Here is a 72,089-nt window from a genome sequence, read left to right as displayed (position 1 = left end):
CAGCGTAACTCTTCTGCCGAGACTGCGCAATTTTCAAATTTTCTTGAATATGGCGGACTTGTCCTTTAGCTTCTTGAACCATATCGGGTCCGAAGATAGTTCTTTCCCCCGCTTCAGACCAATTCAAAGGTGTTCGACATCGACGACCGTATAAGGCTTCAAATGGTGCCATTTTGATGCTCTCTTGATAGCTATTGTTATAAGAAAATTCCGCTAATGGCAGACACTGATCCCATTTATGTAGATATGCTAAAACATAAGCACGGAGCATATCTTCTAAAATATGATTGATTCTCTCCGTTTGGCCGTCTGTTTGAGGGTGGTAAGCAGAGCTGCGAATCACACGAGTTCCTAAACAAGTATGCAATTGTTCCCAAAAGCGAGCAGTGAATTGGCTTCCACGATCAGAAATGATAGTCTTGGGTATACCATGCAGGCATAAGATACGCTCAACGTATAACTCAGCATATCTTTTTGTGGAATAACGAGTACTGACTGGAATAAAATGTGCTGACTTGGTTAGTCTATCAACCAAAACCCAAATCGAGTGGTAACCTTTTTGGGTCCGAGGTAACCCAACTATAAAATCCATACTAATATCTTCCCATTTCCATTCAGGAATACTCAAAGGCTGCAGAGTTCCTGCTGGCTTGAGATGACTAGCTTTAACTCTGCGACATATGTCACATTCGGACACATATTTAGCGACCAGGATGGATAGATAAGCGGGAAGTATGAGCTTCGTCAAGAATTTGCTTTCGGAGTTCAAAATCCTTAGGTACCACTCTTCGGTTCTTAAACCATAACACATTCTCACTATCTTGGTGGAAACAGTTTGCTTTCGGATCTCCTTCTGATAATCTCCTTTGAATTTTCTTTACTCCTTTATCTTTCTTTTGTGCTTCGATGATCAGATCACGAAGAGTAGGAGTAAGTTCTAGATGAGCCAATGTGCCATGGGGTACAATGCTCAAGTTCAGCTTTTCCATCTCAAAGCAGAGAGACTCACTTAGGGGTATAGCAGAGAGGCAATGACAGTGAGCCTTGCGACTTAACGCATCAGCAACTACATTTGCTTTTCCTGGATGGTAGTGTACTTCGAGCTCATAATCTTTAATCAACTCGAGCCATCGTCTTTGACGCATGTTCAGATCAGCTTGGGTGAACAGATATTTGAGGCTCTTGTGATCTGTATAAATGTTACACTTCGTGCCCAGAAGATAATGTCGCCAGATCTTCAAAGCATGGACTACAGCTGCTAATTCAAGATCATGTGTGGGATAGTTCTCTTCGTGACGCTTGAGTGATCGAGAAGCATAAGCAATCTCCCGATTCTCTTGCATCAGAACACAGCCAATTCCGGTGCCCGAAGCATCACAATAAACATCGAATGGCTTTGTAGTATCTGGTTGAGCTAAGATTGGTGCTGAAGTAAGTAGAGTTCTTAACTTCCGAAAAGCTGCCTCACATTGGTCACTCCAATAGAATTTGGTACCTTTCTTGAGAAGTTCAGTCATAGGTTTAGCAATTCTAGAAAATTTAGATATGAACCGACGATAATAACCCGCTAAACCTAAGAAACTTCGGATTTCAGCCACTGAGGTTGTAGCCTTCAAGTTCAGTACATCCTGTACTTTACTGGGATCAACAGAGATACCCTCAGTTGTGATAACATGACCTAGAAATGGAACTTCCTTTAGCCAAAATTCGCACTTGTTGAGTTTAGCATATAGCTGATGTTCCCTGAGACGCTGGAGTACTATATGAAGATGCTGAGCATGTTCTTCCTCCGTCTTGGAATAGATTAGGATATCATCAATGAATACCACGACAAATTTATCCAGCTCTGGCATGAATACCGAATTCATGAGATACATGAAGTAGGCTGGAGTATTGGTTAATCCAAAGGACATGACCAAATACTCATAAAGACCATAACGAGTGGAGAATGTTGTTTTTGGTATATCTGATGGCCAGATTTTGATTTGATGATAACCAGATCGAAGATCTATTTTCGAGAAGAATTTGGCACCGGCTAATTGATCAAAGAGAATATTAATGCGTGGAAGAGGATATTTGTTTTTGATGGTAACCGCATTCAAAGGTCGATAGTCCACACACAATCTTAACCCATGATCTTTCTTTTTCACGAACAAGGCCGGACAACCCCATGGTGAAGTACTGGGTTGCATAAAACCCTTATCTAATAATTCTTGCAATTAGATTTTCAATTCAGCCAACTCACTAGGAGTCATTCTATATGGTCGCCGAGATATAGGTGTTGTACCAGGCTGTAGTTCAATCACGAACTCCACATCTCGATCAGGAGGCATACCTGGTAATTCTTCTGGAAACACATCAGGATACTCACTGACCACCGGAATTTCCGCTAAGCTTTTTCCTTTAAGGTGATAGATTGCATTGATAGGTAACTCATGCTTAGAGAGATGAATATACAAAATGCCATGTGTAGAAGAATTGATTCGGACAATGCGAGATGAAGTGTCAAGGGTAACACAATGTTCCTCCATCCAATTCATTCCGAGAATGATATCTATTCCTCGGGTTGGAAGAATAAAGGGAGTGGTTCTAAATTTTTTTCCATCTAGGTCAAGGGATACACCCGAAACACATTGACTGGCATTTAATTGTGCACCCGGTGCATGCATAATATAGGGTCATTTCATGTGTGTCACTTGTAAGTTGAGCCGTGCTACACATGACTCGCTGATAAAGGTATGAGATGCTCCGGAATCAAATGACACAACAACAGGGCGCTGGTTAACGGAGAACATACCCGTCATCACTTGAGTACCGTCAATAACATCTTCCAGTGTGGTGTAGTTCACACGACCCATTTTGATAGGTACAGTCTTCTTCTTATTATCTTGGGTACTAGAAGTTGAAATTGGTGTAGGAGGATGGTAATTGACTTGTCTGCGTGGCATGGGACAATCACGTGCAAAATGCCCAGGAAGCCCGCAGTTATAACAAGGATAGTTGCTGGGGCGTACAAACTGTGAAGCGAGAGTTCTCTGCCCTTGCGGTGGCGCTGGGAGACGTGGTACCCATGGCTACTGTGGTGGCGGCCTAGCAACCCAACGGCCTTGCTGCGGTGGACGACTTGGAGCCCGCTGACTTCCTGTCTGTACTAGCTTGTACCTCTGGGGCGCACTGCTAGAAGATCCAACAGGTGCCTTCCTCTTTTTGTCGGCCTTATGAACGAAGGTAGCATCTTCTTGAGTAATATCCTTATTAACTAGCTCGGTAAAGTTGGCACATGATGTTAGAGCTAGTTTGTCCTGCAGCTTGGTATTCAGTCCCCTCCTGAAGCAATCCTGCCTCTTTTCATCACTATCCACATGAAAACCACCATACTGAGCTAACTGGTTGAAGGTTTGAGCATATTGAAGAACTGTGTGAGTTCCCTACTTCAGTGCTAGAAATTCCGCCATCTTTCTCCTCATTAAGCTAGTAGGGATGTGGTGGGGTTTAAAAGCTGCCACGAACTCATCCCAAATGAGACGCGCACCAGCGAGGAGTAGAGACTTGTGATTAACCCACCATATCTTCGCTGGGCCTCTCAGCTGTTGCGCTGCAAACGCTGCCTTGTCTACTTCTGTGCAATTGAGGATACTGAACTTGTCCTCAATGGTGCGAATCCATGCATCGGCTTCAAGAGGATCATCTGCCTTGTGGAACAGAGGTGGTTGGGTGGCCAAAAAACCGACATAGTCAGTTTCTGCTGGTGGTGCTTGTCGACCCCTGCAGGCATTGGCTTGCACTAGTTGCCTCATCAACTCGGTCTGCTCATTGCGGTCAGCGATAAGAGCCGCAATAGCCTGAGCCAAGGAAGGAGGTGGTTGTGGCTGTGCTCCGTGATTCTCATGTTCATGGTTGGTAGCATGGTTATCACCCATCTGCAAAATAACCACCCCTTGGTTAGCCATTCCGCCATCAGGATTAATTCATGCAATAAAGAATGTGCATATCTCATATGAATACACGGCATGAATCATTTCCCTTGCGATATGGTTCACCAATGGAAAATAAACCGACTTGCTTCGGTTGAAACCTCGTCTACTCAACTTGAACCACAGATTGGTAACTCGGGGTTGCACAACTATTAACTACGAAGCGATCAAAAATAAAAATTTTGATGAGGCGCAACTGCAAACAACAAAGCGAACAACCAACTCAAATATGCCAGATGCATGCACGTTCTATCGTTTCTCACCCAAGCAAGTACCAAATATGGTATACGAAGACGACTAGTGGCACAATTACGTACTCTCCCTACATATATTAATCGTTCCTATGATCAAGGAATGCATAACGCGCTTAATGAGGTTAGTTACCTGCAGCAAAACACAATAGACAGATATATAACCATTTATGGACCCTTCGTGCCAGCACTCACGAACGGCCCCCATGTGTCCTACGCCACACGGGTAACGCATATGCAGTTTCCCACATATTCACCCATACATTACCGTCCACTATAGAGACGGCACCCAAACGTTCGACGCTGAATGGGAAGCGCTGCATACGTCATAACAACGTATTCACTTCCCGTACACTCGCCTTACGGGACATCCAAGGGTAGATGTGTCCCAAGGGTCACGGTCATGGCCAACCGCATGACAGGTTTACATCTCGTAACCTTGACTTACGAGATGGCCGTGATCACAATCACACGGTAAGAAATCCGCACTCCATATCAGGCGGCAGATAGCGACAGGCTCGTTTGAATTGAGCCTTATCACCTCCTCGTATGCTCATCAAACGGGACCCGCGCACATATGAAACACGTGGGCTATTCTAAGAACTATCAGAATACTCACCTTGCTTACCTCAGCGTAGGTGCGTCGTTACAGAATAGTAGTTGTGCACAAAAGTAAGGTTTAACGAGAAGTAAATGCTGGAAGTGCTGGAATGAATAGATAATTAGATGCCTCCAAACTTATAACACATAATTAGGGCATACGAACTATCTATCATATTCCTTATCGCATCTAGCGTCAACTTTTCAAAAAACCCAAAAAATTTGCAGTTAAGCACTCAAGTAATCACCCCCCAGTGCAATTAGCTCTGATACCAGCTATCACAGAACAGTCCAAATAATATTGATCAAGTGCACTAATTAACTATTTAACTTAATCCTTCGATACTGCACTTCACCAGTACACCTAGACTGCCTGCTATAACCAGGATCGATTACACGGGAACTCTCGCCAAAAGACGAGCACAGGTGATTACAAGCAACAAAAGTTTTCAAACTTAACTTACAACCAGAGTTAAACAAAAGTCTCCAAATTAATTTACAATAAAGCTTATAAGCCAGGGATACATATTGTATACAGAGTTCAACGCAGCGGAAAATATGATCAGTTTCTAACAAACTTCAAAATACAGTACGGTAGATAACCTCGATGACAAAGAAGAGCTTCACATCTTGCCCACTGATGTGAGGCTCACCTGCCTGCACTTCACGGAGAAGACGGGACCCACTCGACCGTCCAACCTGGAGGAAGAGGCTGACCAATCCAGGACGCGCCAATTTCCTCGAAGTCTTACGGAATATAGCCTGCTCAGATGGGTTACAACCAAACCCTGAGTACTCTAATACTCAGCAAGGCTTACCCATCTATGGGTATACTTAGCCCATTATCTAGACATGCACAGCTCTTTGGCTCTGGAGTTATTTTGCTGAAAAGCTACTAATACTGGATCCTTAATTTCAATATTTTAGCTCCAATTGTGTTGATAGCTAGAAACTAGGTCTGCCTAGTTCTCTAGAGCATACATGGTTGATCATATTATCCTTTCAAGAACATCAACATAAATCCATCTTTTCTCTTTCTGTCCTTTCAATCCTTACTACGATGCGACGCATTGACCAAGGCTCTCATATCCGCGAGTCACGGCGAATCGATCCGATTTAACCTTGCAAGGTGGACCTAACTCACACGCCAAGTGCGACCCCGGCGGTCACACCGAGCAACTGTTCCCATGATTACCCTGAAGCCTGAATCAAGCCCGCCAGCACCCAGATGATGAGCCCCGCACGTGCGAACACCCGGTGAACCCGTGGGCCACTTCACCATCCGTCATCCCTACCCAGCACCGCAGGTCGAGTCTCAGATTCCAACGCAATTTAGGTAATTAGCTTACCAGTTTCGACTACCTCCTACTCCCGGCATGCGGTTAGTACTGTTCAATCCTCAGTCAAAGGGCCAACAATAGAACGGTCCTCAATTGAAACAGGTGGAGACTCAATCGAAACGGTCCTACTCCCGCACAGGGCAGCGCGAGGTGGAGCCCGGCTGTGGCGGTGCGCAAGGCCAGTGGTGGCGACGGCTTGCGGCGGCGGCGGTGGTCGGGCCGTTCCGGCCGCGACGGAGCAAGGCGGCCGCGGGAGGAAGCGGCGCAAGGTTCAGGGAGGCCAAGCTGCCCCGGGGCGCACGGCGGCGCTGCAAGAGCTCGCGCAGGGCGGCACCGCGGCATGCGCCGGTGGCGAGCAGGGCGCACATGGCAGTACGGTGGCGCTACGGCAGCGGTGGCGCCGAAATCGAAAGGGGAAGGGGTCGGGGAGGTAGAGTAGAGCGCGAGGAAGCTCACCGTGGGCTTGATTTGAGCGGAGGAGGGCCGAAAGGGGGTCGTCGACGGCGAGGGCGAGGCTTCGACGGAGACGGCAAGGGCGGCCGGTGGCGCAGGGGCCGATTCGGCCGGTGTAGGGCTCGGCCGAGCTCGGGGAAGGGGCGGAGTAGGCACGGCGACGAGGGGTGGCCGGAATCGGCCGGCGCGGCGATGGCTCTGCTCGAGCTCCACTGCGTGCTCCGCACGGTCGAGGAAAGGAAACGGGGAGGCGAAAACAGACTTGGCAATCGATGCGGCAGTGGGGGCGCTTAAGCGGCGATGTGCTCGCCGGCATGACGCGTGGCGACACCGATGTCGAGATCGGCGGGGCACTGGAGGCACAGTTGACCGAAATTGAGTGATTTTTAGCCGACTTTGACCGTCCAAAGCTCCAAATTTTACGTTGGAACATGAAATTTGGCCGAAATAGAAGTTGTAGAGGACGATAAGATCTACAACTTTTGTTTTGGGCGAAAGTTGATTTGGAACTCGGATTAGAGAGAAAAACGCGATCGAACACTGCTAAATCGATGTTTACCGCGCGAACTCGATTAACACTAACGACAAGATTAAACTCCTAATTAGAGAATCTAAGCTTATGATTAGCGCTCAGTAACACTGGGGTGTTACACACCCGCACCTCCCTATTTAACCGCGGCGACGCACGGATTCGCCACGGCCACCCGAAATCTACCACATTGAATACGGTAGATACTGCAGTCTCCACCAGCTGGGCCCCACGATCATGGGAACCCATGCGCATGTGCAGTAACTGTAGCGGGGCAGTTATCGAAGTGGCGCAGGCGCACAATAGCGGGCGTTCCATCACTCTGCGGCCGCCGATGCCGTTCCGTCTGCCCGAGGACACCGCCTCAAAAGGCGCGCCCGTTCCGCACGCGTCGGGCCACGTCATGGATGACCCAATGGCTCCGCGCCCCACGCCGAAAACCGTGACGGAATATTCACCCTAGGGGATTCCTTACCAGGGAAGGAACTGCTATTCCGAGCCCTACTGATCAGAGGTTCGAAGGCTGGCCCGCCAAGGGTTCGACAGCCGCCCCAGATCAACCGAGTCAAGGACAACATGGACATGCTCATACAAAGCCTAGCCTCGAGCGCGAGTTCGAGATGTCCTATGTTGTGTTCGAGGCTAGCCAAATGTGGCTAATACGAGGGATCCCATCGAGGGAGAGCACCGAGCCTTCGGACCCAATCAAACGGATCCGAGCCCCGCATAGTGAACCTTTGCGAGCACTTTATGGAACGCATCTCCGAACCGCGAGCCGACCCTTATCAAACGGGGCACGGACGTTCACTCGAACCACCCACTAACATCTCACCGAAGCATCCATGGCTCGCCATCCGGGCAAGGGTAGCATGGCTTGCTTCACCCCTCCTCCTTGCGAAAAGGCTGACCGAAGGTCGAAAAATTAAGACGAAGGTTCCCTTGATCGCCCTCACACGGGCTGGGCCTCGGGGGCTCCTCGCGCGACTACGGCTAAGCCCGTACCCTCGAATGAACCGGCTACCACCCGGTTGTGAAGTCCAGCATGTTAAACGAGCTCCCGTGCACGCTCGATGAGCCGTTTGAATTGGTCCAAAGGGGGCAAGGGTCGCCTCACCAGCTGAAAAGAATGCCAAAGCCAGCTGAAAGAATGCCGAGGCCGGCTGAAACGAATGCTGAGTGGCTACGTCACCCGACCAACCATACAAACATAATGCTCACAGCCCTTGGACGAGTGCTAGCACTTCCCCAAGGACTCGGGGGCTACACCCGCGGGTGCGCTGACGCTCCTCCCCCCCCCCCCGCCCCGAAGAAAACTTCACTAAATTCGAGGAACTAAACCCTTAATCAGCGAGCAAGAAGAAAACCACGCCGAGGAAACAAAAGCTTTATTGCTTCGCTAGCAAATATTACAAAGGGTTATTGGCTCAAAGCCGTTAAAAGGTACGAACGCATTGCCACCTAAGTGGCAATCTTTCCTGTCTTGGGGAGGAATGGCCGCCAATGAAGGACACCGAGTCCTTGGCCGACATTACGACCAGGCTGCTCGGAATGCATGAGAAGGAATCTCCAGGCCTCACAGGTCCGGGGGAATGCCCTTCTCGCAAGCTTTCTTCTAGCCTCTCCTCCTCTGAAGACTTCGCGGGGGGTCAAGCTGGCGGACAGCACCCTCGATGCCGCAGCTCCAGGAGAAACCTTGTCGCCGACAGGGACGGTGCGAAGGACAGCGACAAAGTCCAGCGCCGAACTCATGCCCGGGTGCCTCGCCACCCCTTCAGGCTGGGGGACATCGCAGAAGCAGGCCCTGATGGGCCCGATGTTCTTCTACTGATTCCACTGAAATTGAGGGATGGTAAGGACATCTTCTCCAGCTATCGTCTACCGCTCGCAAACATTCTTCTAGCATCAGGACCTAAGGATACCCAACTGCCCGGTCCGGGGGTCGGCCATGGAAGATGGGTGGAGACATTACAAGCTAGATGAAAGCTAAAAGCAAGAGCAGATAGAACTGGAGAAGAAAGGGAGCCCAAGGACCCCTATTTATAGCCGGAGAAGGGCGCCGAGCTTTAACCTGTTGCGGGAGCAAGGTTTGAAGCGATCATGAAGGCGCAGCACCCCACGAGCGAAACATGCCCTCGGTTGGTGCATCGTGACAAGACAAGACGAGGCTGAGCTGAGCCCCTAGCTGCCGAGCAGCACAGTGTCAGCACTATCCGCTGCCCTCGATCAGCGTGTCGCGATGTGACCAGACAAGGCAAAGCCGGACCCCCGCGAGCCGGTTGGGGCAATGTCAGCACCAGCCGCGGGGCAACGAAGAGTGCCATCATGACTCTGGCTCGCCCAGCGCGCTGACAAGTCCCGTCACCAACGATAAAACAAGAAGGGGCGTGAGCCCCGGAGCCCTTTCTCGGTAAGCGCATTACCCCCCCCTGTGTGTGTCATCAAATCATGTGCAGGCTCGGGGGCTGCACCCACCGGGTGCACTCGCATGTACCCAGCAGCAAAAAAGACCGCACCGATCGGTCGCGTCAAGGGGTAGATCCTATCAGTATGACCCTCTGACCGAGTCTCTGACTCGCCCAGAGGCTCGGGGGCTACTGTCGGGTACCATAATAATGGAGCACCCTAATCAGGGACTAAAACACCCTCACACATGTAAAACAAGATCAGGCACCTGGGCCGAGTCCTTCCCTGGAAGCAGCACTGACATCTAATCTTGTTTGCCCATGGCCACTCCAGGAGAAAAGGGCTCAAATGTACACTCGGCCCACGGCCCAACACCACAGTACGGTCCCTCCGAGGCCTCACCAGCCGTGGAGCCAACTCCGCCTCGCTCGAGGGCTCCCCGCCGAGGCCCCTCGAAGTGCGGGCAATCTCCGTCTCACTCGAGGCCCCCTCAGCCGAGCCCTCCGCGGGGCCTCGGCGCAGGGGAAACTCCGCCTCGCTCGAGACTCCACGGCGCAGGGGAAACCCGACGGGATGGGCACATTTATTGCCAACCACTCCACGGCATGGGAAGGGAGTCAGACGGCATTAGCTGGCGTCGGCCACCACACCGCACAGCAGACGTGACTGGCCTCCTGTCTGCCTGCTCCAACCACTGTGCCGCTATTCCCGGCACGGGGTGGATCTGCGGAACACTATGCGGACAGGCCTGACACCGTCCCGCTACTGTGCCATCTACCCCTTGTACTTTCTCCTCTGTAGGACCCTCGGCAAGCATGGGCGATAACCCTCGAATGCGGTACGGCCCTTGACTGGGGCAAGACCGCCATCAGCAGCACCCTCGGTGCCCCACCTCATCCGACGCGGTGCACCGCACAACTCTACAGCCATCGCCTCACCGCCGACTGACACCACAGGACAAGGACATGCCCCGGGCATGGCTGAAGGGCTTTCAAGGATGACGACCACGCCCGGCGCCATGCTCCACAGTACTCGGCGGCAGGGACCGCCAACTGTTCTCCCCCGATTCGGGGGGAAGGAGATGACTTCACTGCTCACGCACACGTGTAATCCTTCCCTCCTTGGGTCTATAAAAGGAGGGATGAGCACACATTCGGGCACGCAAGGACACGCGAACTCACACTCGCACTCGCACTCACAACTCCCGATATTGGCACTCGCCTCAATCACCCCTAGCACATTCAGGGACTTAGGAGCTTCTCTCCCTCTCTCGCTCAAGCTTGTACCCCCTACTACAAGCACCCCGGTGCAAGATAATATAGTGCTACCCCCTTTGCTGGTCGTACGGCCTCATCGGCCGGAACCAAGATAAACCCGATGTCATTGTGTTTACTCTTGCATCAACCATCTAGGGTCAGGGACATGCAGCATCATTACTAGTTGGTGTTAGACCGCGAGGTCCGGACACCGACACATCCTGGGACCTTGCTATTTATAGAATATAAACTATACTGGGGATATTCTTCTTCTAGTGTGAACGCCCCACGTCGAGTGCGGGCGCCGTCCTCCAACTTGCCTTGCTCCTTGTCAGTCAAGCAATCATTGGGTCGGGCCCACCCTGAGGTGTCTGCGGTCCACTCCGGGAGGACTGTGGTACCCCGGGAAGTTCCGTGGTGCGCCCCGAGGCATCGCGGAGTGCCCCGGGTGGTCTTCTTCCGCCTTTAAGGGCCCGTGCCATGCCTGGGATGACCTCAGTCAGTCCCGGGCGGCCAGACGGGGTCAGGTTGGGAGTTACCATGACAGGACGTGCGGTAAATGGAGGCGAGCCTCAGCCACCATCCATTTACCCCTTGATGTGACGCGGCTCAGAGATAAGCCTACCCAGCCGGCCCTCCGCCGTCTGAGCGCATGGCTCCTTCGTAATCATAGTGTTTTTACGGAGAAGTCGTGCCCTTCCTTTTGCTCCATCCTGGCCCCGGTAGCGCGGTGCAGTAATCTTTTCACTGCTAGAAAAACTCTCATTAGTACTGAGCGGGAACCCCTGGTTAGTACCGGTTTCCCGCCCGGTACCGCTCCTCCGGTACTAAGTGCGCGTGCACTTAGTACCAGTCATACCGCCCGGTACTAAACGGCTTGTTTAGTACCGGTATATAACACCAACCGGTACTAAACTGCTGGCCACACTAGCAGCTAGGCCGAGCAGTTTAGTACCGGTACTAAATGAAGTTTTTTTTATCCTTTATATTTGTTCTCTTTTCCTTTCAATTTCAATTAATTAGTATTAGTAGTCGTACTCGCAGCGGTTTGTGTATTCGTACTCGTACTCATATCTAGAATTCGTATTTGTATATGGATCAAAGCAAATAAAAGAAATTATATACATACATGGATAAAAGAAATGTTAGAAATTTTATACATACATGGATAAAAGACAATAATATTTACAAGTATGAATGCTCATAAGTTTTTTCCGACAAATTCTTCAATAATTCTAATCATCTTCATCGTCATCGGCACTGGCATCCTTCTTGCGGCGTTTCTTGAGTTCAGCTCGAGCCACACCTATCCTTGGATTGGAATAAAATTCACCTTTTGGATTTATAACCTCATCCAACAGAAATCCACAGAGTGCTTCTTGAATTGCCCTGGTTCTTTCCGATTCGATGAGGTTCTCTTTCATATTCCAAATCTATCAACAACAAATAAACACCAATATTTTAATTTAGTACCTGCATGGAATTAGATACAAGAAATTGTTACTAATGTCATATGTACTTCGAAGTTTTCTTGTGTCACCCTGTTGGTATCTCTGCAAAAAAAGTGCATGTGCTCACATACGTAGTATCCGCAGAGGTTGGTTCCTTGGTTCTGTCTCAAACACTATATACATATATACATGTTATGAAATATTCATGCTATTTGAATAAATGAAAGTAGATGTGCGATATTCGTACTGGCTTGTTATGGTTGAATTCAAGTTTAGTCGGTGTTGACGTTACCCCTAATTGTGTATTGAGGAACCGAGACCATGCCCTTTGCATGATGTCTACGAGATTTTGATATAATTCTGGTGGCTTCTTCAAGGAGTCCCACACAGTAACTCGGGACCAATCGATTTCGATCACAAGTAGGATCCAGTGGAAACTGTCGATACATACATATGGATACAATAAATGTTAGATATATACACTTATTGGCTAGTTGAAGTGACACAAAAAGTCAAAGGACTCACTCAAAGTTGTACAGAAACAGAATGAATGTGCGATCGTGCTGCCCTTCCAAGGACATGACTATATTATTCTCGGTCCGATTATGATATTGGCGTACACTCTCCTCATGTATAACATTCGGATCATGAAGCCAACATTGTAAATCCCGCTCTTCCGGCATTCTTGCATTTTCATCCTACACGATTACAAATAAAAGGAGGGAATGAGAAATCTAAACGACTTAGTAGAGCCAGAGTATACAATTGACAGGAAACACTTACATAGCCCATACACTAACAAGGGACTTGTCTAGGGCGTCTTGATGGAATAGAAACCAAAAATGGTCAAAATCGATACAAATGTCATCCATCCCCCAATAGAAATGGGTATGTTTAATTCGAGCGGCTAGCATTATATACCCCTCTGCACATGCTTTCAAGTACCACTTATGGAACTCACGCATTCTTGTTGGTAGGGTGTCAATCAACTCTGGCCACATCAGAGGTTCCCCCATTACAAATGGCTTTCTTCCTGCCCCTTGGTGAATCAGGATTTTTTCATGACCTTGGAGCTGAGCTTTTGTGAGGTTCGTTTCTTTAACAAATTTACTACAATTTGAACAAATATCTATAATTTTCTACAAATTTTCTAAAATTTCTACAATTTTCACTATTTCATATCAATTCGTAACATTTTCCTACTATTTTCATTATTTTGGACGTATATGTCTACCAATTTTTATAAATTTCTAAAAAATTTCTACAAATTTCAACAAATTTACTACAATTATAACAAATATCTATAATTTCTATAATTTTTATTCATTTTTTTACAAATTATAACAATCCTTTTCACTAATTACAAAAAATGGCTAAAATCAGCACATAGACGTGCTGACGTCAGCCCGAGGGCTCACGTCGGGGAGGCGAGGCGCTAACGGCGGTTCGGTGCGGCGGCGATGGGGAGGAGCGAGGCAGGACGGCGGGCGCTGAGGGCGACGACGCGGAGAAGGCTGGACGGCGGCGTAGCGCGGAGGAGGGATGGGCGCGCGTGCGACGCGGTCGACGGAGGCGGCGTATGGAGGGGCGGTGTTGGTACTTTGTAACATCGTGAATAAAATCCGCAAGCGCACGGATACCGCTGTAGCTTTCACCCAAGAGTATTCTAGGGTATCGTATCCACTGGAGAACGTGAGTACACTGTCTACGGGTTCAGATAGTCCAAGGACACACACACACTGGTGTAGGAGGATAGGAAAGAGAGGACTTTCTATATCTAGAATCTATGCCTAGAAGAAGAGATCACGTCGCTGTTATACTTCGAGCTAAAGGTATCGACCGGCTTATATAAGCCGGTAGCTCCAATATGTGCTCTATCCAATATCCGAACGTGGAGGATTACTAAAAGGCTCAAACAAGGCTATCACCACCTGCCGGCTACCTCTACAAACCGTGGGACTATCAGATAACTGAGAGGTATAGTCCAGCCTAGACACCACGTCTACGCCTTTCCCAACTAACTCTAGAGGCGATCAGGGTTATCCTTTTCTATCCGGAGCCCAACTCTAGAGTCAAATGCTACTCGCTAAGCATACACATCAACTAATATAAGGCAGAGATGATAACTTGCGATCTAAGCTCTAATTCTAAATAAACAAACAAAGAAAGTCTCGAACACTTACAACCGAATAAGCATCCGTCGAGGTACAAGCAGAGAAGAGTGCCGACAAGCCCGGCACATCCCCGACTCCTCCTCACTCTCATGTAGAGGTACAAATTGGAGAAGAGCACTGTTGCCAGCGCCCCTCCTTAGTACCTCTACTCCTAACTCCTACTAAACTCAAGCTAGAGAGGCTCTACACTTGGAGGTGAGTGATGTCTTCATTTGGACCCCCTCCCCTTGTATTTATATTAGGGAACCACCAGCCATTCGCCCGAGAAGTGAGCCAAACCGCCATTGGGGACCAACCACACCTCGCCAAATGTCATCTGAGAGGTGGTGGGGCCCATGGGCTGCCACCACTGGGTCGGGCGACCTGGAGGTCGGCCGACCGGTGGCTGGGTCCGTTCGGCCCGGTTTTCGGTCAGGTGGCTGCTAGGTGGGCCCACATGTCATGTATATGGGTAAGGGCCTGTCTTAAGTAGGTTTTGGTGCTCTGGTGGGCCCGTGGATCCTCGTGAACGCGTCTGATTTGTCAATAAGGTGTTGCCTCGGATCGATGATGTGTCACCTTGCTTATGGGCTGTGTCTTTCTCTCATGTGCAGCTGCCAAGTGGGCCCTCTTGTCCCTTGGGCTTGCTTGTGCTTGACCCAAAAGTTTACGCCTTGGATAATATACTTGTCAAATGCAATTTTGGCCCAAATTCACCTGCACACATTCTTAGACCAGCATCTGTGGAATTCGTCAAATAATCATCCTATGCTAACATTTATTCCTTCTGATGCTCGACTTTTGCACGATAGTTGACGGTCAAAATGGGTCGTTAGTGACCGTCAACAAGATCCCCCACACTTAGTTCTTTGCTCATCCTCGAGTAAAGGCAAGAACTAAGGCGGACCCTGACTTCATATGATATGGCACCTGCATACAAATTATTCTAAGCCTTACCTTTGCCTGTGAATTTTGATGTGTCTACCATAAAGGTTTGGGAAGTTGAAGAGCAGAACGGTATTGACTTCAGTTTCCTCCACTTTCCTGCTATATGACTGGGGTTTTGGAAATATTTTTGCAAAGACCAACTATAGCTTTACTTCTCCATAGGATCTCTCATGTCTCTCACTGTGTATATATCCTCACAAAGGCATTGCCTCTTTTCACCCTACTTCTAAGGATAGCATATGTGGAGCTCATGGTAGGGAAATGGAAGCATGCACTTGTGTCACATGTATTGCAAAATCAAACAACGGATCCATGGAGATGACAAATCACACAAGCTGATCAAGATCGTGCACATATGTGGAAGGTGGATGGTGGAAATGGAATGAAACACTCCTTTTATGAATCTCTCTCTCCTTTATTCGGATAACATGAGGGCACAGCTATATTATTGTATATCTCTTTTTTTTTCTTGGACCTTGATGTGTCCATTTTTTTTTTCTTTTTTTTTTGTGTCATGCTTCTTGGGCATGCCATCTTTCTCCTTTTTTTAGATAGCCCATGCCTCATTTGAAGGATACTAGAGAGAGATCATTAAACATGGAGTTTTATTTTGTGGATGGATGGAATGGCATAGCTGACTTCTAGTGTAGAAGTTCAGCTGGTGGAGTGCACAAGATCTTGATCAAACAAGTATGAAAGGACATCTCACTAGGGTCACAAAGTTTGAAAAAACTCAAAGAAACAACAAGACACATATGTGTAAAGATTGGTATCATGAAGGTCAACATATGGCTTTGGTAGGACAAACACGTGGAGTTGTAAAGCTATGGAGGTTTTCTTTTTGATAAAAATTTCCCAGACACATAAGCAGATAAAGCAAGGATTCTTCCGTCAATCCATATCTCACTAGTCAACAAATTAACAATTATGGGTTCCCTAAGATATGATTCACAAGCTCAGGTTTAGCAAAGAATACAAGGTATGCAAGCCAATCATTGAGAAGCACAGAACCAGAGGATACCTCGAGTTTAATTTTAATGATTAAGCAAGATTTCATTTAAACTCATAGGTTAGGGAGAGTATGAGTGGAAGAGTGCACAAACCGTCGCAATGAAGATGATCGGAGCTAGTGCTAGTCAGCCAAACCTGGTGTTCCACTGCCAAATACTAACTCTGATTCATCTTGGCCTTTTGCATTCTGGTTCATTCGGTGTTGTGCACGTGTTGTGGGAGATCTCGAATGTATATGCATGAAAGTTCCGAGAGATCTCCCCCACACTTGTTCTTGTACCTGGTGCTTATTCGAAAACAAAAAAATAGAAACAAACTACTAGCTCTACCAGTTTTAAGAACCAGGGAGCTCCTAAAATTTATTGAAAATAAAATTTAATCTCACCATGATACTTACTCAAACAAGGATGAATCAAGATTGCATCAGCATGAGTATGTTGTGCAACATTAATCCAAAACCTTGGCTTACCTTTCCATTTAAATTCAGCTCAATGACTCACCCAATTGGATTTGATTTTCCTGTAGGGGTTAGTCCATATATGCAACCAATATCTATACAAGTATTAACTCCGAGAACATCAATCAAACTCGACACCGTGTCAGTTTGACTGAAGAAGACATTTCAACTCAAACACCATGCTTACACCATGCTTGATTTAAAACGCCTATGAATGTGTGATGCATCAAACACATTCAAACTAGAGCATGCGCGAACAGATAAAGGGAGCAAGGAGACATGATTGAGCTTTATTCAAGGAGAGATAGGCATGAGTACGAACCTGGTGATCCTCGGGCGACCTCCCGGCAGGACTTTGTTTAATGTCAAAAGCAGGACATTGAGAGTACCTACCACGGAGCCTTGTTGATGAAGACTCAATGTTGTCACCATGTCAATTCCTCTCATTTTTTTCATTTTTTTATGGGGCAAGAAGCAAGAACGTACACCAATTCCAAGACAAGACATGAATTGAAAAAAAACTTACTTTGGGGTACTTACATACCTCCCCCACACTTGGAGTTTGCAAAACTTCAAGTGTATGGAGTTCAAGTCTCCTTTTGTAGTTGTTCCTTCATCAAGGCATATCGAGTTGGTGTAGTTGGTGTAGCTCTCATATTCGTAGGCATTGCTTGTCCATCATTCTTCTTGATCTTCCCCTGGAAAGGTTAGCGACCAAAAATACCCAAAGGAAAACTATATCCAAGAACATGCTCTTGTTTTTTATTGAAAGGGAAATAAATAAATAGATAAATAAATGATAGTCCGAGATATCTCCCGCAGTGCTTTGTTTCTGGTCATAACTCGACCAAGATAACTCTTGCAGCCATCATTGGTGATGGGTCATTGTTTCACCACCAATGGTTGCAGCTAGCTACAAGGTTAGTGCCACAGTGCACCCACAAAATCTGCAATGTTTACGATAAACATATACATCTACAACCAACCTTCTGAAGATTTTGCAAAAGAGGACCTTAAGTTGGTTGTAGTCCTTGTGTGTGCACGGTGCACTAAGCATGCCTGACTCTGGAGCTGTATTGAATGAGCATGGTTTACGCGGTATGTCAAAAGTGAAATTCCCATGCTCATTTGAGGAATCCTTTTCATTGGACTCCAGAGTCGGTGCCTCACAGAATTCCATGGCCCATTGATTCTCTATCTCAAGAAATGCATTGTGAAAGCTTGATGTTGATTCTCGATCGTAGTCGAGAACAACATATTCTAGGCCAGCAGGAAGAGGCTCAAACTCGGTCAAGGGTGATGATGAACGTTCATCTTCACAAAAGTGAAGGCTATCTTCCGAGTCATATTCTTCAGAGGATTCTAGAACTCCCAAGATAACGGGCTCGGATATGAATGGAGATGTATGCATCATCTCCTCTACAGGGTTTTGCTCGGGAAGAGGTTTGGCCAGGAGATTTTCTAGATGAGGAGTAGCAGTAGCCGAGCTGGTTTCCCTAAGCTTTTCATCTAGGCTCCCATGAGATGCCAGAAGTTTTTCTAGCGGGAGGCCTAGGAGAAGATCAAAATCGAGAATATCGTAGATGTGAAAATCTAACTGCACCTCGATTTTGTCTATGGTGATAGGCACATCCCTTGCAATCCCCCGACATTCAAAGTACAGTCCGGATGGACAGTATTTGTCGGTTGGGGTCAAAGGCTTGTTACCCACAAGAGTATCCAAAAGGTACTCGGGTAAGATGCAAACCTCAGCAGCAGGGTCATAAAGAGCTTCTACGATTTTTCCTTTCATAGAACAAGGGATGGTTGCAGAGGTTGGGCTAATCCGAATTGCTTCGGAAGCACGCTTTGCCTCCTTTGACCAATCCATTGCAGGTGTATGGCAGAAAATTGTATCGAGGGTCTCATAAAGACACATCAATTTCGTAGGCTCCTCGTGCTTAAGATTCGAGGTATTTCTGATGTTTCCTGAAGGATCATCCTCGAATCGGGAAGAGAACTCCGAATGTTAAATTTCTTCTTCCTTCGGTGTTCGTGGTTCAGTAGAGGGCTCAACAAACGAATATTGGGATGTGGAAGATGAAGGCTCAGATTCGGGTGTTGAGAGACTCTCATGGCTCAACGCGGATTCCTCCCGGCGGGGTTCACTATGGTCGGTAGAGAAGAAAGAGTCTTCTAATAAACTATCTAGGATGTCTCTTCCTTCTTCCGGAGTTGTGTGTAAGAACCATCCTCCGCTGGCGTCGTTAAGCTCTAGGGCAGTTTCCATGTCTAAACCCGAGTAGAAAACTTCCAATGATACTTCATCGGGTATAGACATGTCTGGGATAGATGCCAAAAGGCGCGAGAATCTAGCCCATGCTGCACCTATGGACTCCTCTAATTGCTCAAAATCAAGGATATCGGTCGGTAGGGTGTCTATGCATTTGGTGAGAGAGAACGAGTAACAGAAGTCATCTCGAAGCTCCTCCCAATCACCGCTCATATTTCCTATCGTGCGGGTATACCATTGCTCCGCCCTCTCTATAAGAGAGAAGGGGGAACAATTTCCACCGCAAGGCTTCCTATGTCATGCCTAGGATTACTAGACCCGAACACAATTTCTCGAATTCTTGCAAATGGTCGTAGGGATCTTCATGAATTTCTCCCGAGAAGGGTCGCTTCCGAACCATGGCTATAAAGCCAGGGTCGAGTTCATGGTTAGATGAGGAAGATGGTGATGGCTCAGAGAACTCGCCCATTTGGGGTAGAGAGCTGTGGAAAGGATAGCTGCTCCATGGGTAGTGGGGGTTGAGGTAGAAGGAAAGAAAATGAAAAAGATACGAGGACGACCGAGTTCGAATATAATGTAGCTGCCGTTCCCTGGCAACGGCGCCAGAAAGCTTGTTGGTACTTTGTAACATCACAAATAAAATTCGCAAGCACACGGATACCGCTGTAGCTTTCACCCAAGAGTATTCCAGGGTATCATATCCACTGGGAAACGTGAGTACACTATCTACGAGTTCAAATAGTCCAAGGACACACACACTGGTGTAGGAGGATAGGAAAGAGAGGACTTTCTATATCTAGAATCTATGCCTAGAAGAAGAGATCACGTCGCCGTTATACTTCGAGCTAAAGGTATCAACCGGCTAATATAAGCCGGTAGCTCCAATATGTGCTCTATCCAATATCCGAACGTGGAGGATTACTAAAAGGCTCGAACAGGGCTGTCACCACCTGTCGGCTACCTCTACAAACCATGGGACTATCAGACAACTAAGTGGTATAGTCCAGCCTGGACACCACATCTATGCCTTTCCCTACTAACTCTAGAGGCGATCAGGGTTATCCTTTTCTATCTGGAGCCCTACTCTAGAGTCAAATACTACTCGCTAAGCATACACATCAACTAATATAAGGCAGAGATGATAACTTGCGATCTAAGCTCTAATTCTAAATAAACAAACAAAGAAAGTCTCGAACACTTACAACCGAATAAGCATCCGTCGAGGTACAAGCGGAGAAGAGTGCCGACAAGCCCGGCACATCCCCCGACTCCTCACTCTCGTGTAGAGGTACAAATTGGAGAAGAACGCCATTACTGGCGCCCCTCCTGAGTACCTCTACTCCTAACTCCTACTAAACTCAAGCTAGAGAGGCTCTACACTTGGAGGTGAGTGATGTCTTCATTTGGACCCCCTCCCCTTGTATTTATAGTAGGGAACCACCAGCCATTCACCCGGGAAGTGAGCCAAACCGCCATTAGGGACCAACCACACCTCACCACGTGTCATTTGAGAGGCGGTGGGGCCCATGGGCCGCCAACACTGGGTCGGGCGACCTGGAGGTCGGCCGACCGGTGGCTAGGTCCATTCGGCCCGGTTTTCGGTCAAGTGGCTGCTAGGTGGGCCCACATGTCATGTTTATGGGTAAGGGCCTGTCTTAAGTCGGTTTTGGTGCTCTGGTGGGCCCATGGATCCTCGTGAATGCATCTGATTCGTCGAGAAGGTGTTGCCTCGGATCGATGATGTGTCACCTTGCTTATGGGCTGTGTCTTTCTCTCATGTGCAGCTGCCAAGTGGGCCCTCTTGTCCCTTGGGCTTGCTTGTGCTTGACCCAAGAGTTTACGCCTTGGATAATATGCTTGACCCAAATTCACCTGCACACATTCTCAGACCAGCATCTGTGGAATTCGTCAAATAATCATCCTATGCTAACATTTATTCCTTCCGATGCTCGACTTTTGCACGATAGTTGACGGTCAAAAAGGATCGTTAGTGACCGTCAACAGGCGGCGGCCGGGACGGAGGAAGGCGGCCGGGATGGAGGTCGGCGGCTGCGACGGAGGGCGACGACGGGCGTGAATGCGCGGGGGAGGAGGCCGGTGGCGGAGGGGACGACGACGGGCAGCGGCTCGAGCGGGAGGGCGCGGGAGGGGGCGGCGCGGGGCCGACGTCCGCGGTGCAGGGCGGCGTAGAGGAGGCTGGCATGGAGGATGGCGGTGTAGAGGGCCTCGGGCGATGCGCGCGAAGGGGGTCGGACGGCGGTGACGGCATCGGCGACGGGAGGCGGCTTCGATCGATCTCGCGTCGGGGGGAATGGCGACGAACGCTAAGTCCCCCCGATTATATAGCTACGGCAGTTTAGTACCGGGTCGTGGCTGTGCCCGGTACTAAACTATCTTCTGCGCAGTTTAGTACCGGCTGGGGCCAAGGCCCGGTACTAAACTGCCCCGTTTAGTACCGGGCCTTGGCCCCAGCCGGTACTAAACGCCCCCAACAGGCGGGAAATTTTTAGGAGGCAGTTTAGTACCGGCTGCAACCATGGCCCGGTACTAAACGCCCAAAATGATTCTGACTTTTTCAGTTTTGTAATTGTTTTATAATTCGTCTAAATATATTTTATGTGCAATAAAATTTAATAAATGATTAAAAAATAGATATATGTACTATTTTCACCATGCAAAATTATATTATTATTGTTAAACATCCGTTAATCTTAATAAGTATTAGTCTTTGCATTAAATTCAAAGTATTGACACTAAATTTTAAATTTCAATTCGTTTAAATATGTTTTATGTGCAATAAATTCAATAAAAGCCTAGAAAATAGATAAATTTACTATTTAAGCACTTAATTTATCATATTGAGTTCAAAATTTGTTATATTAGTGTGTCAGATGTGTTTTAGTGTGTAAAGTATTATACAAATGCATAAAAATGCATATATTTACTATTTAAACACTTAATTTATCGTATTGAGTTCAAAATTTGTTATATTAGTGTGTCAAATGTGTTTTAGTGTCTAAAGTATTATACAAATGCATAAAAATGCAAAAAAATGCTATTGTAACTATAAAAATTAATAGTTTTATACTTTACATCATAACATCAAATCAATTGTAGGTTTATGCTCTGAACTCGTCATATTGAGTTCAAAATAAGTTTCAAATATATTACATCAATCACTTGGTCACATAAACATCAAAGTACAACATATTAGTTACACATCATTTTAGGTCACTATGTTAGATATATTTAATGTGTATGCATTTAATTTATCATATTGAGTCCAAATTTTTTTATATCTATTTCAATTGTGTTTTCTTTGCAAACTATTATATAAATGCATAAAAAATTTAAATATTAGTTATTTCATACATGTTAATTAAATAGATTTTCTGTTATCTTTGTGGGTGTTTTACATGTTGTTTATTCATAATAAATTAATTATAAATACAAATATATGTGTATGCACTTAATTATAAATACAAATATATGTGTTTAAATTGTGTTTATCTATTGTGTGCAAACTATTATATAAATGCATAAAAATTTAAATATAAGTTATTTCATACACCATATATTACATCAATCACTTGGTCACATGAACATGAAAGTATAACATAATGATTACACATCATTGTTTAATGGAACGTTGACAACCTTTCTTTTTACGAATGTCTCTTGATCATGATTGAGGTGCAAGTAAGGAGCGTTCTCTTTGGACAACAGGATGCTAGGGTCAACATCAACAGAGAACGGAGGACGGTCGTCAAACTGATCAAAGTCTTCTGACTTGTCCGAAATGTCTTCAACTCCAACGATTTTTCTTTTTCCTGGAAGAACTATGTGGTATTTTGGCTCATCGTCGGACTTGCCTTGATTTTTCTTAGGTTTGCTTGCCATGTCCTTCACATAGAAAACCTGCGTCACATCCTTGGCGAGGACGAATGGTTCGTCTTTATATCCAATCTTTTTGAAGTCCACTATTGTCATCCCATACCAGTCTATCGTTACGCCGCCACCTGCTCGGTTCACCCATTGGCATCGAAACAAAGGAATCTTCAAGGGGCCATAGTCAAGCTCCCATATTTCCTCTATGACACCAAAGTAGCTGTCCTTATATCCATCATGGTCTATTGCATCAATATGCACTCCACTATTTTGGTTCGTGCTCTTTTCATCTTGGGCTCTTGTGTAAAATGTATATCCATTGATCTCGTACCCTTGGTATTGCATGATTGTGGCCGATGGTCCCACAGCAAGCCATTGCAGTTGTACATCAATCGTGCTGTCACCTATGAGTTTTCTTCTGAGCCAAACCGCAAAGCTATCTATGTGATGACGTGTAATTCAGGCCTCAGACTTCCCTATGTTTTTAGACCGGACAATATTGATGTGCTCATCCATATATGGGGCCATGAGGGATGAATTCTGTAGAACGGTGAAATTTGCTTTGCGAATTTCACTTTCAAGGATTTGCATATTAGATTTCTTACATAGTGTGCCCTTTCCTTTCAGTCGTCCATCATAGCGTGACATGGGGACCCCAATCGGACTAAGTTTGTCAATGAAATCAACACAAAACTCAATAACCTCCTCTGTTCCATAGCCCTTGGTGATATATCCTTCTGGCCGAGAACGATTCTGAACGTACTTCTTTAAGACTGCCATGTATCTCTTGAAAGGGAACATATTGTGTAGGAATACAGGGCCTAAAATATTTATCTCTTTCACAATATGAACCAGGAGATGGGTCATAATATTAAAGAACGAAGGTGGAAAGACCATCTCAAAACTGACAAGACATTGGACCACATCATTCTTTAGCCTTGTGAGCTTATTTGGATCGATTGCTTTCTGCGAAATTTAATTAAGAAAGGCACATGGCTTCACCACTGCTAATCTTACATTTTCTGGTAGAATACCCCTCAGCGCAACTGGAAGCAATTGGGTCATCAGAACATGGCAATCATGAGACTTTAAGTTTGTGAACTTTTTCTCTTTTATATTAATTCTTCCCTGCATATTCGAGGAGTAACCGGACGGTACCTTCATACTGTTCAAGCAATCAAACATGCTTTCCTTCTCCTCTTTGCTGAGAGTGTAGCTAGCAGGACGTAAGTAGTGCTGTCCATTTTCTCTCTTCTCAGGACGTAGGTCTTCTCGTTGTTTTGTTTCTTTCAAATCACGTCTTGCTTCCAGTGTATCTTTTGACTGCCCATACGTACCGAGGAAACCTAGCAGGTTCACGCAAAGATTCTTCATGAAGTGCATCACATCGATTGCGTTGCGGACCTCTAGGACTTCCCAATATGGAAGCTCCCATAGTATAGACTTCTTCCACATTGGGGCATGGCCGTTTTCATCATTCGGAACTTGTTGGCTTCCACGGCCCTTTCCAAACACGACATGGATATCCTTCACCATCGAGAAAACACGCTTCCCGTTTCGGAACATAGGCTTAGCACGAGTTGTTGGTTCCCCTTTGAAATGTTTTCCTTTTCTTCTCAAGGGGTGGTTGAGGGGAAGGAATCGACGATGACCCATGTACACGACCTTCCTACAATTTTTTAGATACAAGCTGTCGTTTTCTTCTAGACAATGAGTGCATGCCTGGTATCCCTTATTCGACTGTCCAGATAGATTGCTAAGTGTAGACCAATCATTGATGGTAACGAAAAGCAATGCTCACAGGTCAAAATTCTCCTGTTTGTACTCATACCAAACACGTACACCTTCCTCCTTCCACAGCAGCAAAAGTTCATCAACCAACAGTCTTAGGTACATGTCAATATCATTGCCCGGTTGTTTTGGGCCTTGGATAAGCACCAGCATCATCATGTACTTCCGCTTCATGCATAGCCAAGAAAGAAGGTTGAACATACAGAGGGTCACAGGCCATGTACTGTGACTACTGCCCCACTCGCCGAATGGATTCATACCGTCCGTACTTAAATCGAACCTTATGTTCCTTGGGTCGTTATCAAAATCTGGGAATTCTCTATCCACGTTTCTCCACTAGGACCCATCCGCAGGGTGTCTCAGCATTTGATCTTGCTTACGCTCTTCTTTGTGCCACCGCATCAATTTAGCATTGGATTTATTTCTGAAAAAGTGCTTCAAACGTGGTATTACTGGGAAATACCACATCACCTTAGTGGGAACTTTTTTCTTGACGGGCTCCCCGTCGACCTCACCAGGATCATTTTGCCTGATCTTGTACCGTTTTGCATCATAGACAGGACAAGCATCCAGTTTCTCATATTGTTCGCCTCAATAGAGAATACAAGAGGGCAAACAACCTTCTTTGCTTCGTATGTTGTAGAGGGCAGTTCATTCCCCTCTGGAAGCATGTTCTTTACGATTCCAACTAGCTCCTCAAATCCCTTATCGGTGACACCATTAGCTGCCTTCCACTGCAGCATTTCAAGTGTGGTACCCAACTTTTTAAGCCCTTGCTTGCAATCTGGATACAATAATTTTTTGTGATCCTCCAACATCTTATCGAACTTCTTTGACTCCTTCAAAGTTTCATAGTCTCTTTGTGAATCCACTAGAACCTGACCTAATTCATCAGGTGGTTGGTCTTCTACTGCATTTTCTCCAGCCTCATCCATTTCTTCAGCATCGTCCATGGGTTCATCTTCAAAGGCTTCTGCTTCATATAGATGAGACCAGTCTGCAATATTAAGATCATCATCTTCTTCACCATCTTGCATCACAACTCCAGGTTCACCGTGCTTGGTCCAAAGAGTATAGTTATCCATGAAACTCTTTTCATAAATGTGGACGTGTAGAGTGCTTCTCATAGAGTATTCTTTTTATTTTGGCAAACACGGAACGGACAACACATGAAACCTTTCGATGACTTGTGGGCCTCCGCCGCATCGAGAAAAGACTTCAGACCATTAATCCACGCCATGGTGCACCGGTCGCCGTACATCCATGGTCAGTCCATCGATGTACAATTTTGTATTAAGTAACAATATTATTTTACTTGTATTCATATCATTTAATTTGGCACATAACATAATGAAATACAAAAGCCATTTCTGCGAATTTAACATTGAAATACAAAATTAATAGAAGTCCAAATTAATAGATACATTACACTACATGCTTAAATTACACAACATGATAAATAGAAGTCCAAATTAATATATACATTACACTACATGCTAGCTACCTAATACAAACTACTCATCATGAGATTTTTGGACCAATGCCTCGCGAAACTGCCTCGCGAAGTCTTGACACGGAACAGTCATATTCCGCTAGCCCCGACTCTTCACATCTTGCATTATATTGAGCCATCAACTCACGATCATCATCAGTACCATGCAACTCGACATTAAATTCACGATAAAATTTATGGCTTTCTTTGCCAAGGGAGAATATATGAAAAGCTTTCTTAATCAAACGACGAATACAACCGCTGACAAGACCAACACGTTCTGCAGGGTGGAACTCAAGAGAATGACCGGTGCGCTCCAATTGATTGCGCACCGCCGCCCGAGCCACAGCTCGATGCTCAAAGGCATCGTGTTGCAAAGGCATTTCTAATAAGTAATATTAATAACATGTCAATTGTATGTCTCACAAAGAAACAAAACTAATTTGAGTACACTAATCAGATAAATGTAAAAACCTGAACAAATTATTAGAATTAAAATGAAAACATAAATTGTAAACCATAATTTTTTTTGACACTCTTCAGTTCAACGCGAACACGTCGTTCCACGCCATAAGGGATGTGCAATCAATGTTCGCGGCTTTGTTTCAGGCTCACTTTCTCTAAAACCATCGAGAAAAAAAATGTTTATTTTGAAACATGTCTATGTCGTTAACCTTGACCCTGCAGTGATAACACTGACATTCGGGGCTAGTATTGACATCCACGACACAGTGCGGTACAATAGGACCCGATGAAGGAGTACGGCCTTGGTCTGGATAATTTCATTCTCAACTCGCTCAAAAGTGTGGATTTTATAATTGGGACCAAGACCGTACTCCTTCATCGCGTCCTCATTTTATAATCGTGGATATCGATGCTAGCCTCGAATAGCAGTGTTTTCACTGAAGGATCAAGGTTAACGACATATTCATGATCCAAAACATACATTTTTTAAACTTCTTGATGGTTTCCATATGAGCCCGAATAAATACATCATTAGAGTGCCAAAATAATGCAACTAAATGCATAACAAATACCAAACTAATTAACTATGCCACTTGAAAAAAATTGAAAAAAAATCCTATAAATTATCCATATTGTAATTATCCAATACACCTTCTCCAAATTCAAGTAATGGGTTCTATACATCTCAAATCCTTCCATAAATCAAAGAAATTGTGCTCATTCTTACTATTTATAATAATTAAGAACTTCTCTAACTACGGAGCATCAAATAAAGAATGAAGACCATCAAACAAGAGAGGATAAAGTTATAAACTTTTGGTGCACTTGGATGAGTGAAATTCCCACAAAACTTGAGAAAATGGGCAGAACCTCCACTCTAGGTCGCCAAGGAGAAGAAGAACCTGAGCTCTCGGTCAAATGCTGGCTCGGGCTCGGGGAGGAAGAAGGGACCAGAATATATAGAAGAGAATTAGTACCGGCTGGAGTCACCAGCCGGTACTAAAGCATCACTTTTAGTACCCCAAATGTCCTTGGAGCCATTTAGTACCGGCTGGTGGCTCGAGCCGGTGCTAAATGGCCACTTAGCCGTTGCGCGCGGTTTCGGTGGAGCAGTTTAGTATCGGCTGGTGGCTCCAGCCGGTACTAAACAACTCCCATGACTACTGTTCCTTGCGCCCGGTACTAAATGTGAGCATTAGTACCGGACAAAGCGAGCCCGGTACTAACACCCACGGACGAATGAGCCATTTTCTGGCAGTGTTGGGATCACCCGCACGGTAAAGATTTTCTACCAGGCGGGTGTCTTCGATGAGGGAAAAGAACCTCTCCGGGCCTTCACGAGGGGCCTGAGCCCGGTCCAGCCCGGGTGGGCGTGCGGTCCTCTAGCGGGACCCGCCTGGCCCGCTGGGACTCCTATGGGAGCAGACGGGCGGTTCACCATCTCCCCGCGCAGTTATCCTGGGGAGTGGGGGCCCCGTCCCCACTACACTGACACAGCCTAATCCTCCTTTCATCAATAGTCAAAAGTAAAAGTTGGGGAGTACTTAAACCGGTGAAAAGATGACCTTGAGAAAAATGAAGGCTAAATTGTTCTTACAAAACACAGCATAGATAAATACTGTCACATGTATGCACTATCCACCTTTATGAATACTCACATAACTCTATCACTACGAGCACATAGGAGAGATGGGGGCAACGGATATTGAGATTAACAGAGGGTAGTAACCATTGCTATCGACGAACACGTGACGTAAATTTGGGAAATATATTTATTAATTTCTAGAATAAAAGAAAATAATTAAGTCTGGCTTATCACATATACATGGTAGTTTTTGGGCTTTCCACCTATGAAACTAGCTCCATTAAATCCTCTAGAGGCTTTGTGAGGCTTCATGGGTTGTTGTGCTCGTCAAGTGACCACGAATGGGAATGGAAGATTAGCGACGTGAGGTGCTCGGAATATGAAGTCAGGAGGTGACACGCCGAGTCAAGCCGGGAGCTTCCTAAAGTGGAGACCACACGAGATAATTCATCGAAGGATACAAGAGAATGCTAGTGAAGCCCAACGGCGGAGGTCGGGGTGAATGTAATAGCCCATGAGAAGACACTCACATTCTTACCCTTCAGCATTCTACAAATGTAGTAGCAAGTAGATGGGGTAAGATTGTAATTAAATGGGCGAGGACGCAATTTGGATTGTGTTTCAGATTTAGAGGAATTGAGAGTCTATCTAAGTTATAGTTTTGCTATACCTTCATGCACCTCTTCCCTCACAAACAAATACTAAAACACTGCAACTCTCCTGCTGGTTCTGTTACAAAAAGAAAATATTAAAACACTGGGAAATGATAAAAAAAACGAGCTTAAAGGATGATCCTTGTATTACCTAGCTATACCAAATCATGGTCGAACAAAAAAGAAATGTTTTTTCATTACAGCCATGCCAAAGCTTGTGTTCTCATATACGATGTGAAGCCCATTACAATGAGATCTCATGTGTTTCACGAAGTATAACATTAGTTCAGTGGTTATTCAGTGTTCAGTATTCATCATTGGATCTCATACTTCACTAAGTACAACACTAATTCAGTGGAAATGTGGTTGATCTCTCATTCTATGTTTTCACTGAGTTTTATTCTGTTGCAATTTTCAGTTGAGAAATAAAAGAGAATGTGTCGTCCATATTTTGATTTTTTATGGAATATAGTGTATCATTGGTCCAGAAAGCCAATGAAAAATGAAATCAAAACCATGCGGATGAGGCTTATCTGTTTCTTCGGGCGGCCTAAACCACCACACGATGCACTCTAGTTGCCTAGTTGAAAGCAAAGTTTTTTCTTTGTTTGCCCGAGCCAGCCTGTTCTCTGCAGGGTACGGTAAGGTTAGGCCAACAAAGAGCGAGGCCAAGAAAACCAAATGCCAATAATGAGCATTTTTTTCTCAAATGGCAATAATGAACCAAGAAACTAGCTAGACACACTGGCGGAGCTACATTGTGGCCAAAGGGGGTCATGGCCCCCTGGCTATGCAAATTTTCCACTAGATGAACAGTAATTTTAGCATTATTCATCGGATTAGCAGCTTAATTACCACCTCTGGCCCCCCTGATTCAATGTTCCAGCTCCGCCACTGGCTAGACACCAAGCAATAGTATTATTGAACCAAATATTTCAGAATGAAAGTTCACACTAGCATATGCCAAGAGTAACTAGCCAGAGACTTGACTGACTACTAGCTATCTTATAAATTTCTAAGACATCGCTGACAGAGGACGTGACGACAACTTGACTAATTGTTTCTTCCTTTACGATGATGATGATGGCTTTGCCCCCTTTTTGCAAATTAATTAAGAAGAGGCACATCTTTACAAACTAGGCAGTGACACCTGCCCCTGATCCCTCCTTTGGTGCACTTGTGTTCCTTGAGTGCAACTTTACGTAGTTTCTTCTGAAGCCAGCACTCAGACTTGCAAATCCAGCCTTTACAGAATGGAATCTTCATAGATATAGTGGCGCAGACGATCTCTGTAAAAAAAAACCATGTGTATGCCATGGCCATTCGATTATAATTTATCCGTGTTCTTGATTGATCACATAATGATGATAATAATCATGGAAGTAAAAGAAATATAAAATAAAGATTACAAGACCTTTTTTCTCGAATAGAAACAAAAGTTAAACAAGACAAGTGAAAGGAAAAAAGAAACGCAATTGCACTTCTATATTGATCATATTATCATCAAATTAACAAACTATAGAACACAGCAGAAAAGAGACGCAAGGAACACGAACCAGCCGAGGCATAATCTGCGTGTAGCGTGAGCACTAAAAGAAGGCAGCAGAGAGTAGCTTGTTTCACATTCATCTTGTTTGATATGGAGTATGGACAAAATGTTAAAAAATGATTTTGAAAGATGAAAAATTTGAAGAATGATAGGCGGTAGGTTAAAGGGGTATACGCAAGCATGTATTTATAGTAGCCAGTAGATGATCATTGGAGAGAAAAAGGGATCGGTGACCAATCGTATGAGTCAACTTGTAACTGCATGCGTGTGTGCATGCAAGACTCATATCCAATGCAATCCAATCGGTTAGCGAGCAGAGTCGTAGCCCCAAATTAGTATGTGAGTAGAAATCCAGATTATTCCTGATTTACCGAGTCATATATACTAGCCACTAAATCTAATCATTTCTTATCACCACATGCATAGCCCTGCAACTCTGCAAGTTGACTCTAGAAGCTTTGACGGGGTACATGCATGGAAAGATGGAGGAATACAGGATCATGAATTGCTGTAGCCAGTCGCCACTACACGCATTGTGTTAGCCTCCTAATTAGGGAATTGTATTTATCCTAATCATTTCTGAAACTCTATAACAGGTAACAGAATAAGAAGTTGAAAGACTTGTTGCGCTTGGTTACATGTATAGCCCTGCACACTTGTTTGATGATGGTTACTATCCACCTATGGAGCGTCCATTTGTGTCTCTCTGGTTGCTCAATCCCTTCCCCAGTATTTAGCATTTCATCATATGGACGTGACAAGCCAGGCTTTTGTTTGGGCAGAGCTAGACTTTCCCCTCATAACAGAGAGGTTCATATCTGAATGGAGGCATATTTGTGAAGATTGTGCTTGCATTGGGATCTTGATAATCCGCAGAGGCATATTTGTGAAGATTGCGCCTGCATTTGCATCTTGTTTATCTGTGGATCGGGTTTTATGTTCACAATCAATCTGGGTGTTCATGTGAGAACAAACAAAAATGATATTTATGCTGAAGTAACTAATGCATGGTTGTTAAATCTCTGTCCAAATCAACCAGAGCAGACTGCTAGAACATCCATTAGCATTACCAAGTGGGAAGTTTAACTGGTTTAGAAGTTGGAAGAATTACCCAGTGGAAAATTAAAAAATCAAGTTATATTTACAGATCAAAAATTTAAATTTCTACACAGATTAACGTTCTTGAAAGAGAATCGAGCATTATAGCTTTGTATGTTGTTCGAACCGACAATAATATGTTGCTCGACTACCCCAGTTCTTGGATCAATTAGAAGCTCTTGTAGCCTGTAAGTTGATATCCTGTAGCTTATGAGCATTGAGAATTAAGGGACAAATGTAGCTATTGGTACCCTAGTCTTCTGCAAGGCCTGTTTCCCCCAATAATCTCCGGTTTCAAAAGTTTAGCAAGTTCTCTTGATGGATAATTTCAGAAGTTACAGTTTGAGACACAGCATTGATCAATGTCAGTGGAACCAAAGCTGGACAATGCAAGCGGGTTCAGCTGCATTTGGGCTGTGCTGTCACATTGCTGAATAACTCAAAAAAAAAGCAAGAAAGCAAACTGAAAGAGAAAAAAAAAACTATGTAACTGAAAGCCTGAAACTTGAAAACAGCACGAAACCACACCAAAAAACCATTTCTGTATAATATACGTATAACACTTATGTAAAGCTGATGAAACATGAAACCATCGCAAAACCAAACCAGAACTTCCATGGTAGTTAAAATGGTGGATAATACTAGTTACAAGATAGGGCATTCCATTCCAACAAATTAGGCATCCACTATGATCAACTTTTGCCAACATTTCAGATCTTAATGTTTTGATTCATCTCTCAATTCTCACAGAATAAATTAAGCTTAAACCAGCACAATGTCTTGTTCAATGTGCACACTACTTATATCAACAGGTGATGGCAGGAAAACATCGCATAGACCAGACATGAAAACGTTTCCTCTTAATGGAAGGGGAAGATATTAGTGTTGTCACATCAAAAAGTAAAGCTCCTCACTACACATTTCCTACAAGGTTACAACGAACAGGAAGGTTAATTTGCAATCAGAGATAATATTCTCACTATCACCATAAGTGTCACATCCTCTAATTCACTGCCTTTGACAGTATAGTGCAGTACAGGCATCAGTCAATAGTATTCATAGTGGTATTCTGCCCTAAAATGGAATAAGAATGCAGGATAACCAACCTAACAAGAGTTCTAAAAAGGTCGTAGTGGCATAATCCTTCCTTCTGGCATTTTTCTGTCAACTCGACCAATTCGGTGAGGTGGCCAGACTACGTGCGTGACTCTGCCCTGCATCAGGCCCAGGGGAACCTGCAGGTAAAAAATGTTATGATGTTTAGTAATAAGACCACAAATGTCTAGAAACTCAATTTTGCTATAATGTGCAAACAAGTAACATAATGAGTGTGGCTGGACGCAATTTGTCTCTTATAGGATACTCCGTCCATCGCAAATTATTAGTCGTTTTATTTATTCCAGATACATCAATTTTGCTATGCACCTAGAAATGACATATATCTAGATGCATAGTAAAAACTGTGCATCTAGAAAAGCTAAAACGACTAGTAATTTGGAATGGAGGGAGTAGAAAGATGTGAAAATAGCTAAACAGAAAACAGGTAAAGAGGCACTGTAAGATATATCATCATATTCTATTTACTTGTCCTCTTATTCTATTTATTAAGGTTTGTAAGATATCATATCATCATAAAGCCTGAGGGAAAATATCATCAATGAAAATGAATAGGATATGAGAAATTCAAGGTTTCAATCTAGTTATTGACAAAACAAACTCAGGAAGAAATTGATATCCTGGATTTTCAATTAATTTGGAACTGCAAACTGGCTGTAGAAGATCATGCCACTAGCGCACCAAAATTGGTTCAAATATGACCCTGAGCCATGAGTTCCCTAACTCTGCTTGGCATTTATTCCAAGGAGGCAACATAAGCATATTTGTTAAATGCCTCCATCCACCAAGATGTCAATCTAAGATCATGATGCATTCGGTATTAAGAAAATCACTGGGAATGAAGGTAGGAATTGGCTAGTTGATTTTGAGTGCAAACATTGCCAATTTGGTAACCAAGTAAGTAGGGATGCAAGTCCCACCTTTTTTGGGTCATTGGGTCGACCCAAAACTTGTTAAAATGAACTAGAATGACATGCTACGTAATTAATTTGGAAGAGAAAATGAACTAAAATGAGAAACCCAAAAAACATTAATGGGTACACACTTGCATCCCTAGTAAGCCACTGATACTATCTTGTAGCACATACATTGTCAGGAAAAGATCCATGGATGTAAGAGCAGCAGTTAATATCAAGACACCAACTTGGTTTCTGCGCCCCTTTATTTGAAACAATGTTTTGTGCTCCATAGTAGCAGTAAAATCTCACAATCCCAAGCTATGACAACAATTTCCTGAAGATGCACTGAGATCAATGTCACCACGAGGTGCTGAATGGCCACAATAAACAAAGGCATTTCTTTGCAATTACACAACCAATCTTTGCAATTTTTCCAAGCTAAATAACGCAATCATTTGTGCCCAGCAAGATTGACACGAAGTACGGTTAGAAATTCATGCGAGCAAGCAGAGCAGTGGGGGAATAAACTTACAGGGCCGTAGAATCTCGAGTCCATGCTGACGCCGGCATTGTCCCCTTCTACCCAGCAGTGCCCCTGCGGGATCTGCCGGATCTCTTGATTCTCCGGGACCTGGATCCAATCCCCCGGCAGCGCAATCAACCTCTTCACAAGCAGTTCACGGTGGTTCCTCGGCGACCTTGGACGAGCAACAGCAACAGCAACAACATCAGGAAGCAAAGAAACGCCCAAGAAATCCGCGGCGGCAGCGGCGGCGTGCTAACCGGAAGACGACGACGTCGCCGCGGGAGAGGTCGTAGCGGTAGAGGCAGCGCTTCTCCACCAGCGCGCGCTCGCCCTGTTCGGCGTCCAGGGTGGGGTACATGGAGGCGCCGTCCACGGCGACCACGGAGGCACACCGGTCGGCGAAGGTCATGCCGAGCACGGTGCCGGTGGCGCAGCCCTTCACGAACGGCCAAACGGCGGCCAACGCCCTCCTCGCCATGCGCGGAGCGGAGAGGAACCCGCCCGAGGAAGGACGGCGCCCCCGCCGCCGGTGATGATCCCGTCCCGTCTGGGAGAACGACGGCGATGGCGGCGTAGTAGTGCAGGTCTGGTTGCTGCAGGTAGTACTAGGACCGTAGGAATCGACTTGGATTCCTCCTGGGCCGAATCCTCTCCGCCACGCGATTCCGAGGCCTCTTCGGTCAGCCCAGTTGGGAAAGGATTAGCCATTTTTTCTTTTCTATATTATTCTTTTTCATGTAAAGTCATCGTGATCTAATTATATCGCATTTTTCTTGAGCTGACTGAACAATTTCAATAGAGATATAAATTGCTCCTAAAAAACTAAATATTCTTAGAAAAAAATGTTTCGGCAAAAATATAAGTGCAGATCTACAACATTCATTTGTGTTATCGCTAATTATCCACAACATTGTTTCCCCCATAATTGCGCTGCAACACACGTGGATTTCAACTAGTTACTTAGACTGATTAGGGAGCATATAGCTGACATTTTCTACTACTTTAATACCTTGGTTGTGGATAGTTTTTATCCAACCACCTAAACGTCCACATTATGAATCATTACAACGCTGAACCAATGAGAAATTAAAGGTTTATCCGCGGGCAAATAAACTCACAGATAGTAGTATTATTGAACCAAAGATTTCAATAAAATCGTAGACACTAACATTGCAAAGCATACAGAGACAAATCTAGATATTTATTATTAACTACTATTTTACAGAACTGAGATCACGCTAACAAAAGACATGAATATTGATTTGTTCTTCTTCCGTTGGTGATGGCTTCACAGCATGAGGGCATGCAAGCGTCTATTTCTGACACAAAAGGCAGTAACACCTGCCCTTGATCCCTCCTTTCGTACACTTGCGTTGCTTGACAGTAATGGAAGTTAATTTCGCCTCAAGCCAGCACTCTGCCTTGCATGACCAACTTATGGAGAATGGGACCTTAATATATGTATAGCCACAACTTTCTGCAAAAAAATTTGAAAAATGTATATATATTGCACATGTCATTAACTTATAATCTCATGTGTTCTTGATCGCATGAAAATGTACATGAAACTAAGAAAACTATGTAAAACAATTTGAGTTTTTCTGGAGGAAAAAAAATAGAAGATCAGTTTTTGAACAAAAACAAAAATCCAGAAAGACTGGACACATGTGAAGTGTAAAAATAAATGGAAATTAATAAGCTGAAAACAGCAGAAGAGAGAGAGAGAGATGGCAAATAAGGAACACGAACCAGCCATGGTATGATTTGCTTGTAGCATGCAGGGCCGGCTCTATAATTTCAAGGGCCCCTGGGAGAGCAAGAAGATAAGGGCCCATTGAACTAATTTTTAGTGTCAAAATTACATTACATAGTATGAATAATATATAAAATTACTAAGCTTCATGAATTGACTCATTTGATGCCTACTGGAAACTTGAAATTCATCCACGAAAAGCATTGGTCTTGCTCGACGGAAAAAACTTCGCGAGGAACGTCTTGGCACATTTGTCCCAGGTGCCCACAGCGGTCTTGTTAGCATAGAACCACTGTTTCGCCCTCCCTAGAAGAGAGAACAGAAACAGATGGAGCCGGATAGCATCCTGAGATTCTTCCTTGATAACAAAAGTACTGCAGAGCTACAAGAACTGCTGGAGATGAGCACTTGCATCTTCATTGGCCTTGCCACAGAAAGGGCTGACTTGCACCATCGTGATAAGACCCGTCTTGATTTCAAAATTCTCTCCTCCGCTGTTAATCTCAGGCCCGGTGGGAACCTGGTTAGCAGACGGAGCGGAGTAATCACGGAGTGTCTTTTGGGTCATAGCTTGAGAAGTTGACGATGCTTGAATAAATGGTTCGGCTGCCGGGAGTGAGATCTGAGGAGGTACGACACGAGGACGAGCTCTTCTCAAAAGTGACTCTAGATTAGGCGCAGCAAGTTGAAATCGGTCATACACTACCCTATTTTCATATCAACAAAAGACAGAAAAACAAAGTCAAGTTAGCCTCTTTAGGAAGCGAACACCAATTTCGATCTTGTTCATAACTTTTTCCTATGTAACTTCAATCTATGCCTTCCCCGGCAATGGCGCCAAAAATGCTTGTTGGCGCCTACCAACGTCACCACTGAACGAGCAGCGATGGCGCCCGTAGACGCCTAGGGAGTGGCAGATATTTCATGAACCACGAATAAATCCGGAAGCGCACGGAATACAGCGGTAGCATTTTACCTAGGAGTATACCGGGGGTGTCATTTATATTTCCGCAGGGAAAGCGGCGAATGGAAGTACATAGGCTAGTTAATGAGTTGATCTAGATTGGATATTCAATTGTATAAATAGGGGTAAGATAGTGTCGGCGTTTGGACCTCGCGGCCCGGCTCCAACTAGTAAATGTGCTGCGTGTCCCTGCCTCCAGATGGTTGATGCAAGAAGATATACAATGACACCGGATTTATCCTGGTTCCAGCCAGTGAGGCCGTACGTCCAGCAGAGGGGTGTGCGTTGTATTACTTTCACCGAAGTGCTCGTAGTAGGGGGTACAAGCTTGAGCGGGAGAGGAAGGGAAGCTTCAAAGTCCCAGAGTGTGTATGTGTGGTTGAGGCGAGTGTCGATATCGATGGAGTGTGAGCGTCTGTTTGTCCGAGAGAGTCCCTCGTGCCCGTGCATGCTCCTCCTCCTTTTATAGACCAAGGAGAGGAGAGTTACACGTGTAGGATATCTACGGGTCGTCCCTTCTCCCCCAGTCCAGAAGAGAACAGTTGGTCTTCCTTGTCACCGAGCGTCGCGGAGCGTGATGTCGGGCACGAGCATCGTCCTTGCGGGTCCTCCGTCTGTGCCCAGGGCATGTCAATGTCCTATCGCGCCAGTGGACGGTGTGGCGATGACTACTGGGCATGCGGTGCCTTACGTCGGATGAGGTGGTCATCGAGGGCGCCGGAGACACCGGCCTGATCTCGGTCGAGGCTCATACTGTGTTCGAGGGTCATTGCCCGTGTCCGCCGAGGGCCCTGCAAGGGAGAAAAGTACAAGGGGTAGGCAGCACAGGGGAGGTGTTAGGCAAGTCCGCACAGGTCGCCGCAGGACTATATCGTGCCGGGAATAGCGGCACAGTGGCAGGCACAGGTTGAGGAGATGCCGGTCACGTCCGCTGTGTGGCAGAGTGGCCGACGCCAGCTGACGCCGCCTGGCACTGTCTGACTCCCGCCCCATGCCGTGGGGTGGTTAGCGAGTTAATGCCTCCCGTCCCGTCGGGTGGTTGGGCCGCCGCCCTAGTCTGCCGAGGGCGGTCTCGAGCGAGGTGGGGTTTCCCCCCGTGCCGAGGCCTTGCGGGGGGCTCGATCGAGGGAGCCTCGACCGAGGCAGAGGTTGCTTGCGCTTCGAGGGGTCTCGGCGGAGGACCCTCGAGCGAGGAGGAGGTGGCTCCATGGCTAGCGAGGCTCAGAGGGGCCGTATCGTGGTGCCGGACCGTGGGCCGAGCGTGACTTGGGCTTCCCGTACTTGAAGAGGCTTTGGGCGTCCGAATTTGGGAAGGATCTGGCCCAGGTGCCAAATCCTGTTTTGCGCGTGTTCAGGGTGCTTTAGCCCTGGGTTAGGGTGCCCCATAGTTATGGTACCTGACAGTAGCCCCCGAGCCTTTGGTCGAGTCAGGGGACTCGGCCAGAGGGTATTTTGATGATTCTTCTCCTTGATGTGATTGATCGGCACAGCGCTTCCGCTGGGCGTGTCTGGGCGCTCTCCTGCGTGATGTGATGACTCATGCACTGGGGTGGTGCACCTGTAGGAAAAGCACTCCGAGGCGTGCACCCCTTCTTGTTTTGTTTCGGTGACGAGACGCGCCAGCACACTGAGCAGGCCAGGGTCATGATGGCGCCTGTCGCTCTGCGGCCAGCACTGGTGTCGCGCTGTCCGGCACGCAGGGTCTCAGCTCTACCTTGCCTGGTTGCCTTGTGACACGCCGTTCGAGGGCAGTCGGCCAGCGCTGATGCGACGCTGCTTGGCGTCCAGGGACTCGGCTTTGCCTGGTCTGGTCGTGTCTTGGTACGATAACCGAGGGCATTGTTCGTGGGGTGTCGTGCCATCACGGGCGATCCAAACCTTGCCCCAGCGGTAGGCTAGGCTTGGCGCCCGATGTGGCTATAAATAGGAGTCCTGGGACTCCCCTTCTTCTCCAACTCTCCCTGCTGTTGCTCCTAGCTTTGCCTAAGCCTCGTAATATTCTTATTCGCCTTTCATGGCCGACCCCTGGATAGGGTAGCCTGGCTTCTTTAGGCCTTGACGCTAGAAGAATGCTTGCGAGCGGTGGGCGATAGCTGGAGAAGGCGTCCTCACCGTCCCTCAGCTTCAGTGGAATCAGCAGAAGAACATCGGGCCCATGAGGACCTGCTTCTGCGATGTCCCTCAGCCTGAAGGGGCGTTGAGGCACCTGATCATGGCGTCGGCGCCAGGTTTGGCGGCCGTTCTTCGCACCGTCTCTGTCGGCGACAAGGTTGCACTCAGGGAGATGACGTCGAGGGTGCTGTCCGCCAGCTTGACCCCCCGCAAGGTCTTCGGTGGAGGAGAAGCTAGAAGAAAGCTTGCGAGAAGGGCATCCCTTCGGACCCGTGCGCTCTAGGGGTTGCTTCTTGCAATCCCGAGCAGCCTGGTCGCTATGTCGGCCAAGGACTCGGTGCTATTCGTCGGCGCTCGCTCCTCCCCAAGACAGGCAAAGTTGCCACGTAGGTGGCAATGCGTTTGTATCTTTCGACGGCTCCGAGCCGGTAACCCTTTGTAATCTTGGTCCACAAAAAGCAATGAAGTCTTTACTTCTTTGGTGCGGTTTTGCTTCCTGTTTGATTACTAGGGGTTTTTTCCCTCGAGCTGGTCAAGTTCTTTCCGTGGGGGTGCGTCAGCGCACCTGCGGGTGTAGCCCCCGAGGCCTTGGAGGAGTGGAACACTTGTCCGAGGGCTATGAGCATGATGCTTGTTTGGTTGATGGGGTTGCAGGGCCACTCAGCATTCGTTTCAGCCGGCATCGGCGTTCCTTTCAGCTGGAAATGCGACACGTGCTCCCTTTGAACCAATTCAAACAGCTCGTTAAGCGTGCAAGGGGGTCAGTCCGAGACGCAGGACTTCTCCACCGGTCGGTGACCGGTTCATTCGAGGGTATGGCTCTTGTCGAGATGTGCGAGGAGGCCCCCGAGTCCCAGCCCATGTGAGGGCGATCAGGGGAACCCTCATCTTGTTGGTACGACCCTCGGTCTGCCTTTTCGCAAGGAGGAGCGGTGAAACAAGCCATGCTACCCTTGCCCGGGCCGCGAGACATGGATGTTTCGGCGAGCTGTTAGCGGGTGGTTCGAGGGAACGTCTGTGCCCCATTCGGTCAGGGTCAGCTCGTGGTCCGGAGACACGTCCCATGATGCGCTTGCAGAGGTTTGCTAGGCAGGGCTCGAACCCGTTCGATTGGGTCCGAGGGCTCGGTGCTCTCCCTCGATGGGATCCCTCGTACTAGCCACCTCTGTCCGGCCTCGAACACAACGTCGGGCATCTCGAACTCCGCGTTCGAGGCTTAGGCTTTGTATGAGCATGCTTGGGTTGCCCCTTACCCTGTTGATCTAGGGTGGCCGTTCGAACCCCCGACGGGTCGGCCCTCGAACCCCTAATCAGTAGGGCTCGGAATAACAGTTCCTTCGTTAGTAAGGAACCCCCCCGGGGGGATATTCCGTCACAGTTTTCGGCGTAACGTGCGGCGTCGTGGAGTAACGTGCGTCGTGGCCCGATGCGGGCGGAGCGGGTGCGCCTTTTGAAGTGGCGTTCTCGGGCAGACGGAACGGCGCAGGCGGTCGCAGAGTGATGGGATGTAATTAACAGTGCGCCTGCGCTGCTTCGAAAACTACCCTACGGCAATTACTGCGCACGCGCGTGTGCTTCCGCGATTGTGGGGCCCAGCTGGCAGTGTCAACGGTATCTACCACATTGAATGCAGAAGATTTGGAAACACCGTGGGGAATCTGCCTCGCTGCTGCGGTTAAATAGGGGGGTGCGGACGAGGCGGTTCGGCTTACCTTGCCATTACCTTCTTCCTCCTCTCGCCGTCCCTCGCTCGGGCACACAGACGAAAGAGAAAAAGAGAGACAGAGAGAGCAGGCGCACCTTTCCCTTCCTTGAGTCCTCTTTCCCCACTTCCTCCCATCGTCGCGATGGCGAAAGTGCCGGTGCAGCTCGTCGACCCGGTGCCATGGGGCCGGTCCACCACCGACCGGCAGTACCTGGAGTTGCTAGTCGCCAGCGGGCTGCTCCCGCCGAACGATGATCCAGCGTGCCCGGTGTGGATCGCGCCGAGGTCGCTGACGACGCCGAACCCTCCGAGCAGCTACATCATCAGTCTGGCACGGCTGCATGAGTGGGGCTTCGGCATCCCCGCCGGCAGGTTTGTTCATGCACTCTGCCACCACTACGGGGTGGAGGTTGCACAACTTCGCCCCCAACGCCATCTCACAGTCAACGGTCTTCGTTGCCGTTTGCGAGGGCTACTTGGGGATCCCGGTCCACTGGGACATGTGGAGGCACCTCTTCCGGGGCGAGCTCTACACCAAGTACATCTCGGCGTGGGTGACGAGGCCCATCCGCGCCGGGGGCCTGACACTTCAGCTGCAGGGGTCAAGGAAGGACCTCTACATCCCCTGCAAGATGACGACGAACAATTGCGAGTGGGACCGAGGTTGGTTCTATCTTCACAACGACGACGAGCGGCTCCCGGCGTACTCTGGCAAGGTGCTGCTGGAGAAGCCGGACGCCTGGGGGGTATGGGGTGTCGCCCCCCAATCGCCAGGCGAGGCTCAAGGTGTACACCGACGCATTCCATCGTCTGGCGAACAAGGGGCTGACCGCTGCCGTCGTCATCGCGCGCTTCCATCAGCGGAAGGTGCTTACCCTCATGGAGAGGAAGCTTCCTCTCTTTGGGATGACAGAGGACGTGCCGTTCGAGGGTACCTGGATGGCGGCGGAGCCGCTTTCCCAGGAGGTCGCTTCGCATAGAGCCATCCGGGCGGTGTCCCACCCTTCCAGCGGTCACGGGGATCTGTGGAAGCTCCCAATGCGCCCCAACAAGGGGTACATCCAAGTAGTAAGTTTCGTTTCCGAGCCATGGCATTATGGTTGCCGTTTTTGGCTGATCCTGATTTCGTTCACAGGGGGTGAGCCACAAGGGGTACCACTCGGTCCCTCTGCTCCCTAAGACCCGGACCGTGAACCGCGAGTTCGCGGAGAGGAAGAAGGAGAAGAAGGACGCGGAGAAGCGGCACCGCGACTGGAAGAGGGACGAGAAGGAGGCACGGGAGAAGGAGAACCGGGCGCCAGAGCGAGAGGGCAAGACACCCATTCCAACGCTCGACTCCACGCCGGAGCCGGAGTCCCCGTCCCCGGCGGAGGCAGGACAAGTCGACTACTCGATGTGGCCCGAGTCCGACATGGAGAGGGTCGAGGGCGAGGACACGTGCGCTCGATCGCCGGTCGAGGGGTACCACGCACAGCCGAACGCGGGGACCCTCGAACAGGCATCGCCGCCGAGGGGTCAGACCGACCCGGGTGCGGCACCTGGTGGTCGCTTGGCGGGAGCCAGCGGGTCGTCGAGGCCCCCGAGAAGCGGCTCGAAGAAGCGCAGGCTCGACGCCGTGTCGGGGTACATTTCCTTCCATGCATTTTTTGCTTTTTGTCAGCCATTTTCCCCTGTTTTGACACCCCCTTTGGCTCAGCATGAAAGTTCCCACCGCCCGGACCCCTCTGCTGGTGCCCACCAAGGCCCTCAAGACAGGGAGGTCCGCGATGCCGAGCACGGTGCCACAGCCCCCCGAGCGGGGGGCCTCGGTAGGTGGAGGAGATGGCCGAGGTGCTCTGGGTGGCGATGGCCCGAGGGGCCGCGTCGGCCCAGGTGCTGACTGGCGCGGACGACGCTGGCGGGCACGCCCCGGAGGAGGGTACCCAGCCATGTACTGGGAGAGAGGCTGGCCGAGGCGGCATGGAGGAGGCCGCCTGGCCGAATGCTGAAGGGGAGGTCGGCCGAGGTGGCATGGAGGAGGCCACCCGGCCGAATGCTAAAGGGGAGGTCGGCTGAGGCGGCACGGAGGAAGCCGCCCGGCCGAATGCCGGCGAAAGAGACGGGGCTGCGCTGGAGCAGCCCGTCGGTCAGGTGGAAGGAGAGGGCCTCGTCCCGGGGCCCGGGGGGGCTAGGGACGAGAGGGCCACATTGGTGGCAGAGGAGACACTGGCGATGGGGTCGGAGGACCTGGTGGATGAGCCGGTGGTGCAGCCAAGTGCTGCAGCCGACGGTGGAAATGCCGCAGGTTGCCCCGAATACTGCCCCGGTGCCTCCGGCTCCGCGGGAGTCGAGTTGGGGATGGTTCAGCACGGGGTTGCCCCGGATCGCAACGAGTAGCAGGAGGAGGAGGTCTGGAAGGCGTAGTACGAGGTTGGATCCCAGATCCAGGCCGCCCTCGACCGCGCCTTTCAGCTCCATAAGACGACGGATTTCCAGATCAGCAAGGTAAGTGTCCTTCCCCAAGACTTGTCTGCATTTGATACTATTTATGTATCTTCCGCTTACACCCTCCACTCGCAGCGGCTGAGGCAAATCTCGCACGACAAGAGCACCGAGCTCGCCCAGCAATCCTCCAAGGTGCAATGGCTCGAGCAATGGAATGCCAGTCTGATCGCGCGACTGTGCGAGGCCAACACCTTGGTGTCCGACCTGGGGGCACAAGATCGTGCGTGGAAGGAGGAGCTGGCCCAGGCCATTGAGGAGCACGACGCCCAGAGAGTCGCGGCGGAGCGGAAGGCCCAAGAGATCGAGGCGCAAAGGGCGACTGCCGAGCAGAGGGCCCAGGAGACCCAGCAGCAGATCGTTGCTTTGCGTGAGAAAGTGGAGGAGCTCACGGTGAGGGTAGCTCAGCTGGATGAGACCTGCGAGGCGCAGGCCGTCTTCCTTGTACAGAAGGAGGCCCTCATCGAGAGTCAGGGGAATGCCATCCTCACTACCGAGACCACCCTCACCGCTGCGAATGCGGAGATAGAGGAGGGAAGGAGATGCATCGCGGGTAAGTGTCGAGATTAAGTTTGGTGTACTTAACTTTGCCAAGACTTATCTTTGTTTCTACTCAGAGCTGCGGAAGGAGGTGGCGGACGAGACCGCGGCGAAGGAGGCCCTCCAAGTCGTGTACACGTCTGTTCAGAAGAACTACCAAGACCTGGAGGTGACCGCCGCGGCCGCGTGCCGAGCAGTCGAGGGTGAGGGCGGCGCGTCAGGTAGCTTGTTGTCGAGTCGTCTGAGGTCCTTGGGCGATCGGGTATCCGAGCGACTCAAGGGCGCCCTCCTCCTCGGCGTCCAGAAGGCCCTCGGTGTCATCTCGACGCACTACATCGTCAACTTCGAGCACTTGGCCACGGGCTACATCATTCCTGACGGCGATGATGATGCCAAGGTCGAGGTAATGGAGCAGGCTAACGCAGGTGCTGAAGGCGCCGCCACCACCTTGGCCAGGCTCTTCTTGAGTGACCTCTTCCCTGACACCGCTGATGATGAGGACGAGGGCGAGGGAGGAGGCAGCTCGTAGATAGCCTAGACAGTTGGCCAAAATAGTTTGATTAGAAGTTTGTCTAGATTTTGTCTTCTGTGTAACGAACAAATGTGCAATCTTTACAATATGGCCGCTTGAGGGCTTCGTGTATATTCGAGTGTTACTTTTTTCCTACTTATTATTTCCCGCTCTTGCATGTTCGTGCATGACTTAGATAAACTTTTGCAAGGATTATCGCGTTCGTAAACCACTTAGGCGCGTGGAGGTGAGGGGTCGCCGTATCTCGGAGGTGTAGGTGGTCCCACGACTCAGCCGATCCCGTGCCAGAGTTGTTTATGCCTTGCGTCTGTTTTTTCTAAGTGTTCGAGAGACTTAGATGTGAATTTTTTTTAGAAAAAACGTGACACTTTGGGGACGTTTGGGGGTTCCCCCCATTGTAGCCCCCGAGGGAGGCTCGGCTTTGCCGAGGGAAAAGCCGAGGCTCACTCAGTGTTGTGCGCGTATTCGAGCCCCCGAGGGTTCGAATCACTCCCGAGAAATTTAAAAGTAAAACATACTTCTTTATTTTCCCAGAAATTTATTAAACAAGTACAAAGTATGTACAAACGACTTGGAATTTAAAGGATAGAAGTGACGTAGCTGCTGGATGTTCCAAGCGTTGGTGAAAATTTCGCCCTTCTCGTTAGCTAGCTTGTAGGTGCCGGGCTTCAGGACTTCCGCAACGATGTACGGGCCTTCCCATGGCGTGGTGAGCTTGTGGCACCCTCGGTTGTTTTGTTGTAGCCTCAGCACCAGGTCTCCCTTGTTGAGGTCTCGACGTCTAACCCTCTACGCCTGATATCGTCGCAGAGACTGTTGATAGCGTGTCGAGTGTAGGAGCGCCTCATCCACCTGATCCAGCGAGTCCTCGCGGGCCTGCTGGTTTTAGTTCTCTTGGTAGGCTTTGAGCCTCGAGGACCCGTATTCCAGTTCAGTGGGGAGGATGGCCTCGGCGCTGTAGACCATGAAAAATGGGCTGAACCCCGTGGCTCGACTCGGGGTTGTTCTCAGGCTCCAAATGACCGAGGGTATCTCTGTGAGCCACTTCCGGCCATACTTGTTTAGTTTGTTGAAGATTCTTGGCTTGAGACCTTGTTGAATCATGCCATTGGCACGCTCTACTTGGCCATTCGTCTGTGGGTGCGCCACCGCCGACCAGTCCACACGTTTGTGGAAAGAACTCCAAGAACTTCTTGCCTGTGAACTGGGTGCCGTTGTCCGTGATGATCGAGTTTGGAACCCCGAATCTTTAGACGATGTCGGTAAAGAACTGCATGGCTTGCTCGGACTTGATCTTGCTGATGGGTCGCGCTTCAATCCATTTGGAGAATTTGTCCACCACCACCAACAAGTGGGTGTAGCCCCCGGGCGCTCTCTGCAGTGGTCCGACGAGGTCCAGTCCCCACACGGCGATGGGCCATGTAATGGGGATGGTCTGCAAAGCATGAGCCTGGAGGTGCGTCTGACGGGCATAGAACTGGCAGCCATCGCAAGTTCGCACGATCTCTGTAGCATCAGCGACTGCAGTTGGCCAGTAGAAGCCCTGCCTGAACGCATTGCCCACGAGGGTGCATGGCGCCGCGTGATGGCCACAGACTCCGGCATGTATGTCTCGAAGCAGCTCCCTACCCTCGGGGATGGGGATGCATCGTTGCAGGACCCCCGAGGGGCTACGCTTGTATAACTCTCTGCCAATTATGACGAAAGATTTGGCTTGCCTGGCAACACGTCGCGCCTCAGCGCGGTCCGAAGGTAGCACCCCTCGATTGATCCAGTTGAGGTACTGGTCTCGCCAGTCTTGCGAAAGTGGAGCCTCGTCAATCTGCATTGTCTCACCCTCGTCCGCCGAGGGGGCCTCGTTCTCCATGGGATCGTCCTTATCTGCCGAGGGGTTCCCGTTCGAGGGCTCGACAGACGAGGGGCCTGGCTTGTCCGGCTTATTGAAGTTGACGGAGGGTTTGGTGATGTCGTGAGCAAAGATGTTCGGGGGGACGGTGGTCCACCCCAACGCGATCTTGGCTAGTTTGTTGGCATCCTCATTGTACTTGCGCGGGACGTGGATGAGTTCTAGGCCATCGAACTTGTCCTCTAGGCGGCGCACAACGTTGCAGTACGCCTCCATCTTCAAGTCGTGACAACTAGACTCCTTCATCACTTGGTCGATGACAAGTTGCGAGTCACCGCGTACGTCGAGGCGCTTGACATCGAACTCGATGGCGATGCGGAGGCCACTGAGGAGGGCCTCGTACTCCGCCATGTTGTTGGATGCTGGGAAGTGAAGGCGAATCACCTAGAGCATGTGCTCCCCGAGGGGCGAGATGAAAAGGAGGCCGGCGCCGGCGCCGGTCTTCATCACTGACCCATCGAAGTACATGGTCCAGCACTCCGCGTGAATCTGTGGTGGGGGCAGCTGAGTGTCCGTCCACTCAGCAACGAAGTCAGCCAAGATCTGGGACTTGATCGCCTTGCGAGACGCATATGAGAGTGTTTTTCCCATTAGTTCCACCGACCACTTGGCAATCCTACCCTCGGCTTCCCTATTGCGGACTATCTCTCCCAGGGGGAAAGACGAGACCACGGTGACGGGATGGGCTTCGAAGCAGTGGCGCAGCTTGCGCCGGGCCAAGACCACTGCATACAGCAGCTTCTAGATATGTGGATAGCGTGTCTTGTTTTCAGACAACACTTCACTGATGTAATATACCGGCCGCTAGACGGGCAGAGCGTGGCCCTCCTCTTGTCTTTCGACAACGATGACCGTGCCGACCACTTGGGTTGTCGCGGCTATGTATAAGTTGAGGGGCTCGCCGTCTATTGGAGGTGTGAGAATGGGGGCATGAGTAAGTGATGCCTTTAGCCTGTCGAGGGTTTCTTGAGCCTCGGGGGTCGACGAGAAACGTTCGGTCTTCCTCAAGAGCCGATACAGAGGCAAGCCCTTCTCACCGAGGCGTGAGATGAAGCGGCTAAGTGCTGCCAGGCAGCCCATAACCCTCTGTACCCCCTTCAAGTCTCGGATCGGTCCCATCCGTCGGATGGACTCGACTTTTTCAGGGATGGGCTTGATGCCTCACTGGGAGACGATGAAGCCCAAGAGCATGCGTCGAGCCACCCCGAAAATGCAATTTTCTGGGTTAAGTTTTACCCCCTTGGCCCGTAGGCAATCGAACGCGACCCTGAGATCAGCGACCAGGTCGTCCGCCTCCCTGGATTTTAAAATGATGTCATCGACGTATGCCTCTATGTTTTGCCCGATATGGTCCCCGAACACATGGAGCATACACGGCTGGTATGTAGCTCCGGCGTTCCTGAGGCCAAATGGCATCATGACGTAGCAGTACATGCCGAATAGTGTGATAAAAGAAGTCGCGAGCTGGTCGGACTCTTTCATCTTGATTTGGTGGTAACCGGAGTAAGCATCAAGAAAGGATAAAAGTTCGCATCCCGCAGTTGAATCAACGATTTGATCAATACGTGGCAAAGGAAAGGAAACATTCAGACATGCTTTATTTAAACTAGTATAGTCTACGCACATCCTCCAACTTTTATTCTTTTTCTTAACTAGTACAGGATTAGCTAGCCACTCGGGATAGAATACCTCCTTGATGAATCCGACCGCCAGAAGTTTCCGCACCTCCTCGCCGATCGCCCGATGCTTGAGCTCATCGAAGCGTCGCAGGCGCTGCTTCACCGGCTTGGAGTTGGGTCCGATGTCAAGGGAGTGCTCGGCGACCTCCCTCGGTATGCCGGGCATGTCCGAGGGGCCCCACGCGAAGATGTCTGCATTGGCGCGGAGAAAGTCGACGAGCATTACTTCCTATTTGTTGTCGAGGGTGGCGCTAACCTTGAACACCTTGTCGTCGGGGTGGTTCGGGTCGAGGGGCACCTTCTTGATACCCTCGACAGGCTCGAAGGTGCCTGCGTGCCAGTGCGTGGAGTCCAAAGCCTCGCTCGCCATCTTGTCGAGGGTGGCTGCGAGAGCCTCATCCTCAGCCTGAGCTTCGGCGCGCTCGACGTACTCGACGTCGCACTCGTAGGCGTGCTCGAACGGCGGGCTGACGGTGATGACGCCCTTCGGACCCGGCATCTTCATCTTGAGATAGGTGTCGTTGTGGACTGCCATGAACTTGGCGTAGCATGGCCGCCCCAGTATGGCGTGGTACACCCCACGGAATCCCACTACCTCGAAGGTGAGTACCTCCTTGCGGAAGTTTGCAGGCGTGCCAAAGCAAACAGGCAAATTGATCTGCCCAAGGGGTTGGACTCGCTTCCCTGGCGCGACACCGTGGAATGATGATACACTGGGGTGCAGCTTGTCTAAGCCGATCCCCATGAGCTCGAGGGTGTGGGCGTACAGGATGTTGAGGCTGCTGCCCCCCATCCATGAGCACCTTGGAGAACCGGGTGTTGCCAATGATGGGATCCACGACGAGTGGGTACAGTCTCGGATTCGGGAGGTAATCGGGGTGGTCGTCGCGGCTGAAGGAGATGGTGTCCTCCAACCAGTCGAGGTATGGCATGGCCTTGGTGACCGAGAAGACCTCTCGGCGCTCTCGCTTGCGCTGCCGAGCGGTCATATTCACCATAGGTCCGCCGAAGATGAAGAACACATTCTCCACCGAAGGGTAGTCGTCGCCGCCCTTGCCTTCCTCGTCCCTTTCCTTCTTGGCCTCATCCTTGTGGCTGAGACGGTTGAAGTACATGCAGAGCATGTCGCATTCTTCGAGGGTGTGGTTCACCTTGCCCTTGTGATAAGGGCACGGCTTCTTGAGCATGTCGTCGAACAGTCTGCCACCTCGAGGGGGGTCTCGAGGACCTTTGCCATCGGGGGTGACAACGAGAGCCTCATCGGAGTCCTCCCCTTGCCCCTGACCGCGCTGGTTAGGTGGGCCCTTCTTCTTTGGCTTTGCTGCCCTCCGCAGGCGCATCCACCTTGCGTTTGCCCCTTTCGCTATCGAAGATAGCACCAACTGCCTCTTCGCCAGAGGCGAAGTTGGTCGCTATGTCGAACAGCTCGTTGGTGCTAGAGGGAGGATTCTGTCCCAGCTCTCGCACGAGATCCCTGCACGTGGTGCCCAGATGAAAGGCACTGATGACTTCGGAGTCCTTGACGCTCGGGAGCTTGGTACACTACTTGGAAAAACGCCGGATGTAATCTTGCAAGGGCTCGTCAGGTTGCTGACGGCACCCTCAGAGATCCCAAGAGGTGCCAGGGCGCACATACATGCCCTGGTGTAGCGAAAATGGCCTCTCATGCCATATTTCAATATAATGTTTTGGCGATTGATGACACACACAACACTTGGACTAATATGATTGTTAAGATGAACATTCTCAGGCTTTTAGGTTCAAGTGATGACAAAGAGAAGATAGGCGTAGCTAGGCCCGAAGGGCCGCCCCTCTTCGGTCCAAGGGACAAGAATTGAAGAGACCGTGAAGAAATCCAAGTCAAAGAAATCAAGACAGAGGAAATTCTATACACCGGTTAAACCGACGCTGAAGAAATTGCATACGTCGGTGCATTGACTTGGAACAGTTCTGGAGTGACTTACACTCACCGGTTGAACCGACGCTACGGAAGTTATATACGTCGGTGCATTGGCAGATGAAGACCGAGGAAAATACATACACCGGTTGAACCGATGATGCACCGGTCAATCTCATCGGTTCAGTTGTCTAGAGAGGTGATTTTTCATGGAACGTGAAGAAGTTACACTCACCGGTTAAACCGACGATACATCGGTTAAACCGACGATACACCGGTTGATTGCCAACGGCTAGTTTTCAAGTGGGCAATTTACATACACCGGTTGAACCGGTGATGGCTACTGGAGGAGCGTCGGTTTAACCGGCGTTACGAGCTTTTTCTGTCAGCTTTCCTCCAACGGCTAGTTTGAGGGGTTGGGCTATATATATGCCACCCCACGCCTCATTTGACGCTGCTGGAGACCATACAAGCATACAAGAGTAAAAGATCATCTCCAACCATCCTAGAGCTTCATTGTACATCATATAGGCTTAAGCACACTTGTGAGAGTCCTTAGTGCTTGTAATAGGGATTAGTTCTTGCAAGAGCTCCCTTGAGAGAAGCCTTGCTGCGGCAAGCAACTTGTGATCCGTCGTGTGACCCTCCGTCTTGGTGTGGAGTGGCAACGACACTTTGTGCGGGGGAAGAGGAGGCCCCCTCCTTGGTAGAGAAGCTCCGTAGTGGATTTCGGCCGGGTGACCGAGATAGACGGTGGCGGTGCACGAGACTTAGTGTCTTGTGGGCACTTGCCTTTGCTTGCCGGCATCGCCTTGGTGGCGTAGTGCAAGACGTGATCGGAAGAGCCTCGGTGTCCCGTGGACGTAAGCGTTTGTGCCGAACCACGTTACATGACCGTGTCTACTCGGGAGTTTGCATCCCTCTTGCACTTACCTCTTTACTTACCATATTACGTTTCCGCACTTACTTTATCTTGCATACCTTTACTTTCCTAGATAGTTTGTTTAGGATTGGCTATAGGTTGCAAGTATTTTGGGGTAAGTAGAGAATAGTAAAGATAAACCTTAGTCATAACTAGCATGTATAGGACGTGTTAGGTTTATCTTATGCAAGTAGTTTGAGCCCTAGGTTAAAAAGTGATTAGCGACCCTATTCACCCCCTCCCCCTCTAGTGTCGGACACCCCGGTGATCCTTACACCTGGAAGTTACCCACGAAAGTCCTGACCAGGTCAGACCAGTCGTGGATCTGGTTTGCAGGAAGATGCTCAAGCCAGGCGCGTGCTGAGTCCGCAAGGTGCAGAGGAAGATTGCGGATGATGACAGCATCGTCAGTTGCGCCGCCCAGCTGGCACGCCAGGCAGTAGTCATTGAGCCAGAGCCCGGGATCTGTTTCTCCCGAGTACTTGGTGAGTGTGGTGGGCTGCCAAAAGCGTGGGGGGAATGGGGCAGCGCGGATTTCCCGGCTGAACACACGGGTGCCCAGAGGCTCCGGTGATGGACTCCTATCCTCCTTGCGATTGTAGCGTCCACCACGTCAAGGGTGGTAGCTGTTGGCGCTCCTTAAGTATCCATTTTATCCCCTGTTTAACTTTGATAATGGCATGAATTTAATATCAAAATCACTAACCATCCTAACCTCGGCCCGATTATTGGTCGTTTTCGCATTTGCACATATATTTTGGAGGTACTTCATTTTTGCAGGTTTTTGACCAATTTTGGAGCATGAAATGTCGAGGCCCATGATCATGCAATAATATGAAGAAAGACAAAGGCCAAAGCCCAAACAAAGGACCAAAGGCCATGACGACTAGAAGCCCGTTCATGCACATCCACCCTCCATTGAAGCCCAAAGGACAAAGCCCACAAGATGAGATCGAGATACTTCGGGGCTAAGCAAAGCAAATAGAGATTTAAGGAAGGATTCTCCATCCTATCCTTTCCCTCGAAGAAATCTCGAAGATAACGACGTCCAACAGGGTGCAATCGTGAAAGGTATAAACTCCAGAAGACTTGGGGAGAAAGGAGGACGCGAGGCGGCGAGAAAATGGGACAGGCCAGTCGGCCTGGGCCCATTGAGCCGGCCGGCCTAGGCCCTTTTTAGGGAGTCTCAGCCTCCCCTTCGACCTAGGGTTTCCTGAGGCTATTTAAAGACCCCTCCCCCAGGCTCACGCAGAAGATCATTCGGGGAGACGACGCCAAGGAGCAGAGAAGATAGAGGGACACCTCTCGGAGAGCCGAGGGTCGTGCTAGTTGTCTAGGGGCTTCCCTAGCCAACATGGGAACCTTGCAAGGAAGACCACGTCGGAGTTCTGGAGCTAGGATCATCAAGATCAAGGTAGGGCCCCGGTTGTGATCTTGTGATGTACAATCATTCATGGTGAAGTTACTTGTGATTCCGAATTTTTAGCGACCATGTTCTCTCTTTCGATTTCATTCTTTTCTTTGGGTTTGCTTCATCCTAGATCTATTATCGAGATAGATGGCTTACCATGATCTTATAGTCATGGTGGCTAGAGGTTCATGGCGGAACTACCAAAGGGGGTTCGACTTGCTTCAGGGTGCTTTCGTCCAAAGGGGGGCATCGTGACAGGGCGTTGCTTTAGTAGATGGGGTATCGAAGGATCGGATCGGAGATTTTGGGTTTAAAGATGCTTTTCATTGAGATTCACATCTGTCTTGCTTCACTACATCTGGCTTGAACTACAACATATGCATGATCTAGGTGATCTAGATTGGTTATCTCTAACTTTCTCTTGCTACCTTCGGTGTTTGCTGTTTTTAGTAGATTAGATTCGTTTTACACCATCTCAACACAAAGGATTCTCTATGTTAGTAGATTGTTTCTTGTATTTTGGTTCCGTGGATTGATAAATCTTGGGGGAATACTCTAAGGGAAAAGCTACACGATCCCGTGTGCTTGCGGTATATAAATTGGGGCGCTAAGGAGCGTCAACAAGCTTTTCTGGCGCCGTTGCCGGGGAACCATCGATTTAAGATCCAATCTTACTTGCATTCGTAAATATTTCTTTTTCTTGATTTTTCTTTTTGACCTTTTTAGATCTCTTATTTTTTGTGCTAACTAAAAAACGGATCTATTCCACGAAAATCAATCTAATCTAGAGTTTGCTTTATTTTGGTTTATTTTTCTTTTAAGTTTTAGATCTTGTATATTCATCTTTTAGATCTCGTATATATTTTTCTTTTCACTAACCCCTAACAGGAGATGGACGGGAGCCTCTCCAACAAACCCGAAAATTTTGTGGATGATCCAGAAAAAATTTACAGGCAAAGGAGATGAGAAGCACGATCAAGAAAGCTGGAACTAGTAGATCCAAAAGAAGAAGTTGCCGGTTCATGGTCTTCACCTCAAGCGACTCCACCAACAAGTCCAAAGGAGGCGCCACTTCACCGAGGCATGGCGCTACCAGAGCAGGAGCGTACGATCGGAGAGCTATGCACTCCGGACATTTGGGACTTGCCGATCCAAAATCTCGACAACATCGGAGTTCCATTCGAGATGAAGACTTCAATCATAAGGATGGTGCAAAGCTCGCCCTTCACTGGAAAAAAAGACGCTAATCTACATCTTCAAGCGTTCCTCCAACTATGCCGCACCTTCGACATGCAAGGGATGACTCAAGATCAAATGAGAGCGAGGCTCTTTCCGTTCTCTCTACTTGGGAGAGCGCTGCAATGGTTTCATTCTCTACCAGCACACACGGTGCAAAATTGGGAGTCCTTAATGAAGGAGTTCATGACGGAGTTCTACTCGCCGGGCAAGACCCAAATTTTGCGCAACAAGATTGCTACATTCGCGCAAGCCCCGACGGAGACTATTGCGGAAGCCTATGAGCGCTTCAATGACTACATCCGCGCCGTACCTCATCACAAGTTCTCAAGGGAAGATGTGGTCCAGAAGTTCTATCAAGGCCTCACTACTGCATCAAGGGGGATTATTGACGCATCGGCGGGAGGATCGATCATTGAGCTCACGCCGACTCAAGTTTTCAAGCTATTCAAGAAGGTGGCGGACAATGATGCATGGGCATCATCGGGGCGCCTACAACCACTCCAAGCCGTGGGCGCCGCGAAGAGTGTATTGCAAGTGGAACGTGAAGAAGTGCTAGAAGGGAAGATCGACTCGCTCATGAGAAGGTTGGAGAAGGTGGAAGTGGAAAAGATTGAAGCCCAAGCTATTGATTTGAAGGCGGCCGAAGTAAGGTCTACATGTGAAGAATGTGGAGAGTACGGCCATGTCCAAAAGAATTGCCCGGAGGAAGCCAAGATGCTCGACTACATGAAGAAGGGAGAATGGATCCCGCAACCCAACTTCCGCTAAGGGCAAGGTAGACCTCAATTTAATGCAAGCTCTTCCATTCAAAACTCGGTGCCTCTTCGTATACAATTGAAGGAGTTCATGGAGGAGCAAGGCAAGATCAACACGATCTCAACACAAAGGATTCTCTATGTTAGTAGATTGTTTCTTGTATCTTTGGTTCCATGGATTGATAAACCTTGGGGGAATACTCTAAGGGAAAAGCTACACGATCCCGTGCACTTGCAGTATATAAATTAGGGCACTAAGGAGCGTCAACAGTAGCAGTGGGTGGCACCGTCCTCCTTCTTCCGGTTCAGGACATTGCGGGTGTTGCCGTCGCGAGCGTCGCCATGCGTGTCCTGGAGGCGCTCCTTTGCAGGAGTCAGCTTCACGCGGTCGTGTACCATGGGTGCCTTTGCCCTAGCCGCCGCCAGTGGGGTGTGCACCGAGGCCTCGCGGTCCTGCAGTGCCGCCCCGCCAGCTCCCGCTGATGCCACCGAGCACATTCGAGACGCAGAGCTCTCGGCTTGTTGTACCGTAGCATGCTCGAGGAGCGCCTGTGCCTCGTTGCGCAAGTTGCGGCCCTCGGGCGTAGATGGCTCGGGCATGGCGCCGATCAGAAGTGCCGCTGCGGTGATCTTCTGGCTGGCCGTGGGCAAACCCAGGGGACTTCCTTCACGGCCGTCCGCCATGATCAACTGCTGGGCGGCGTGTCCCGCCTCTCGGGCCTTTGTACCATGGCTGGCACGCTCTTGCTGGAGGGCGAGGCGCAGTTTCTGCATTTGCCGGCATTCCTCGTCGAGCTTGGCCTCAAGCTCTCGGAGTTGCGCCAGCTGAGCTTGTTGCTCCGCTGCATTGGTTGGGGTTGGTGGCTTTGGTGCTGCAGCTGCATCTGCCGCAGCCGTCGCGGCAGGCGTTGCGTCTGCAGCATTGTCGTCATCACTATCTTGCTCCCCCAGGTCAAAAACGAAGCATTCCCGCGTTGGGTCATAGTCCCCTTCGCTGGAGTCGTCGGAGCAGGTGAGGAAGTAGTCTACTGCCACCTGAAACGACAAAAAGGCTTCGAGGTCGCAGATCCCGGAGTAGTCCCACTCCGAGTTCACGCCGGCCCGCGCGGGGATTGGTTCCTCGTCCGCGGAATCGAGGTATGAGCTGTACGGAGTGGACGCGATGAAGTTGCTGATTGAGAGCAGATGATGCCCAGGCAGGTCCTCATACGAGCTCATGTTGGTGCTGACAGACGACGCGTAGGTCGCGGCAGAAGCCCTCATTCCGTACGGGTAGCGAGAGGGCCTTGCCGCATGCCCTTTCATCGGCGTCGCCATCGCCCGTGGTGATGAAGAGGTGGCATTGCCCGCCAAGGCGTCAGCTCGTGGTACGCCGGCTTTGACCCACGCGGGGAGCCGAGGCGCGCCGTGCTGCGCCACTCCATGCGCGCCTGCCGCGCGTGGCGTCCCGAGCGCCTCCGGCGTCGGGGCTGCGGTGCCGGAACGTCGGGGTTGACCCTTGGCAAGAGGAGCTCCATGAGGTAACTGTAGCCGGTCGCCCTGAACTCGAGGCTTCTGAACCAGATCACATATCCCACTGGGAACGAATCTGATACGCCCATCGGGAATCGGCTCTGCATGTCCGCCATCTAGAGACAAATGGGAACAAGAGGTGATTGTCACGCAGCAGCCCCTACCTGGCGCGCCAACTGTCGGCGTTCGAACCTCGCGGCCCGGCTCCAACTAGTAAATGTGCTGCGTGTCCCTACCTCCAGATGGTTGATGCAAGAAGATATACAATGACACCGGATTTATCCTGGTTCTGGCCAGTGAGGCCGTACGTCCAGCAGAGGGGTGTGCGCTGTATTACTTGCACCGAAGTGCTCGTAGTAGGGGGTACAAGCTTGAGCGGGGGAGGAAGGGAAGCTTCCAAGTCCTAGAGTGTGTATGTGTGGTTGAGGCGAGTGTCGATATCGATGGAGTGTGAGTGTCTGTCTGTTCGAGAGAGTCCCCCGTGCCCGTGCATGCTCCTCCTCCTTTTATAGACCAAGGAGAGGAGAGTTACACATGTAGGATATCTACGGGTCGTCCCTTCTGGCCCCAGTCTAGGAGAGAACATTTGGTCTTCCTTGTCGCCGAGCGTCGCGGAGCGTGACGTCGGGCGCGAGCGTCATCCTTGCGGGTCCTCTGTCTGTGCCCAGGGCATGTCCATGTCCTATCGCGCTAGTGGACAGTGTGGCGATGACTGCTGGGCACGCAGTGCCTTACGTCGGATGAGGTGGTGATCGAGGGCGCCGGAGACACCGGCCTCATCTCGGTCGAGGCTCATACTGTGTTCGAGAGTCATTGCTCGTGTCCGCCGAGGGCCCTGCAAGGGAGAAAAGTACAAGAGGTAGGCAGCACAGGGGAGGTGTCAGGCAAGTCCGCCCCATGCCGTGGGGTGGTGGGCGAGTTAATGCGTCCTGTCCCGTCGGGTGGTTGGGCCGCCGCCCCAGTCTACCGATGGTGGTCTCGAGCGAGGCGGGGTTTCCCCCCGTGCCGAGGCCTTTCGGTGGGCTGCACCGAGGCAGCCTCGAGTGAGGCGGAGATTGCTTGCGCTTCGAGGGGTCTCGGCGGACGACCCTCGAGCGAGGCGGAGGTGGCTCCACGGCTAGCGAGGCCTCGGAGGGGCTGTATCGTGGTGCCGGGCCGTGGGCTGAGCGTGACTTGGGCTTCCCGTAGTTGAAGAGGCTTTGGGCATCCGAATTTGGGAAGGATCTGGCCCAGGTGCCAAATCCCGTTTTGCGCGTGTTGAGGGTGCTTTAGCCCTGGATTAGGGTGCCCCATAGTTATGGTACCCGACAGATAGATAACATGGTAGGAGGTAGTGTGACACACACACAAACTACCCTCAGAGATAGATAAATAAATAAAAGATGCTATAGGCAAGGAGAAAGACAGAAGTTAGAGCTCGAGTCAGATGTGCTAGGCTAGCTATATCTTTGCTATCTTATGGTTAGATCGTCAAAGATTAAACTAGTACAATAGGGAGACCGCTCTGTAGCTGACGGGAGGAGCCTGTTCACCCATGCGGCTTTATGTACCTCCTACCCCCCAATACGAACGTGGAGGATTACTAGGGCTCGGACAAGGCTGTCAGCACCAATCAGCTACCTCTGAGCTAGTCCAGACACCACGTCTACATTAGTAAGCGATACTCTAGCATCTCGCGCCGAGCCCCCACCCTCCGGATGGACAGATATCATACTAGAGCAAACATACAAATACTAGAATAGTTGACAGAGTTCTAAGGCCAATATGTTAGCCATCGCAAGCACATATCGATCATGCAATGGAAGCATCGAATGATAACACAACCAGATCAAGAAGTATAAATCTAAATACTCAGAACATACTTCAAGCAGATATCGGTAACCATAGTCTAATTCTATTACAAACGACTGAGAATAACAAGAGAGAGCTAGAGATGAACCCATACCAGAACTCCTGAGCAACTCCGGGGACTCGATGACTCTACCTTTCCTAAACTCCGCTAAGCCTATAGACTAATCAAGAAAGCTTTGAGGTGAGTGAGAGGTGTGGTGTTTGTGTTCTAATCTCTACCTCCTCCCTTGTATTTATAGGAGGGAGACACGGCCGAGCAGCAGCTCTTCCTCGGTGAACCGCCATTGGGGGTCAATTGTTGGAAATATGCCCTAGAGACAATCATATTTCTTTGTATTCATGATTAATAAAGTGTTCCTTGAATATCCATGGATGACAACTTGTATTGATTAATGCTTATGTGAAGTATTTGTGAAACTCTTTACTTGTATGGATATTCTAAAGTGTTCCTAGTCGGAGTTCATGTGAGGACACACATTAATATTAGACTAGCACATGTATTAGTTGATTGACTACGTTTCACAAGTCATGGACATGGGGATGTCAAACTAATAATGTGGGCTCATGTGAGACATGAGATTGAACTGACCAACGAGATGATGACTTATCATTACACCATATGTATGCTGTGTCCTAAGACCTGAGATCATCGTATGTAATCGAGATGTGAACCGACTTACTTAGGAGCCAACAAATGCTGCACCGTAACTGGGTAGTTATAAAGGTGGCTTTCGGGTCTGTCAAGAAGCATGCTGTGAGACATGGTCGGTCAAGATGGGATTTGCCCCTCTCTACAAGAGAGAGATATCTCTGGGCCCCTCGAGTGATTCGGATCAGAAAATACATGGCCATGCTAGGGTTAAGAGTTAACCAAGGATTCCGAATCACTGGATCGAGAAAGAGTGGTCGGCTTCAAGCTAGACCAAATATCGTGAGGCAAAGGGAACAACACATATATATGACGTTGTGACGGTTCGTCTGATATGATCTTTACTTGTGCATAGGAGTTGACATGTCTTGCTAGAGGCCGCTGTCTGCTATTGGGCCGAGTAAGAGTACTCGGGCCATGTCTATTCGCGCATGAGCCCATAGGGTCACACACTTAAGGGAAAGAAGACTAATGAGGATGAGATCCAAATTAGACTGGGCTTAGTTGCACTAATGGGCCTCAATGGAGAAGCCCATTAGGGGGCTCTATAGGGTTAGCCCATTAGGGGGCCACCCTAGGGCAAGCCCATCTAAAGGGGGCGCCCTGGGGCTATATAATCCGCGCGTCTAATGGTAATCCCGTGATCTATAACAGCAGTAGTTCTTGGTTATGGGGTAGAAAAATTTTGTTTTGCGTCCCCATATCCCTTCAGCGGTATCAAGAGCCAGTGCTATGTCGTTATAGATTCGGATATGTGCATATGGAGATATGCATAGTTTCAGATCGATCTATGACCTAGTTTCGTAAACTAGCTGCGAAGGTTGTGCAACGACATACTCCTACCGTCCGGTTTTCTGCCATCGGAGTTAAGTGATGCACATAAACCCGGTCGCTGCAGTTGGAGATCAATGTGATTGGTTGAATCGAAACTTAGGGCATAAGCCAGATGCATGAGATGCATAGGGCAGTAGATTTGATCTACTGCGAATTCCGTTTTGTTGCAAAAAGTGTGTTTTACAGTAAAACAGTCATTACTTTTGCATACGAACTCGGGTTTAGGCGAACTTTATATCGATTTGTATCTACAGAAAAAGTTAGACCTGGTTCAGAACAATCGTTCTATTTCCGTAAAATTTAGATTTGCGAAATTCGACCCAGAAGATCGAGTTTTTGGCGTTTTAATTTGTGACGTCGGAATCGCATAACTCTATTTTGCAGGTTTTGTGATCGGTATGGCCTCTATGTGTATGTGATGCATGTGTGTAATTGTTTCATGACCTGAGTGTCGTGATTATGATAATTCGGCTGGAGCCATATGAATTGTTGCATTTGATGTAATGGCCTGCGTGCCAACCTGTGATGATCCAAGTCTTGAGTGTAATTTTATTTACTAGCTATTAGGTGTAATAGCAAGTTCTAGTTCTTGGAGTGTAATTTGATGAAGGATGGTGCACATGTACATGGAGATGGAGATCAACATGGTGAACAAGTTCCATGAAGATGGAGATCTACATGGCGAACAAGTTCTATGGAGATGGAGATCACCAGAAGAACAAGGGCCATACTTATTCACAATTATGTGATTGCCGTTCTTGACGTTTTACTACTACGTGCGTCATAGTAGAAGTAGAACAATCCCTCACAAACTTCGAGCTATCATGCCCTACTAACTAAACCTTGCACTGTCACATGTCTTGTACGATTGGTGGTGGGTCTATGAAATTAGGACGCCACTGGTTTTCCTTGACTAGACAGGGTGTATCGGATACATGCACGCATAAAGGGTTGGTTAGCTTGACAAGGTCATCTTAACGGTTAAGGACCTAGGGGCATAAAGGTTGGGAGCGAGACATGGAGATGTGACCCAACAACAAGAGTTATATGTGATATGATTAGCAAAGAGTTGCTTACCGATCTATCTAGTCTTCTAGCGGTGATGCTAAAGCTCACTAGTCGACTTGATAGTTGTGGGTCTTGAATCGCTAAGAATCAATAGAGGGATATTGATTTTAGTGGGAGTAAATTCTGTTAATTTCTTAATATCGTTGACTCCATCATGAATACGTTTGTCTTAGTATTTTGCATTATTATTTTATTGTAGATCATGGTCCGCAATAACACCCAATCCTTTTCATTGCGTTCGGTCCTTGAGAAGGACAAACTGAATGGGACTAACTATGCGGATTGGATCCGCAACCTGAGAATTGTTCTCAAGGCAGAGAAAAAGTAAGATATTCTAGATACCCCATTACCAGAAGAGCCTGCTGATGATGCCTTATGCTCGCTTGCATGGAACCTGATATACAGATGCAGTTCGAGACAAACCATGAGGCACACGATGTGATCGTGGCGCTTCAGGACATGTTTCAAACTCAGGCCAGGACTGAAAGGTTCAATGTGTCTAAGGCCTTTGTCGAGAGCAAGCTGGCAGAAGGCGCTGTAATGGGTCCGCATGTAATCAAGATGGTTGGTTACACACAGAGGTTGGAGAAGCTGGGCTTCCCGCTTGGCCAAGAGTTGGCCACTGATTTTATTCTCGCCTCTTTACCGCCAAGCTATGGGAACTTCATCTCGAACTACCACATGCACGGGGCTGAGAAGAGCTTGAATGAGCTGTGCAGCATGCTCAAGACGGCAGAGAGTGACATCAAGAAAAGCACAAGTGGTGGCCATGTGATGGCTGTCCAGAATAAGCCTACTTTCAAGAAGAAAAGGTTCTTCTTGGAAGAAGAAGAATGACAAGGCTAAGGTTGCGAACCCCAAGCCAAACCCTACACCCAAGGCTAAAACTGGACCAGCTGCAGACAAGGAGTGCTTTCATTGTCACTAGCCAGGACACTGGAAGAGGAACTGCAAGCTGTACCTAGCCACACAGAAGAATCGTTCTTCCACCTCGGGTACGCTTATAGTTCAAATTACAGAAATATTTCTCGCTGACTCTTATGTTAATTCTTGGGTATTTGATACCGGATCGGATGCTCATATATGTAATTCGATGCAGGGAATGACAAAGAGTAGAAGCGTTGAAAGAGGAGAAGTTGACTTCCGCATCGGCAATAATGCAAGAGTTGCTGTTGTGGCCGTCGGGACGATGCAACTTCACCTACCGTCAGGATTTGTCTTAGAATAATATGTTTGTGGCTTTTGCGCCCATTGTGAATGGACTATTTGTTTTAAATCTTGATAATTCACCTATCTGTAATATTAATGCTAAAAGGCCTCGGCTTGCTGATTTGAATCCTACCTACATGTGGCATTATTGTCTCGATCATATAAGCGAGAAACGCATGAAGAAGCTCCATTCGGATGGACTTCTAACTTCATTTGATTTTGAGTCATACGAGACATGCGAAGCTTGTTTGCTAGGCAAGATGACCAGGACACCATTCACAGGTTTTCCAGAGAGAGCATCGGACTTACTGGAACTCATACATACTGATGTATGTGGACCAATGAGCTCGATTGCTAGAGGTGGATTCCAATACTTCATAACTTTCACTAATGACTTGAGTGGATATGGCTATGTCTACTTGATGAAGCATAAGTCATGAATATTAGACTAGCACATGTATTAGTTGATTGACTACGTTTCATAAGTCATGGACATGGGGATGTCAAACTAATAATGTGGGCTCATGTGAGACATGAGATTGAACTGACCCAACACGAGATGATGACTTCTCATTACACAATATGTACGCTGTGTCCTAAGACCTGAGATCATCGTATGTACTCGAGATGTGAACCGACTTACTTAGGAGCCATCAAACGTTGCACTGTAACTGGGTAGTTATAAAGGTGGCTTTCGGGTCTGTCAAGAAGTATGCTGTGAGACATGGTCGGTCAAGATGGGATTTGCCCCTCTCTACAAGAGAGAGATATCTCTGGGCCCCTCGAGTGATTTGGATCAGAAAATGCATGGCCATGCTAGGGTTAAGAGTTAACCAAGGATTCCGAATCACTGGATCGAGAAAAGAGTGGTCGGCTTCAAGTTAGACCAAATATCGTGAGGCAAAGGGAACAACATATATATATATATGACGTTGTGACGGCTCGTCTGATATGATCTTTACGTGTGCATAGGAGTTGACATGTCTTGCTAGAGGCCGCTGTCTGCTATTGGGCCGAGTAAGAGTACTCGGGCCATGTCTGTTCGTGCGTGAGCCCATAGGGTCACACACTTAAGGGAAAGAAACCTAATGAGGATGAGATCCAAATTAGACTGGGCTTAATTGCACTAATGGGCCTCAATGGAGAAGCCCATTAGGGGGCGCTATAGGGTTAGCCCATCTAAAGGGGGCGCCCCGGGGCTATATAAGCAAAGAGGGATGCCAAGGGAGGGATCCTAGGGTTTACTGTTCGCGTGCCTCTACAGTACACGATTACTGTTCGAGCGCAGCTACAGTACCCCCCCCCTTCGCGCCCAAGCCCTAGGTCGCCTTCACGGATCTAGCAATCAGATCGCGATGCTTCTTCTCGTACATGTGGATACCTTGGAGGTGCTGCACCTGTAGCACAAAGACGAGCTGCACGTTAGGAGGTTCTCGCAACTGCACTGCCGGCTTCCATCTGTTCGACTACATCGACGTGCGACAAAAGTTCCGCATACGCGCATCTAGTGGTATTCCCGTGATCTATAATAGCAGTAGTTCCTGGTTATGGGGTAGAAAAATTTTGTTTTGCGTCCCCATATCCCTTCACCAATGGCAAGCCTCCACGTGGCAGGTTGAGGCGATTGGGCCCATGGGCCTGGTCGGCTGACCAGGGTGGTCGGCCGGCCAGCCCAGGGTGCCAACTGCTGGGGTTGGGCTTGTCTTGGCCCTCTCTTGTCCTAACACTGAGGCTTGGCATGTCTTGAGTGGATTTTCTTCGGTTCTTGGGCTACACATGGTCCATTTGAGCCTGAATCTGCGCTCTGATATTTTTTGTGTTTTTTTGTCGGGCTAAAGTGTGCTTGCAACCTGCATATTAGCTCAAAAACACATCTTGCATTTTTCTAAAGGTGAAGTATGGTTTAGGGGTTTATTTGAATAAAGATATGTGTAAGAAATGCAAACTCCCATGATTTTTTGATCAAGTTGACGCCTAGAAATGGTCATTAGTGACCCTCAATAGGTAGCAAAATACGCCCCCTGTATTCAGTATAAGAAGTCATATAAAAACTACTAGATGTCGATAAAAACTTTGTGATAACTTGGAGCATAGATTCCATCTTCACTGTGTGTTTGCTCCCTTGACGGCAGGAGGCAGAGGTGCTCCTAGGGCTTTTCGCAAATTGATGCATTGGAAAGTCGAGTGCTTGGCCTTGGGGTGTAAAAAGCATTGTGCATGGAGCTTGCGGTAGATTCGTTCCAGGGGTGATGTAGCATCATTCTTTGGTGTGATGGTGGAGGAAGTATGGGACTGATGTGCCGGCGCTTGCACAAGTGGCACTTGCAATTTTCGGGTAGTTGATAGTTATAGGTTGGACTGTAAGCTTCTGCTTCTTCACGTTCCTTCCTTCTGTTGATAATAATTGTACGGGCATCACGCCCAATGTTGATGACACTGCAGAGATCACTGTTGGAGTAGTCGAAGTAGTCGCCAAGTTGCTGATGATGCTCTGTTGCAAGGCGGCGCCTGATGCATCTCTTCTAATTGTGTATTTTCTTCAATTTGTTCTGTTCATCATCCAGGTGCACGGTGACTGTGACACCTAGAGGAGGTGGAGGAATCTTGTAGTTTATTGTTTCTATCTCAGTGGCCTCTGCGTCAGAGAGGTATTCATCGTAATCGCTAGAGTTGTAGTCAACGAGGTCGACCCGCTCCATGGGATCATCCTCATGTTCCACGATCTCTGAGATTATCGCCATGAAAATCTCACGATCGGGGCTGAGGGTCTTCTGGTTGTCTTCTTCTTGAAGTGGAACGCCTTCTTATAATGGGAGCTCTATGTCTTCTGAGTCTCGGCGATTTCGTCGCTTGTCTTCTCTTGTCTTAGATCCGGCAGGAAGTCCTTTATTTATAGTGTTGTGGAAGGTAGAGTCCCGGTCAGACTCCGTTTTCTTTCTTGATCCGGATGTGGATTCCTCAGGAATCCAAAACCTTTTAAGAGCGCCTTTCCTTAATGTTTCAACTCCCTGATTCGACTCTGAGTAAGGGTAGAAATCAGTGTTTGAACCTGTATGGTTAGGAGTCACACGTGGAGATAGTCCGAGAGTGTGGTGAAGGTCTTCATCATCTGGAAGATTATCTGGGGGAGGCCATCCTCCTTCCACTCGAATGCAAAGATCGTTCATGAAGCCGTTGAACTTTTCCAAGTTTTTTGAGTTCTTCTAGGGAAAACAGTGGCGACATGCATTCTTTTGATGCAGGGGTCAGTGATAGAGGATCACCATTAGGATGGACTTGATGAATGGTATTGCACCACCAGTCCATGTAATCCTCGATTGCTATAGAATCACTAGATTGGGCGAGCTTTATTCATCTTCAGAGATTGGTCCATCTAGTTCATCGAGATAGTTAATGAATGCTTGGTTGCGATCGAAATTTGATAATTCTGGAAAGATATCTTCGTAAGTGACCTCCTCTGGATGATTTTCTTAGGATCTAGGAGAAGTGCGACTCTAACGGTTAAATCGCGGGTTATGCTCTTTGGATGCCCAGGGGTTTTCAAAGCTAAGTTCAACCTGCTCACTAAATCTTCCAGAATTGAGTGTTTCTTCCGCCAGTTTGATGTAGGAAGCAATTTTGTCATCAATGCGATCGAGTCCTGAGAAGATGTCACCCGTTTGTTCTGGATGAGAGTGAGTTTTTTTAAGGCTTGATGCATGATTTTTTTCTTTTGAAGAGTTCATTCTGTAAAGGTTGATGCAATCAGCAATGTTAAGTGGCACCCAGTCAATGCCATCTAGTAGCTCGAAGTTGTCTACTCGACGACGTGGGATCGCCATCAGATCCTTCAAGTAGTTCTCAATCATGATGGGTGGGATCTCGTTGTCTGTTGGCACCGTGTCATTGTGGGATGAGTCCTGATGGAAGTCAGAAGAAGAAACCTCTTGGTCAATGATGGTTTTCTGTCTGGTAGTTTTCAAAAGGTCATCCAAATCCTCCATCAATTCAGAGAGGGTTTTAGTTGTGGTTACGTCGAAATCGGGTTGATTTCGGGTTCCCGTGATATGAACTGGGAGAGAGATTTCGTCGAGTTGGTCAACAAAGTTGTCGATTTCCCGACGCCGTGCGGTTTTTTATGCTTCCGGTGCGTTAGGATCAATCAGATGGCTGTTGAAGCCGCCTGAGCCATTAGCAACGAAAACCCAGGAACCGACGTAAAAGGTGGTGCCTTTGGCAGGCATCGGTTTGTTGTCGGAAGGAGCCATCGAGTTCCTCCGGGGATTGTCGGCGAAGCCCCCTACCTGGCGCGCCAGCTGTTGGTATTTATCTGCCAAGCTCTTTGAGGTATACCCGAGGAGATTGATTGTAGGCAAGGACTCGCCGAGATCAGAATGCGATAGTGCAAGAAACACAAAGATTTAGACAGGTTCAGGCCGCTGGAGCGTAATACCTTACGTCCTGTGTGGTGGTTTTTATTGCCTTAGGTGTTGTTCGATGTTTTGGAAGGGTCCCTGCCCTCCCTTATATAGTCTGAGGGGACAGGGTTACATGGAAAGTCCTAGCCGATTACTACTAGAGTCCTACTCCAACGTAATCTGGTAGTTTCCTTGTACATCAACTAGTCATACTGCTGTATGAGTAGTTACAATAGATGTAAGGTACATTCATGCGCTATCTCTTACTCTAGAATATTCCATGCCTGTGAGCAGTCGCGCTGCTCCAAGTCGGACAGGCTTCGTAGTGAACGCCTCACCACTCACCAGAGGAAGTATTTGAGGTCCTTGAAAACCCAGGCGATACAAAGGAATATAAATTGTGATAAAAGTGTACAACCTCTGCAAAATGTAAAACTAATATATCAGTCATGCTCACGGTCACGAGCGGGTTGAGACACACATGATAATTGAACTAAAGAATAATTAATCTGTAGTACCTTGGTTTTGGATATAATGTTGTTTCCTTTATTTATAAGTTGGTTGGTATAAACTTACACCAAGTAATCAGGTGCTTGCTAATTAAATTATGACGAACTTAAAAATGCTAGCTGCTTTAAGCCTTCAGCCTCTCTTGATTGGCTTGCATGTTTTTTCCCCACTTGTTGAGTACCAACGCCATAAGAGTACTCACTCTTGCCTAAATTGCTGTTCATAAGAAAATGTGGAAGTGGAGAACTATTGTGAGTTTGAGGAGTTCTAGGTGCGTTCACCAGTCAAGTGCTATAGGAAGAAGTTTTGTTGCAGATCTCATTTAGGGTGGTATCGGTGGAATGTTTAAGACCTCCTTGTCTATTTACCGGAGTGTAATAAAATTACTTATCGTTTTAAACATTATCTTTGACTTGGCAATTATGTCCATGCGTTGCTATGGACAAAGTTGGTATAAGTATTGAATACGTATTGGTGTCTATGTGTGATCGAGTCGTGGACGGAGGGGGTTGGTCCGACTCACATACGGGATGGATTAAGGCCCACCTGTCAATAACACAGGCGGACCAAACCAACGTACCAACCAAAAATTTGGGTGGAAACTTTACTCGTTTTAGTAATAGGTATAGATATATTCATTTATGATACTAGTAAAACGCACGTGCGACAAGCACGTGTTTTGAAGAAAACATTGCCTGATTCTAAACTGTAACAAATATAGTTTCGTTAGTAGTGAACAAAAGAAAGTGTAATTTGCCTAAAACAATATGAATTTTTCATGTGAGTACCCTGTGTACAAAGTAGGAGCATGCCTAAAACAATCTGAATTTTCCATGTGAGTACTCTTTGTACAAAGCAGGAGCAAAATTTATCCCTACACATACATTGATCATGAGGGCTGTTGTCCTCGTTCATTCATCGAAGAGGTCGTCGTCGTCGACGAGTTTCATTCTGACGACGAGTTTCATTCTGATGCACCGGTGGCGCTCGAATCCACTTCGCCATGAAACTTCCAGACGGTGTAATTGTCGACAAAACCATAGCGGATCAGGTGAGATTTCACCACGCTATCTTCGTAGACAAGATTGTTCTTGCATCTATTGCACGGACAAATGGTGCCCTCCCGACCCAGACTTGTACGATGCTTTTTCGCAATGGCAACAAATTTTGTCACATGATGCAAGAAAGTCAGATCGTTGCCAGCCCTCGTTATCTTGTACATCCACTCTGCCCTGTCCATGAGGAGACCCTGCACACAGCGAGAATCAAGAGTCAGATCGATCCAGATCTGAGTTTCTCTCTCCTGCATTTAGAACTAGATCTAGATCTAGATCCAAAACATGTAGAAAGAGAGGAGATGAGAGAATGAGGAGTTAGAAATCAATCTTTTGTGGTGTTCTCCCCCACCAAATATAAGGGCAAAACCTCCCCCCTCTAGAAAGCTCAAGTTTGGACGTTTTGACCTCAAAACACCCAAAAATGGAGGAGGAGCCGCGGGGAGGAAGAAGAGGGTTGGGTGGTTTATATAACAGGCTTAACCGAGGCGGGCACTGTAGCAAAAACGCCTCGGTTAATGGTACTTAATCGAGGCGGTTAGGATAGAAGAAAATGCCTCGGTAAATAGTTTAACCGAGGCGGTTTTCTTAACACAACCGCCTCGGTTAAGTTCCATTAACTGAGGCAGTTTTTGTTACTCGACTGCCTCGGTTAATCTATTAACCGAGGCGGTTGCACGGCGGGCGGCCCGGCGCCTATTAACCGAGGCGGTCCGGGAACACGCCCGCCTCCGAGGCCCATTTTAAGTGCCTCGCAAAATAGAATTCTGTAGTAGTGTGACACAACTTGCCATTGACTTTTATTCCACGACTGAATTTTGATGTGAAAAAAATCTCCCCTTTGTTGATCCCGTCTTTAACTGATCGGCAAGCTAGGAGGAGTTGCGGCTGCCGACGCCAACGGCAAGGACCGGGCCATCAAGCCCACTCCCAACCGGCCGCCGCCACCAGGCAGAGTGGTGCTGCCACTGAAGCTCCTCTGCCCACGCCTCTTTCTTTTTGGGGAAGCTTGCCTGTGCCGCAGTGTCATCCATCCCCCCGTCGCCACTCCTCGGGCCGCCGCCGCAGCCACCAGGCAAGAACATGGAACCCGGAGCTCGTTGATGAGGTGCTCGATCTATTCTTCCACCGTATATTATGTTCGAGGCTGGGGCCGGCGAGGCCAGCGCGGTGGAGTTCAAGGGCACCGGCGCGAGTGGCGCAGTGGTCGAGGATGTGCTTGGCGAGCTCCGGCAGCTTCACCTCATCATCCAGCGTTCCGGCTGCACACGCCGCCGCCGCCACTGCTTTCGTGGCACTTCTAGGAGCCCCACCGCATGCTCGGCTACGACGTGCCCCAGAGCGCTGCCGTGCTGGTGAACATTTGGGCGCTGGGCCGCGACGAGCGGTACTGGCCCGGCGACCCCGATGCGTTCCGGGCAGAGCAGTTCGAGACCGGGGCCGGCTAGGCCGGCACGGTGGAGATCAAGGGTGCCGACTTCGAGCTCCTACCCTTCGGCGCTGGGCGGAGGATGTGCCCCGGGATGTCTTTCGAGCTCGCGCTCGCTAGCCTGTTGTTCCACTTGGACTGGGAGGCGCCTGGCGTGGCCGACCCCGTGGTGTTCGACATGGCCAAGGCGTTCGGCATCACCGCGAGGCGGAAGGCCACAACCCTTCTTCTCCGCTGCATCCTCCGCTATTATAATAAAGGGATAAGTCTATTTTACAACCTCGAACTAGTCACGAAGTCCGTTTTTCAACCTCCAACTACGAAACCGGGTAACATAGGCCCTCGAACTGGCAAAACTGTCCGAATCACCCCCTCGATCACTGTAGCAAGCTGTTTTGAGGGCAGTTTTGCTACAGTAACATTTCCGAATTTCTGAAATTTCACACATCTCAATTAAATAATAAAGAAAGCATAGTTAATATTGTCTAAAAATCATGATATTTTTTTGGGAGGTAGATAAAAAGACAAGGAATCTATTTTGGCTAGATGTGCTACAATAGACATAAAGGAATTTGAATTATAAAATTTTAAAAATAGGTAGAATTCAAAATTCCTTGAATTTTAGGTCAGGTAAACCTATGATAAAAATGCATTAAAAATATGATAATTCATAATTTTTTATTTAGTTTAGTTAGGTACTTTTTATTGGCCCAAGTTTTTATGAAACTTTTTGAATTCCTTCGCAATGCTCAAATTTGAATCAAATTTGATTCCTCAAATTTTAATTTATGAATTTTCTATAGAACTTGGGCCAATAAAAAGTACCTAACTAAACTAAATAAAAAATTATGAATTATCATATTTTTAATGCATTTTTATCATAGGTTTAGCTGACCTAAAAATTTAAGGAATTTTCAATTCTACCTATTTTTAAAATTTTATAATTCAAATTTCTTTATGTCTATTGTAGCACATCTAGCCAAAATAGATTCCTTGTCTTTTATCTACCTCCCCAAAAAATATCATGATTTTTAGACAATATTAACTATGCTTTTTTATTATTTAATTGAGAGAGGTGTGAAATTCCAGAAATTCGGAAATTTTACTGTAGCAAAACCGCCTTTGACTGAGCCAGGGTTGTTTTTCAAACGGTTTCGTTAGTTGGAGGTGTAGGATGTCCGGTTTCGTAGTTCAAGGGCTAAAATCAGACTATTGTGATAGTTCAGGGTTGAAAAACAGACTTTTCCCTATAATAAATAGTAGACAGGAAGCGTAATCGACAGGGACTGAGCAAAGACGGCAGCGAGGCCCAAGGCTGTGCGAATCAGAGGCGAGGGAGAAGGAAATTAGGCATGGACAGGGAATAATAACGGTTGAGGAGATGTCAACAAAAAATTATGGCGACCAACCGAGATGGAGACTGGGTCGCCGCTTGGCCGCCTGGATTGAGGCTGCTGCCCTTTTTCACCACTATCAACCTGAGATTGCTTCCTAGCTCTTGCACAATTCCATGTTTTCTCATTTACTCCCGCACTAAACAGAAGGGTGTGGTCAGCATTCTCAAAGTGTGTCCAGTGCCCTTGATTGTTTTGGCATTTCGATGAACATTTGAGGGGCACAGTATGTAGTAGGTAAATGCAACAGAAAATGAAATATCATACCATGTGAATTCGCCAGCCCTAGCTTCGTCCCCGCCGCCCCCGCCCATCTGCTCCTCCTGCCGGCCAGGGATTGGGCCATGCGTCGACCCGTCGCTCATCTTTGGCATGGGGGGCTCGTCCTTGCCCGAGGATGAAGGAGGAGGTGGCGCGTGGATTGGAGGGCCGGCACGGATGGTGCGGGCGGAGTAGCTCGGGGCTGTAGACGGTGGCCCCGGGGTACAGGTCCTCGACGCAGTCGTGGCCTCGCGGGCGAAGGAGGCGGCCACGAGTGGCCCGGTGATGGTGGCGGCACCATTGGCCGGCGAGGGTGGGAATGCGAGCAGCGAGAGCTAGATGGAGAGGTCCGGGGACGACAGCCCAGTGCAGGCCGTGCGGAGGAGGGAAGCCCGTAGCGACGGTGGCGGCGAGGCCCGAGGACGCGCGGGGCGGAGGGGAGGGTGGAGGAGAAGGTTGAGTGTTGTTCTGCGTGGGGGATGGACGGAATCAACGGGATCACGCCGGGCCCGCAATCCGCGGCCACGATTGATGGGAGCAGGTACAGTGGGCGGGTACAAGGATGATGGGTGAAAAAACAATTAGATTTTGGCAGGAACGCTCTCTAAATCGCAGTTTTATGGGTCTCCACCCCCTCCCACCTCCCTCAACCCTGACAAGCGGATCCGGCGTGAGGGTATGGTGGGCCCAATTCGGGTGACAAAAGTATTCAATTATTTTTTATCTTTATAGTATAGATTTTTTATATGTGTATAAATTTGATCCTGGCACCGTATGAGATACATCTGGTTCTTTTCTAAAACCGGCTGTGACATGAAACCCACTAATCTTTTCGATCCGAGACATTATAGCATTTTGTGCAAATACAGAACAAAGTTACACAGAGAAGAAGTAGGGCACAACCACTTATTCAACACATGTACGTGGCGCTTGGAGGGACAACCATATTGGCCATGTTTGGTTTGTTCTTGTGCTATGAATAGTAATATTTTGACTGCTTATTATGGTGTCAAACAAAGTCAATTTACAAAATCAACTTCAAAACTCATGCGCTAGAAACCCTCAAGAATCTAATGAGGCCTTTGACCGTGTGATTAGAGGATGGTTACTATATTATCACTGTAGTTAATCATCGATTCATTACCGTCATTAGATTCGTCGCGAAAAGTTACACTCATCTCTAAAAAAATTTCGCAAATAGACTTCATTTAGTACTTCAAGCATGCGAGATTTTTTTTCTCGAAAAACGTGCATGCTAGGCTTTAGTAGCAACCAAACAAGGCCATTAAATGCAAGGTATGCCTGATCAACTCATAGATGACGCCTTTGTTCTTCTCCCCGCCGTCTTCCTCCTCTTGCTTGCGCACCTTGGCTATTTGCTCCGGGGCGATCAATCCTTCCACCTTGTCGTACTTCCTCCCGGTTAACGCTAGGTACTTCTTCTCCTACACGCAGCTCATCAGTAACATATACAAGCTAGTATGGTACGGACACAAATAATAAAACATCAGAGAAATTATTAGGCTGGAACCAGTGCGTACGAGAAAGGCCCCTGCAGTGGACATGGGGCCGAGGCTGTCGACGTACTCCACCAAGTCAATCTCCCTCCCGCCGACGTGCTCCTCCCTGGTGTGTGTGGTGGATGTGGTTGGAATGGTTGAGCTGCTTGGTCCTCCTCCTTCCTGTGCTCCTTCTTCCCGGTGTCCGGCACTTCCATGGCTACCAGATTATCGTTCTCGTCGCCCTTCTTGTGTTGGTGTGGGAAGCTAGCAGCAAGACTAGGCGGGTTTTATAGGCACGCAGTCCCAGCCCATAGACTGAGATCTGTGATTATAATACTAATGTAATAATGGCGCTAAAACAG

At 48.4% G+C, this 72,089-nt stretch overlaps 1 protein-coding gene and 2 long non-coding RNA genes across 3 annotated transcripts; all 3 read right to left on the bottom strand.

Annotated features, from left to right (window-relative positions):
* Positions 1–32,455: 32,455 nt before the first annotated feature.
* Positions 32,456–34,756, bottom strand: LOC120639760 (mitochondrial inner membrane protease subunit 2-like). The gene is made up of 3 exons (XM_039915643.1): positions 34,418–34,756; positions 34,167–34,332; positions 32,456–32,854 (listed from the first exon to the last, which is right to left on the bottom strand). The coding sequence occupies exons 1-3, from the start codon at positions 34,636–34,638 to the stop codon at positions 32,738–32,740; spliced, it is 504 nt and encodes a 167-aa protein (XP_039771577.1). The 5' UTR covers positions 34,639–34,756; the 3' UTR covers positions 32,456–32,737.
* Positions 34,757–69,821: 35,065 nt separating this feature from the next.
* On the bottom strand, positions 69,822–70,869 carry LOC120639759. Its single transcript, XR_005661652.1, has 3 exons — positions 70,232–70,869; positions 69,980–70,103; positions 69,822–69,885 (listed from the first exon to the last, which is right to left on the bottom strand). It is a non-coding gene; the product is annotated as an uncharacterized LOC120639759 (long non-coding RNA).
* A 551-nt stretch (positions 70,870–71,420) lies between these two features.
* Positions 71,421–71,995, bottom strand: LOC120639758. Its single transcript, XR_005661651.1, has 2 exons — positions 71,767–71,995; positions 71,421–71,670 (listed from the first exon to the last, which is right to left on the bottom strand). It is a non-coding gene; the product is annotated as an uncharacterized LOC120639758 (long non-coding RNA).
* Between the last annotated feature and the right edge of the window lie 94 nt (positions 71,996–72,089).

Source organism: Panicum virgatum, chromosome 7K (assembly GCF_016808335.1).
Source record: "Panicum virgatum strain AP13 chromosome 7K, P.virgatum_v5, whole genome shotgun sequence".
NCBI classification, from domain to species: domain Eukaryota; kingdom Viridiplantae; phylum Streptophyta; class Magnoliopsida; order Poales; family Poaceae; genus Panicum; species Panicum virgatum.
Note: the sequence above shows the minus strand (reverse complement) of the source record. Positions and strands in the feature narration are given on the sequence as shown.

What these genes read in the sequence shown, in the direction of transcription:
- LOC120639760 (XM_039915643.1), bottom strand. Translation starts at nt 34,638, where the DNA reads ATGGCGAGGAGGGCGTTGGCCGCCGTTTGGCCGTTCGTGAAGGGCTGC. An exon ending in GGCGACGTCGTCGTCTTCCG is followed by an intron (nt 34,333 to 34,417) that starts GTTAGCACGCCG and finishes TGCTCGTCCAAG; the next exon opens with GTCGCCGAGGAACCACCGTG. An exon ending in ACTCGAGATTCTACGGCCCT is followed by an intron (nt 32,855 to 34,166) that starts GTAAGTTTATTC and finishes TTTTACCTGCAG; the next exon opens with GTTCCCCTGGGCCTGATGCA.